Genomic DNA, 72,089 nt, shown 5'->3' on the forward strand with positions numbered 1-72,089 from the left:
TGAGCAATTGAGAGTTAAGAGCCTTGCTCAGGGGCCCAGCATTGGCAGCTTGGCGGATCTGGGATTAGAGCTTGCGACACCTTAGCTACCCCCGACCCAGTTTTATTTACTGTCTTTTGTGCATTCATGTCAGCAATTCCAAGTCTTGTCTTTAACCTGTATCCTATATTTCCTTATTTTGATCCTGGACCAAATTCCACAATTTTCACTTACACATATTCCTTCTTTGATTCGAGATGTTTGATCTTTTGACCATGACTATGATTATTGTAAACAGTAAAACACATGCTGAGCATTCACACTTGTGTGATGGCCTCACTCGTCAGACATTACAGAAAGGATCGCACTTCCTGAGTGCTTGATTGCGGCTTCTCCACTTCCCACATCCAGCTCGTATAAAAAGCTCCACTACACATCAGATTAGGTTTCAGACATTAGCACTTCTGGGTTAAAATGAGCTTTAGAGCCCTACCATTTAACTGTCCACTATACTATAACATGGACAGCGCTGCAGAAAGTACAGACTAATTAATTAATCAGAGGTCTGCCTTTTAGAGCGGTAAGTGTAGATGTCTAGGATGTCTGTTGAAGACCTCAATTATCTTGCTGGAATCCAGCTACTCTCTCAATTCCTGTTTCTTTTAAACACTTTAAAAAAGGTAAACACTGTCACCTCGATAACATGTAAACCGTGGGGTTAAAATATGTTTAATATATATACATATATATATAGGGTTGCCAGGTTTGTGGTTTTGATGTAGAATTATGACTTTGTCTTTGTCTTCGATGCATAGATAACATTATTTATTTAAAAAAGGTCATCTGGATGTTCCTGTATGCAGATATTAAATGTGTGAACTAATAATTATATATGTAGGCTGTGATGGGGATTTAAACATAAAGCATGCTGAAATAGAAATGATAGACCTTTATTACATGAATGATGCTGTTCTTACGAATCTGAAAGGATTCCAGAAAGACTCATTTATTTCATTGGACCTCTGCACATCGTGCTACTACGTGTAACATATAAACATGTTGAACATTACATTGTACTACTTCTGTTTTCTTAATTATTATTTATATAATTTTTTTTAAACTTAGCTCTTAAATGTAGTTTATTTATACACACAGTCTAAAGAGAAACAGGCCAGATTTTTTTTAAAGTTGTATTCTGTTTATAGCATGTATGGGGATGTGGTAGCTCAGTGGTTAAGGTGTTGGACTATTGCTCAGAAGGTTGAAAGTTTGTATCCCCAGGTCCACAAAGCTGCTGCTGCTGCTGGGCCCCTGAGAAAGGCCCTCAATCCTTTGATCAGTTATATAATATAAGCTAAAAATCTATGTTGCTCTCTATAAGGGAGTCTGCCGAATGCAATAACTGTACATGACAAACAAATCTTGATTTAGATTTTTAAAGTGGTCAGGAAGTGCAAAATGTATTTTCCCACATATATACTTAAGTATTACTAGGAAAAATGACAAATGATCAAAACTAGGAAGGATATGACATAAGTCATCACTCTTTACAACTGTAGTGAGCAGAAAAGCAACTCAGAACCGACAACACACAAAAACTTAAGAGCAGAAGACCACATTGGGTTCCATTCCTGTAAAGAACAGTAATCTGAGGCTAGTGTGCACATTTTCACCAGAAATAAGCCAGCCCTTGTGCACAGGTATTTCTAATTAGTTGGCATCATTAAAAGTCATCATATGATGTTAAATAATATCATATGATCATCATATGATCTGTAAATAACAAATAATAATAATAAATAATAAGTAAATAATATCTGGCAATGCTACTTATGATTTTAGAGTTTAATACAGGTCTAAGGAGGACTTTAAAACAATTTAAACAGCAACCCAAACTTGGTTTATTTATTGAATTTGTTTGGAAGTGATTTCATGGCCTCTTGCAATAATGTCTTCCATGCTGTTTCATGCTGTCCCCACTTCCCCTGCATTTGCTATTTGACACTTCTGTGTCGATTGTACATTCATGCGATTTCAGGGTAATCATCTGTGTGTAAGTGTGCCAGTGTAATGGTTTGTTGTCGGCCTGTGTGCATGCCTGCGTGTTGATTCATGTCTGGCTTTTCTTATACAGTCCACCACCTTTTGGATGGAAAATGTGTCACATCATCCTTTCTCAAATTGACAAGGAAATAGAATGCTTTATTGTTGAACACCTTCCACTGCCACGGCAATGCACTGTAGCTTACCAATGCATAAACAGAATAGAAACCTGGCATAAAATGTATCATTTATTCACTCATGGATATCAAACGCTAAAAATATACTTCTGACTCCGCAGCCTCCAAACGGATTCCCAGCTGTAATTCTATGACATCCACAGTCCAGGTCAGTTAATGGTGAAAATGTGCAATACACAGGCAGCCATGTCCGTGTAAAATCGAATTAAACAGCCGCTATGGACCAGTGTCGAGGACTGTGTTCTCTTCGTGTAATCTTTTGATGTAGACCTAATCGATCTGAAATGTGTTAAGCGAGTTGGCCAACCTTTTTCAGCAACAAAACTTCTCACAGTGGAATAGCGTTGCTTAAATAAATCGCAAGAACGGATTTCATACCGCCGTTCCTGGTTCACCTCACCGATGGTGCTTATAATATGTATTTTTTTTATAACCGAATTTTCTTTCCATTCAGCCATTACTAATTCCAACACTATTATTGAAGTCTGAGGTTCTCAAACCATTTACAGGCAGAGACCCTTATAAAATAAATGCCATGGATTCCTTTAAATCTGTACAACAATACAGATTTCTGCAGGAATGAGACAAAAAACAGTGAATTTTTATGAATGGGTTTTGGTTAAATGCCTGTGCGAGTTTAACACAAGCTCAATATATTTCTTTTTATTTCGATTTATTATACAGCATAGGGGGACATGGTGGCTTAGTGCTTAGCACGTTCACCTCACACCCCCAGGGTTGGGGTTCGATTCCCACCTCCGCCTTGTGTGTGTGGAGTTTGCATGTTCTCCCCGTGCCTCGGGGGTTTCCTCCGGGTACTCCGGTTTCCTCCCCCGGTCCATAGACATGCATGGTAGGTTGATTGGCATCTCTGGAAAATTGTCCGTAGTGTGTGAGTGTGTGAGTGAATGAGTGTGTGTGTGCCCTGTTGGCACTCCGTCCAGGGTATATCCTGCCTGAGATAGGCACAGGCTCCCCGTGACCTGAGAAGATATACAGCATATAAAACACATGAGTACTAGTGCACTGGTATATCTGGAGAGTGTATTATGCTTTAAAATCCAAAAAGGCTAAGATTATCTTGAATAAAATGTGTAACTTTTTTGGTCGCAGAGCTGATTTTGTGCAGTAAAGCAAAAGCCAATTAAAAAAATCCTGTTGGATTTTTGTATAGGGAACTAGTATGATGATGATCACTTCCAGGTTGGCCTATAAAAATATGTCATCCATGCAGGGGTCTTTTATTCCTTAATTCCTTTCCACTGACAGAATATGCTGCCATTATTTATAAGCCTATTTGTTCTTGGGGTAAAGTCATTCAGTTCAAGTGGTGTGTTGTAATTTACTTTACAGTAACACAACAAAAGAAAGAAAGATGAGCAAGCTATGCTTCATAGACCACACTCAAGAGGTCACCCCCATCCATGCTGGCCACCAAGTAGGAGAGAGCTAACACATGCTTCTTCCAAAACAGGTGAAGCTACTGTCACTGTCTTTTTCAAACTGTTATACACACAAAACCTCATAAAGCAGCTGAACATGCTTGGAGGAGAGCACTAACTACTTTATCCTGCTTACATGAACAGACAGACATTTGTGATTTGGCTATTTTAACACTGTTTTGCTCTATTCATGACAACTGGAAACTCAGTATTTTCCCACTCCGAATGGTGACACAACCTCAACTGTCATATGGACGCATGCTAGTCTGCTGCTGGTTTAGCTACTGTGTGGACACAAAGACTGCCCTGTTAGCATTAACAACTGTCCGTCTGTATTTGCAAAGCTTCAGATGCTACAGTTTGCACTACAGGTGCCACCATGCTGAAATTCTGTCTTTACTGAATTATAGAAAATTGCAACTCCCAGAAATGTGAGCTCTCGAATAACTTACTGTAATTTGGGGATGTGGTAGCTTAGTGGTTAAGGTGTTGGCCTACTGACCGGAGGGCCGTGAGCTTGAATCCCAGATCCACAATGCCACTGCTGAGCCCATAAGCAAGGCCTTCAAATGCTAAGATGTATAAAAATGTAAGTTTTTATCTGGATACGCGGCTCTTGCCAAATGTAGAATACAAATGATTTCCTGAGTGTAAATGCAAAATCAAAAGAAATATGAATAAAAATAATAATAGTAATAATAATAATAATAATAATAATAATAATAATAATTATTATTATTATTATTATTATTATTATTATTATTATTATTATTATTATCCTGTAGAAATCCAGATTCTATGAATGCCCAAATGAAAAGAAACATTTGACTATTGATCATTATTATTTTATTGGTATTAGTATTACTCTAGAAATATGTCTAGTATAGTGTGACTCTAAAGCTCATAAGTGGATACTACAAATTTAAGATGTAAGGCAAACATCGTTTTTGCACTACTGCTGTACAGGTCAAAATCCACATCATCTACCATGTCCGAGTCAGCAGCAAATGTCCGTGTAATCCCATCATAGCATCACCAGCATCATCCCTAAAGGAAACCATGAGAAGAAGCCTGTAAATCAACAGCTGAGACAAAACTGAGTTTGCTGGGTTTAATGCTGCACTGGCTCCAGGGACTGAGATGCTGGGTCGAAGGATTCCATGGGAAGAGATCAGCACTTCGACAGCTGAAAAGGACGGAAAGTGTGAATCTGCCAAAAGCTGATCAAGTGAAAATGCTGGTTCATGAAAAAAGGGTCATTTTCTGACGAGAAGGTGCCCAATTTTCACAGACAGCTGGGATACACATGCCATATGCCAATCAGGGACCGTGGAGAGGATGGCACAAGGAGGGAGGGATCGACATGCAGGGGAATGTGAAGACTGATCAGCAGGGGAATGCGAGTCGTTGAGAAATCTCCCTGAGCCGTGAAACTTAATTAAAGATTTTCATGACAAAAGTCTGGCAAGTTGCAAGAGGGAAAATGATCGGGAGAGGCGGGTGGATGGGCAACATGCCCAAAGAGATAAGGAAAGAAGCGGGGGCAGAAAAGTCGATGAGATGGAAAGAGCAAGCAGGAGAGGAGGAGGAGACTGTGGTGCCGGCAAATCATTAGTCAAATAAAACAAGTTTCCACTCAACCCCGGCTCATATAATACAGCAAAAAGATTACGCTCATATCGCATTTTGACGAGAACATTTTTTAATTGACACATCTTCATTTGATGTGTCAGCGGAGATAGAGCATCGAGCCACACTAAGAAATGAAAAACACCCCTCGATCCATTTGTAATTTGTTCCTGTTTATCACCTGATCTGACCTCCTATTAACATTCATATGAATATACATAGGCATCTAAAAGGAAATCTGGCCACTGCTGGGTTATAGCTTCATGAATAAAGCAGATTTATTCAAAGAAGAGGACATCTTTCTATAAAGTTTTGGTCAGGTTATTATTCTCAGGTATTTGGAGAAAAACAACTAGGCTAAGATCATGCCCTTGAAAAATTCATATTTTTCTGGTTTATTCTGATTCCTGAATGACTTGAATGATCTCAAGCCAACACATGAAGCAAACTTTGTAATACATACAATTATATATAAATTTAGACAAATTCAAATGACATTTACTGCAACAAAAATTGCATAAACTATTGAAAACAGCAAAACTCCTTCCTCTTATTTAAGTGTTTCAGTGTTTCAGTGTGTGTTTTTATTATTTTACAAATATTCTACACTTTATCTTAATAGAGATAAAATTCTATAAAGTAATGGCACTGTTTCTGTGTTAATATAAAAGGTCCATTGCTCTCCAAGAGTTCTACATGAAACCGTGTTTTTTTGGTTTTTTTTTTTTTAGAAAATGTTTTATTAGTCAAAAACGAAACCCCAAGTTTCTAAATATAACTGCAAAAAAAATTTATTTTTATATCAGCAATGTTGCCATTATAGAAGTCTGTATTATTTATCGATTTTACGTAGAATATACTCACATTCAAGCTTGAGTGTTACAGTACACTGAAGAAAAGGCACAAAAGGTACCCTCTTTTCCCACAAAATCAACTTTATTATATACTCTTTCATATTCAAGATATATTTTACCCAGTGTTATCTGTCTATTGTCTAGAAGCTAAAATACAGTAAGGCATGCACAGTCCATAAAAAACTGCTGACATGTTCGGTCTAAAATCCTAGAGATACTCTTATAATAATTACATTACAAAACCTCTTGGTGCAAAACTAATCCATTCTGAATTCAGCTTTAAACATAAAATTCTAGTGTTGTGTCCTGAGCACACCCAGAAACAACCAAAAAAATAAATAAAACAGCGAAATTCCATTCAGTTTGTGGAGCACATATTGCCCACTTGAGGACTATAAAGAGCAAAGCTGACAAGTGAAAAGGAATGAATCTGGATTGGACAGAATTCTATATTCCATCTGTTTCAATCAAACCAATTTGTGTGCTCGGTGGAGTGACTGTAAATAGCTTCGGGCATAGCGATATGTGGAAATCTGCTTGAAAATGTGACAGAGAGATGCATTGCAGATATTCACTACTCAACTCAAGGCTTATCTTCATAGTCAGTATCCAAATAGATTAAATAGTTTTGATTGACAGGTTTCCTTGTTAGTATTTAGAAGTATTAGAGTATTAGTTTTATACTTCACAGTATAGCTTCTCAAAATTTCCTTTTAATTTAAGGTATTTGTTACAAGCTAGAATGATATTTCAATATATACATACATTAATATAAATGATCTGGTGGGGTAAAAATCCAAAAAGTCATAATGCCATGTCTCAGCAAAAAAGTGGGACAAATTATAGAACCAGGCTGCTAATGATGAGAATTTGTACAGACACATGCCAGCTAGCGTTGATTAGATGCCACCATCCCTTAACACAGTGACCACTGACATTTCTCAGGGCAAAGGTAGAAGGAAGACCGAGGCAAGCCCCGGAACATTCAGCAAGCCGGTACTGAACAAATTATGGCTAATTAGTCTCTCCTACTGCCTCCACTTATTAAACAAGATGAAGGACATATCCTCCTGACAGTCAAATTACTTCAGGCATAGCTGTCGTCGAAACCCGAATAGTCAGAGACACACGAGGCCACATTTTTTACACTGCATACATGTGTGCTTTCTTGATTAGCCTCACGAGTGATTACTAGCAAGAAGATGTTAGGGCAGAAACCATGGCAATTACCTATTCAGAAATGAGCCCAGAGGGAAATGTTAAGATGAGTAGTGCTAAAATAATTAGATTTACAAATAAACTGACGTGTTTGGTAGACGGAGAGGGGGTTTTTAGCATACTAGTGCATGTCATTATGTTTTTAGCAAAAAGAAATTGCTAGCATGGGATTTCTTCAAAGCACAACAGTAATCTAAAATGGTGGTGTCAGGGTTTGGAAGAGAAGGTGGATGCGACAGAGATTTTATTGCAACACAACTGCTAAAGCCATGAACGTAAGAACCATGAATCTAAACAGAACAAGACCATGACACGCAAACACAACAACAACATAAGCTTGAAAAAAAAAAATGCACAGTATGCAGAACTTAAATAGGGGTACTATTGACATGGAACAGGTGTGTGTGATCTGTGGGACATGTCATGTGACATGGTCATGTGATGTGTTGGGATTGATGGGAAATGTAGTTCAGCACATAGTTTTGACATAAGCATGACATGGCTATGGCGGTCTAAATTCTAAATTCTGTGCAGAAAATAAAGGAATGCCTTTTTACATTTGTGTATTATTTCTTTTACTTTTTTGATCCGGGCTTTCTATAGAAATCATATTTGTATGCAAAGCCTGTACTCGATGATATGGGATGTTTGTTTACTAACAGGGAGCCTTTTAAATGATGCAGAGTCTATGTTAATATTACAAAGCTGATTATTAATTTTTCATTATCTTTTATATGCAGTCTGATTAGATTTCCTCTGCATTTCCCCTACATCTTTGGCTTGTTTTTTCTGCTTTCCCAAGTTTTAAAGAGCCATTTCTCTGAGAAAATAATCTCTGTAATGCATGTTTGTTTTGTTGTTATTTTGTCATTATCGCAATAGTTTGTATAACTTATGTTTATTGTTCTTTACAGCTCATATAGTGGTGTACCATTTTCAGCCCCAGATACATGTACAAGGCTGACAGGAGTGTATTGTTTATATTGTGTACTGATGCGAACCTGATTGCTTGTTGCAGCCCATCGGCCTCACAGTCGTATGTTTTGAGATGCTTTTCAGCATAGCACATTTGTAAAGAGTGAATGGATGTTTTTTCCACACAATTCTTTGTAAACTCAACAAAAACTACTTTGAGTGAAAATGGCAGAAGACCAGCAGTTTCCTACAGTAGTGCTACAAGCTTTGGGAAAAGTGTTTATGTGCAGCTGAAAGGAATAGGTTTGGGATGTGGTAGCTAAACTAGACTAAAACTTAGAGCTCTCTAAAGTTAGATTCTCTACTATCATGACTATCACTCTATAATCTAAATCATCATTCATCACTTAAGGTATCAACGGCTTTCTTGCTGCCCCAGAAACAGTCTGACAAAGATGTGCCCAGAATATGCACTCCATAAAGTTCCCTTTCATGCTTTCATTTGTATCTGTGTTTCTTTTATTTGTTTCTGTGTTTCAATAGAACAGCTCTCTGTGCCCTTGAGACTGGTTTACTTGAGGTTAGGAAGTCATTATTCTACAAACTCCCTCTCAGAAATGTCGCCTCTAAAGTAGAAGCGGTGAACACCATTTAGCTGTAACTGTAACTGCCTGATCTGAGAGAAACCCATCTGGTAAAGAAAATGAACTGTAGAAACATTTAGAGATTAGATCAAATCATGTTGGCAAGCTTGTGTATACCACAGCCATACTGCCGCTGTCTCTGTTATCTTTAGAGTTCTCTTATTGGTGTAGCTCACAGCTTATCACTTTGGAACATTCCCAAGATTACTGGCTAATATATATAAGCTTGCTGTGCTAATCAGTGGGGCTTTACTTAGAGGCAGAGGCAGATATCATATGCCAGAGTAACACTATATATATATATATATATATATATATATATATATATATATATATATATATATATATATATATATATATATATAAAGCCTTCCTAACAACTGACGTAATGTTGCATAAGAACTTGTAAAAGGCTTATCAGCTGATTTTTTGGGTATAAGCTTGTGGTATGAAAGAAGCAAATGGTGTGTATTCATTTTTCCTTAATAACACTCTAAATATAAATGATACATTTGTAGTCACAATATTTGGCAGACACCCTTATCCAAAGCAACTTACATTATCTCATTTGCATACAACTGAGGGTTAAGGCCCTTGCTCAGGGGTCAAACAGTGGCAGCTAGGATCAAACTCACAACCTTCTGATTGGTAGCCCGACACCTTCCAGCATTGGAGAGTATGAAAGAGATCCAGAAATGGGCTACATGAATAAAATCCAGCATTGGGCTGTATGAATGAAATCTAGCTTTGGTTTGTATGAATGAAATACAGCATTGGGCTGTATCACACTATTCTAATGGTGGGCTGGGCTGCACCAACAAAATCCATTAATCTGTATCAAATAAATCTGGCATTGGGCTTTATTTCTTATAACATCACAACATCAGAAAGATACATATTTAAAATTTCAATTAACTAACTCTAGTACAATTTTCAATTAGCATAACTCAATGACGTTATACTAATTTATATATGTTTATATCATTTAACAAGAAGGGCCTATGATCATGTCATATGAAATGTATCCGTAAGTGAAGTCAAGCAAAGTATTGCCTGCTCTTTTATAAAAGTTTCTCAGTGCACTGAAGGCACTCATCAATAAGGTTCCCTCTGCTTGTGTGTCGCAAACATCATTCCTCTGACAGACAGAAACAAATAGGATTCAAATAAATCAATGCTTTTCTGCTTCATGTTATGGCCTGCCACCACTTTTCTCCGCTCGGTGACAGTGACCAAGTGAATGTTAAAACCTTTCAGCTATTGATAGACTTTACCTTAACTGTCCGGGAACTACATGAAGCTAGCATCATGTAGTTCTTAACTGTGAATTTGTACTCTTTAAACTGGTCCCCTCTTTGCGAGAAGATGATCAATTTAACTTACCCAAGTACAATACAAACACAACAACGTTTGATGTCTTAATTAGTGTAATGCTTGCAAAGGTATATCTATGTGGTGCAGAGGTTCATGTAATGCTATGTATCAACTCTAGTTTGTTCTAAAACAGTGACCATATGTTCCTTTTTTTTTTTTTAAATAAAGTATGTAGAAGGCCCAGCATTAATTTGCTTGCAATGTTGATGTAAGGCTTTTGTACATAACATTGTGTTTCTCTGGAAACTTTGTGAACACTTCATTTTTACTACATCCTCTATTATTACTAAAGTACAATACACTTCCAGATGAATGTTTTCTCTACTAATTTTGGTTGATATCTTGGTGAGACAATGAAACAGCCAGGACATTTATGAATCTGAAGCTATTTCTTCAGTTTATAATCTTCAATGCTAAAACTAGCCAGCTGGTTAACATGCACACATATGAACTAATCTCACATGTATTTATAAGGGGATCTTCGGTACTATGCATAATAGATCATAATCATTTACATTTACATTTACAGCATTTGGCAGATGCCCAATCATCACTGATAACTCTAACCAACTATCATAAACTAACCTGAAATGATTTCTGTGAGGATTTTAAGTCATTTTACATTTTTTTATGTACAATTAACATTAATTAACATGACTGGATTTCTGACATTATTCATATTCATGATTTAACAGTTTATAGCCCACACTGCTAACTACAGCCCACTATCATCTGCTAACCTGCCATGATTTATGAGAGGATTGAGCCATTTTTAAACATTTTCCTTATTTTCACTAGTGCAGTGGCTAGTAGCTAATATGGATTGCTCTGTCAGGGTATTTACTAATATTTGTAATAATCCTCACTGCTAACTGTAGCTGACAATCTATCGTGAGCAAACCTGACAGGATTTCTGACAGGATTTTAGTAATATTCATAACAGTTGATAATCCTTACTGCTTAGAGTAGCCAACTGACTATCATACACAAAACTGATTGGATTTCTGAGAGGATTTTGATAACATTCATAACAGTTCCTAATCTTCACTGCCAAGTGTTAGCAAATAACAATCATACTCGACCAGACAGGACTTCTTAAAGGATTTTAGTAACGTATATAACAGTTCATAATCCTCACTGCTAACTAACTGTTAGCAAATAAATATCATACTCGAACCTCACAGAATTTCTGAAGGGATTTTAAAGTCATATTCAATAATCCATAATGTTCACCCCACCTATTGACTACTGACAGATTAATTTGTTGGATGTGGCTCAGAGATTTTTGTGATGGATAAATTAGGTTTGGGTATGGCATTGTAGATTGAGCAGCAATAGCCTGTTCTGCTCTGAAGTGATAACACTACTTTTTTATGATATATTTTCTTGATTTTTTTACCCCCATTTCCCTTGCGGATAAAAAGCCAGAACAAGCTGGCAGCAACCTCACATCAGATTCTCAATGCAAAACGTCTTCTCCTCTCCTTTCGAAACTCATAAGCTAATCTCTCTGCTATTGAACAATTACTATGTAACTCTATTATTGTTTATATTTTCATTGTAGCTGTCATAATCCCTGCAGAATGGTGTATCAATCGCATACAGTTATTAAATCTGCATCATTTTAACCTTGCAATCTGAACGGGGTGCAATTTTACACAGAAGCCATGATGATTTTTTCCCCATTTAGACTTATTCTTAGTTCCTATTTCACAGCCCAGCTCATGGTGTCTTAATGCTAGCCTGAGAAACTCATCAACACTAATTAGTTCAGCACTGACAGTATTGATAGATAGCAATTATCCTGAAGTTCTTTATCTAGACTGACAATCAAGATGAAATGACTTGAAGAATTGAGTTTCTCCACGTTGTAAAATGAACTTGGAAGTTTGTTAATGCATCTCTGAACTTTTGTATCATCATTACTTGATATAATTACTGACATATGTGTGTGGTTTTAAACTATTCTCAGGTTATTTTTAGCAATGTAAAAATAAATAAAACATACTTAATAACCACCTTGATCAAACATCCAGTGTTATGTGTGTTGATCTAAGCATCAGAAAAATGTATGAATGAAGTATCATTTCAGAAATGTCGTAAAACAACCCATTCCCAGTCCTGTAAGTTTGACTATTTTGTCCAGCGGATCTTGCAGATGCTCAGTCTAGAGCTCGATTTGAAGACTGTCAACACCTTGAACTCTGTTGGTTCCTCAAACCATTTATAATAATCTTTTTGCTGTTTGGCAGGTCACATTATCCTGCTGAAATAGGTCACTGCCATGAAGGGGAGAAATTGGACTGCAAAAATAGTTAGGTATCAAAGTATCACACACAGGTTCCAGGACCCAAAGATTCCCAACAGAACATTGGCCAGACATCATACAGTACTGCCTCTGTCAGTTCGTCTTCTTCCCATAGTGACCCTGATGCCATCTCTTCCCTAGTTATGCAATGCACCTGGCCATCTACATGATGTACAAGAAAACGTGATTGATCAGACAAGACCTCCTTCTTCCATTGCTTCATGATTCTCACATGTCCATTCCATTGCAGGCACTTTCATTAGTGGTGATGAGGCCAGCATGGGCACTCTGACCGGCAAGATGTACTGTGTGTTCTGTCACCTTTCTATTATAGACAGCATGAAATTTTTACGTTTCTATTCTATTCTATTCTATTCTATTCTATTCTATTCTATTCTACAATTGTATTGGATTTCACTCCCCATGTGCATTAACAACCTGTCTCCGGTTCATTTGTTGATTATCTTTGGAACACTTTACTTGCTGTTTTGAAGATACTCTAACCCAGTCCTCTAGCTATCGTAACTTGGCCCTTGTCAAAGTTACACAGATACTCACATATTGTTCCTGTTTTCAACACTCCAACTTTGAGAACACAGTATACACTTTCTTCTTAATATATCCCATACCTTGACAGGTGCCACTGTAATAAGATAATCAATGCTATGTCACTGGGTTTAATGTTATGGTTGATCTGTGTATCGTAATACTGTCCCAGATAAGATGCAAACTGAAGTCTCAAATCAGGCTCCCGTATTTAAATCATATGCTAGGGTGTGAATAAACAAGCAAATCCCCAGAGGCCAGCCCCAGCTCAGCACCTACAAGTTCAATGCAGATAAATAGTTCCCTGCAATTCGCAAATGTCAAAAGGACAGAATTTACAAATACGGTCAGGTACCACGAGACAACATTTTATCAACACGCAAATGAACAGCATGTGATATTTCCAACACATTGTGTAATATCAACTCAGAATACTAATCAAGGCAGACATGTGCAGAGGACTTTTCACTCAATCAAGCTTTGATGTGGTGGCAAGGCCACGGATAGCGAGAGAGAAAGAACGAATCAGAAAGAAAAACAAGGATCAAAGAGAAAGAGCAGCCGAGTCAAATGTAATCTGTAAGTACACCGCTGTCTCAATCAAGAATAGACTCTGCTTTCATTCCGAACAATTTAGTTTTGTTAGGAATGTTCCAGATTGAAATCAGATGCTGTGCGTTTCACATGGCTGCCTCTTGTAAAATTTTGCCATATTATAAATTCTGTCTCTTTCAAGAGGAAAATTAGTTCATCATCAGCTTTTGCTGATTTAATATTAGTTGAACATATGTAAGCAAGACCGTACTGAAGCAGTTAACCAAAGTTCTAAATCTAATATCGTTTTAACACAGCTTATAAGCAAAATTCATTTAGACTATCAACTACGATTGTTTTCCTAATATGAGCTGTGATCCTTGCATACTGTAGAGTTTGACTTTAGCCACCAAAGATGAATAAATGTTTTGTCACAGTAACTATACTAAAAAATACTCTTGTGTAAACAAATAAGGCAGACAAATGTTATTCTGATGTATCTGCATCAAGAGATACTGTTGTATACTATGTAGTAGAGTGACGAGTGACGTGACATACGGCTAAGTACGGTGACCCATACTCAGAATTTGTTCTCTGCATTTAACCCATCCAAAGTGCACACACACACAGCAGTGAAAACATACACACCATGAACACACACACCCAAAGCAGTGGGCAGCCATTTATGCTGCGGTGCCCGGGGAGCAGTTGAGGGGTTTGGTGCCTTGCTCAAGGGCACCTCAGTCGTGGCCGGCCCGAGACTCGAACCCACAACCTTTGGGTTACGAGTCAGACTCTCTCAGTTTATTCTATTGCACTGCATTTTCCAACCTGCACATTTTGATTTAGCATAGGTTTTATGCATATACCCTTCCTGACACAACCCTCCCATTTTATCTGGGCTTGGAACCCACACTGAGACTTAACCCCTCAGTGTCTGGGTTACTTCCCTACCCAGGAATCGAGCCTAGGCCATGGCAGCAAGAGCACAGCGTTCTGCAAATGAACAGTTAGCAACTGAATAATAAAAGGTAAAATGGCATGTGACTACCTTTATTAATTTATTTTTTAACAAAATTATGCAAACGAAATTGTATATTGTGTATTGTGACAGTACCTATTGCATTCGATTCAATACTTACTGCTGACTCGGTACATACTGATCAATGTAGTATAAATACAAACTACATCTGCCTTGTTGGCATTGTCATGTGAACTAAATTTTTTCTTTTCTCCTTTAAACCTTCAACAATTTAACAAATTACTCAGGTGTTGTTACACAAGTACAAATTAACACCAAGAAACAAAGTTAGAAGCAGTAGGTCAGTAGAAGCTGTGGGTCAGTCAGATGTTTCTCATCTACTGTTTTACATTAACGAATAGTGAGAATTTGGACATATTCTTTTGTTGCATACTATATTATAGAGTAGTAAAAATATTCATACACAATTTATGACTTTTGTAACTGCTGATAATATAAGGTAAGAAATACGAGAACCCCGGTAGTCATTAAACATATTACACAGCCACAGAAAGAGAAAAACACCCCTCCTCCTGAGGTGAAATATAATCCCATCCTATTCGCTAACGTTCTGATAATCTTATAACGTGTTCTGGCCTTTATCAAACTGATCACCAGCACTCATCCTAAAGATAGACCTTTTGTGAAAATTCAGCCTCAAGCCCAATCGAACTCACTCCACATCCACAGTCTGCTTGATTATCCGGTTCAGCTCTACAGGATTCGGACTGGAACCGAGCTCTGCTGGAACAGGCTCGGTGATCACTACTTTATCAGTACTTACCATAAGGTAGAAATAATTGCACTGAGCATGGTTGAATATTGTCATGCTGTCTTGGTGGATTATTACCCTTTTTAAAGTTTTATATATTTGCCATCTCATTTAGTGGCCTGGTGGAAAGGTCCACAGCCCACCCTGCCTTACCTAGAGTTTTGTGTGTATATGTAAACTGCAATTGTCCCTTTAAACGTATCATCTCTGCGAGTGGAATGCCCAGGAGCAATATTACACTGCTGTGTCTCCTGATTACCACCCCAGATGTGCCTCATAAACAAAGTAAAATGCCTAATTGTGCCTTCCTCTGTGCACGCTAGCATAAAAATAAAGAGTGCTCACAAGAGTGTGAGGAGAAGTGTTTATTACACATAAACCAGCCAGCTGTGAGCTGCAGAGACTTGCAGGTGGTGGGGAATTGCATCGACACACCTATACCGCAGTGGAAAAACAGCATTTCGAGTGCACACTACGTAACTTACCGTGCATACCTATGTTGATGTTACGAATATCGAAATAGGTTAGTTAAAGGAGTGAGTAATAAATTCACAATTTTATATCCATGATTCTAATATGTAGTACTTTGTGGAAATTTAGATAACAATTTAGTAGTAAAAAAGTTACATATTAATGTTTTAATAGCAATTTTGTTGACATGGCTAGCAAGCCAGAGATTACAATGTTTATTTCTTAGGTTTAATGGATAAGAAAATATCTTCAGCACTCAAAAGATCAAGTCTCAAAACTCCTTCTTTTTTTTTTGATCCTGTACAGTATCTCATGATGATACTGTAAATAGGATAAAAATAGGAACAATTGTGTACACATACTCGTGTATTCATCTATTTTTCCAAACAGTCAATCACATGCCAGCAGCACAATGCATACAGTGAAGTAGATAAAAGTAAAGAGCTTCACAAATCTCAGAGGAGAACCAGATTCAGAGTTCAAGCTGACAGGAAGTCAATAGCAACTCAAATAATCACTCTTTACAACTGTGGTGAGCAGAAAAGCATCTTAGAAAATACAACATGTCGAATCTTGAAGACCACACAGGATTCTGCTCCTGTCAGCCAAGAACACGAATCTAAGGCTATGATGCATACAAGCTTAGAAAATAGAAGGCCTGGACTAACATGGCACGATCCATTTCCTGTACGAGGCCACATCGTGCGGATTGATGACATCGAAATTTCCTTTAATCACAGGTCTATTGTTCGAGGCTCTTTAGTATATAATCTGAAATGGAGAACAGATTATCACACAGTCTGCTATAGATTTCAGCCAAGAGTTTATTGGAACCATCTCATACAATGTGACAAGTAGTAATCTTACTAATAGTAAATATTATCCAAAGTACCACTGTTTCATACTGCAAATCACATTTAAAGGTTCACAAGCAGAGAAACACGGTGCAGTCCGAATATGAGTCACATTATAATCATAACAGTCGAACGAGACAAATCTATAAGAGGCAGCCGAGTGGTGAAGCATCAAACGATTAAAATCACAAATGTTCTTTTATTACTCATATATAAACGGAGCAGTCGTGCTGGCAGGGCTGTCGAATCAGTCATCTGGTGTGTAATACAAGGGAATATGTCAAAACAGAACAGCTTTGGGTGTTGGTGCAGATGGCAGTCACATGCCCACAACAAGATACAACAACAGTGACTAACTAACGTGAAGAAAAACGACACGCTTTATAATTTTCCCCAGAACAAATTCGAAAGAAAAGAGAGAATCATGGATCTTGTATTATCACAGTTGAGTAAGTTCCCGTGGTGAAATCTTCTGTCCAAATGGCCTGCATGAGAGACAGAGACAGAATGATGACTGACTCCGGAGCCACGTGAGTGAACTTCATAAATTTCAAGGTGAAACACAGACAGGAAAAGAGGTGACAGACAGCGAGATAGAAAGTGGAAGGCATATATGACTGGGCTTTGTGAAGTGTTGCATAACCACATCACATCTCTGCCCTCCTTATTAACCCTTTTTACCACTACAATGTGTTCCATTTCTCCAAGGTAATAGAAATCGACTTATCAGACATTTTCAATCAGTATAAACAAATGAATTATTTGATCGCCACAAGTCATTTGGACTGTTGAATTTCACCGTGAGACATTTTTACCTCTTTTCAGATAACCTTAAACAGAAATTTAGTGGTTGAAGATAACGCCTTTAAGTTTTAAATGCTGATGAAAAAACTTCTTAAATGCCTGAGTATTTTTGGAAAAATGGACACAACCAAAAACAGCACAAATTCAGTTTTTGGACTCTGGTAAAAAGAGCCATTAGGATGAGGATGAAATCAGTCATGAGAATGAAGCAGGACACTCCTTAGCAGTTAGAGGTAGCGGTAGAACACATTGCAGGCTCATTGCTTTCAGTACAGTCTTTATATAAGTGTGATGTGTGAAAACACTGGTTTTGTATTTGTATTGGTGCACAAATCAGAGCGAGAGTAAAGGGAAAGCCTCAAAAGCTTAAAAGCATCCCTTTTTTAACTGGAAAGTATGACAAGCCACAGTAATTAGGTGCATTAAGACATCCTACACAGAATAAATTAGTACTTATCCCATCTATTCCTGAGAGGATAGATGTAGTCTTTATTGTGTCTTGCTAATAGTTCTGGTGATGAAACATCATGATTGTGCCCTTGGCAAAAAGTCTTTAGCTTAAAGAACTGTGGATGTTTTTGCCTGCATCTTCATTGTCAACAAATTTCAAAATACAAGGTGACTACAAGTGCTAGTGTTTTTTATGTATATAAAACTTTTCTTAGTTGGCGATGTTTTCATAGGTCATGATGAGAGGAAATGCTGGATTTTTTTAATGGCTATAATAATAATAATAATAATAATAATAATAATAATAATAATAATAATAATAATAATAATAATAATAATAATAAAAGTATAATGCTGCTTATCCTACTGGGTTGAAGGGAACCTGGATCCTATTCCAGGACACTTGAGGCACAAGGCTGGACACACTCTGGATAGCATGCCAGTTATTACAGGGCAAAATCAGACACACACACACACACACACACACACACACACACACACACACACACACACACACAAAATGCATGTATTTGGATTTGTGGAGGAAACCTGAGAAATCAGAGGAAACCCTTGAGGAATTTGGAGAATATTCACACACACACACACACACACACACACACACACACACACACACACACACACACACACACACACACACACACACACACACACACACACACACGGCAGAGTCCCCAAACCTCACATCCGAATGAGACTCTAGAATCACACAATTATACAGAATGTCTTTGTATGCTAAAGAATCCTTGTATCCCTTCACTGGAACTAAGAAGTGTAAACCTGTTCCAGCATGACAGTGGTCCTGTGAATAAAAGAACACTCCGTGAAGACAAGCATTGACAGGAAGTACTGAAGTGTCCGGCACAGAGCCCTGAATCTGACTCAACCCCACTGAACACCTTTTGTATGAACTGGAACCGCAACTGAACCCCAGACATCCTCATCTGAGACCAACGCCTGATCTTACTAATGCTCTTGTGGTCGAATCAGCACTAATCACCAAGGCCTTGCTCCACGATCTACTGGAAAACGTTCCCAGAAGCGTTGAGCTTATAATTACTGCAAATCAGGCACATATAGATAAGCACATGAGCTTAAATAAGCATCCACAATTTTTGGTGATGTTGTGTGTGTTTGACTATGTGAGACTTGTGCAATCACGGTTATAACACGGGAAATCTTTAGCCTCAATTATCCCGAGTGTATACCACACACCTTTTATAAAACCTTTTCAAAACCTGCTTGAACATTACAGATCATACAAGGTCTATAAAAGATGGCCGAATAACCCTCTGACATTTTGAAAGATGAATAAACAGGTACTCAGAAGAGGGCTGGTTAGTTAGCATTAATAATGAATTGTTTAATGAATCGAATGACAGTCTGCATTCAACAATTTGTTTAGATAATTAGAAACATTAGGCCCTGTGACATGGCAAATCCGTTACCATAAATGATACACTTTCCACTCAGGCGAACCCGCTTATGATTTAGGAGGCTTTTCCCCGAGTTTGAATTTTCCTTTCAATCACCGCACTGTAGTTGGGCCTAAACCAAACAAACTGTCCAAGTATTTACATAAAAGGCTTCATTAGAAGAAAATAACATTTGGAGGGCTTTTGTGAGTGTCTGTCAAGAGCGTGTGAGGATTTATGAGGCCGGGGTAATGAAAAAGATAGCAGAGTGTCATCCAATCCGCGATGAGCCAATAACGCAGTATGAGTTAAGCAGCCCGACGAAAAGCTGCTTCTAATAGCTGTGATCGCACTGAAGGGCCATTATGGGGTTATCGACACTGCATTAATTCCCCACATGGCCGATGAGATTTACACTTCTCTAAAAGAGGAGCTTCTGCTTCTTTTCGTGAGTTGAAACATTTGGATGAAGCAGAATTAGCTGGCTCTTCATGGTTTGGATCAGTCTGGAGAGGACGCAATGTTTTGTCGCTGTTTTGTTTTTTTCTGCCCTGCAGATTTCTAAGATGTCCATGGCAGGCTTTTCTTTTTCTCATCTTCTCATTTGCAAGAGACGGACTGTAAAAAGCGACTGTACTCCTGCAGAGAAAAGGCACATCGATGGTCACAGAACAATCCCTTATGCTTAACTAATGGGCTGGAAATAACGGCATGCACTCAACAAGTCAAATCATAATGAGATCGAGCAAGCTGGTGACATGAAATAGAGACAGTCACAGGCTGAACAAGAGACGGAGAGAATGGAAGATGGAGGCAGAGAGAAAAAAAAGGCAATGAAAGATGCAGTGATATGGAAAAATAGTGGTAGATGAAGACAAAGGAAGAGACAGACAGAAAGAGACGTAAACAGAAAGGAACAGAATGCCATGAACTGAAACAGAGAGCAAGACTGATAAGAGAGCGGGAGAGCGAGAAAGCAAGACGGAGCGGGAGAGGGAGCGAGAGAGAGAGAGAGAGAGAGAGAGAGAGAGAGAGAGAGAGAGAGAGAGAGAGAGAGAGAGAGAGAGAGAGAAATCAAGCAGCAGATGCAGACAACAAGCAGCAAAAAGACAAGGCAGACAGACCAGGAAACCAAGACAGAGGGAAAGAGACAGACAAAGCAACAAGAGAGACAGAGACAGTGACACGGAAAAGAAGTTAAGACAGACAAACACAAAATAGAGAGAAAAAGACAATCACACAAAGCAAGAAGAGATTAAGGTAGAAATGGAGACGGAGAGAGAAAGAAACAAATAACAAATAAAGCAGCAGGGAGGTAGGGGGAGAGAGAGAGAGAGAGAGAGAGAGAGAGAGAGAGAGAGAGAGAGAGAGAGAGAGAGAGAGAGAGAGATCCACACAAAGCAAAGAAGAAGAGAAAAGCCATTTACAAGGAAAAACGGTAGACATACAAGAGGAGAGAAATAAAGGCTAACAAGACAGAAACAAATAGAAACAGCAAAAGAAAGCAGCATAAATTGTTCTGGAGAAAAGAAATTGTCGTTTAACTCCGGTTCCATTTTTTGCCTGTACAAGTACCCAAATATATATATTAGGTTGCAAACCCAGTCAGAATAAAACTTGTGTAAATGTTCACTTTTCCTTTTTTTTGATATGATTCAATGTCCCTAATTTGATCATGTTCATTTTCCACCAAGTCACCTACAACTCCTGCTCTCCTGCATCACAGGGCAGTGTAACACATGGAGAAAAGTGCCTTCTACATACCTGAGCTCACAGACACCTTCAGCTGGCTTCTATCTCTGTGTGTGCATTACAGCCAGATACAGGTAAAGCAGGACCAGGGGTCTTGGACTCCCAGCAGTAACTGGAATCATACCAAGATACTGTAGCAAACCTAGCAAGAATATTTATATCCAGACTGTATATTTACAGAATCAGCACCTTTCATACTGTTCTCTATCTGATTTAGCTTGCTCCTCTGCCCATCTTGACTTCTGAGAGACACTGCCATCCTGAGAGGCTTTTTTTATACCCAATCATGTTGCAGATTGACCTAATAATTAGCAAATTGGTCCTCCAGTTGTTCCCTGTATGTACATTTAACTTTTCCGGTCTCTTATTGCTGCCTGTCCCAACTTTTTTGGAATGTGTAGCTCTCATAAAATCCAAAATGAGGCAATATTTGGCATGACATTTCAAAACGTCTCACTTTCAACATTTGATATGTTATCTATATTCTATTATGAATAAAATATAAGTTTATGAGATTTGTAAATTATTGCATTCCTTTTTTATTCACAATTTGTACAGTGTCCCAACTTTTTTTGGAATCGCTTTTTGGTTTGTAAATTTAGGGATGTACCGATACCACTTTTTCTCTTCCGATCCGATTACGATACGAGTTTGCCAGTATCGGCCGATCCGATCCGATACTCGTGTTCTTTTCCACCTTTAAAACTGAAGAATGTAAACAATTCGTTTAGTTATTAAGATTTATTTGTTTCTGGCAAAGAAATACAAAAATGCCCAGTACTGGATGAAAAATGAAAACACAAGAAACCTTAAAAAGTATTAATGCAGTAGCAAACAGTACTTTTAACAGTTAGTGGTATAACAATTTAAACCATATATACTGCAATTATTAAATAATTTTCTGAAGAAAATGCAATATTTTAAAGTGAATCTTAAATTAGAACTCTTGAAACACAATACAAAATGTATTAAACAGAAACCTTGCAGCCAATCAGCGACATGTTTAACGCGCTGAGGTAAATGGAAAGGGCGCCTGCTAAACTGCTATTTTTTCTCATAAGTTCAAGCAATAGTTAGTTAATTTACATTATTCAACCACCACGGGCAAGGGCGTCGGAAATAATTAAAAAGTGGGCGTGTCCTGTCTCACACACATATAATGGTTCCGACGCCCATGGATTTCAGGAAGCAGGAGAGTGGTCAATGCTGCAGGTAAAACGCGGAATGGAGTTAAATTTATTAGGGCATTCCTCAAGCGGAATGGATTCGACTGGCGGCGCTCTGATAAGTGCGATACCCATGACCACGGGTATCGGATTTGGATCGGTCACGCACCACCGATACCCGATCCAAAATATCGGATCAGTACATCCCTAATGTAAATGTTAGACCTGCGAAGTGGATGACCCATGTCCGACCCCAGCTTCCTAATAAGCAGTGATATGTCAAAACCCAAGGCTGTGGTGGCTCAACAGTTAAGACAAGATTGTTGATCCAAGGATCAGGGACCAAGCTGCCACTGTTGGGCCCTTGAGCAAGGCCCTTAACCCTCTCTGCTCTAGGGGTGCTGTATCATGGCTTACGCTGTGCTCTGACCCCAACTTCCTAAGTTATGATACACAAAGAAAGAATTTCACCCTGAAGTTTTAGGTTGATGGTATCCTAAGTCTAGAACCTTCTGAACCAGTGTTAATGTATTCTTAAAAGCACTTTTGTACGTCGCTCTGGATAAGAGCATCTGCCAAATGCCATAAACGTAAATGTTAATTTCACTGTGCTGTAATGTGTATGTGACAAAATAAAGTCTTCTATTCTATATTCTATTCCTTTAATCTAACGACTCAGACGACTCCCCTGTTCAGCCTGCAAAAGTGTTTCATGCCTTACATATTCCCTAAATCCCTTAGAAAGAAGCACATTGAGGTCTTTATCCTGCCCTCTGTAGAGTTAGTGTAAAAACTTGGCAGCCTCTTCTGGTCCTGCATGACACTGGGATGTCTCAGGGTTGTTACTGACATCAAAACAACCAAGGAGAGAAGAACATATCCTCTGTTCTTATGTCTGCCAACTCAGAATGATAGGCCTAAAAACAGACTTGTTGTCTCAGAACGTCGTTATCACAGACATAAGACGGACAGGCTTGGCTTTCTTCAAAATGTCAAACCCCAGGGCGGGAAAACGGAAGTCGTCTTTTTTTTCATCTTCAGAGAAAAATCAAGGCCAAGTACTCTTCCACAAGCAAGTGCAATTTGAAGTGAGAGCTGAAAGCAATTCACGGCCATTTAAAAAAGCCGTACGCAGTATGAATCCGCATTATCAAAAGGAAACGAGGAAAAGCTGACAACAGGAGAGCAAGACTTAATTTGTTTTTAAATCAGTGCATTACTTTCCTCTTTATGTGTTAAGGGCCTTTTAGAGAGCATGCTCTTAAATCAAACAGCATTGGCTATAAAGTTCTAGTACTTCCTAGATTGGATTTGCATTACTTTACTTTTTTAAGATTCCTCTTAAAATCTTGTTTTTTTCCCTTTCTTTTTGACAAACATTTTCATAGATATATTATATCTAGGACATATAATAAAAAAATATCTAAACAACAGAAAAATTTTCATTTTATTGGTTTTGTTTTTGTCCAACCGTATTATCAGAATGCGAACTATCAAACTGTACATTGCAATTTTCTTTATAAACCTTAATTAAAACACTTTGTGTGTGTGTGTATATATATATATATATATATATATATATATATATATATATATATATATATATATATATATATATACAAAAATAAAAAAATAAATAAAAAACTTTCAGTACATTCAATTACAAAGCAAAAAAAGGTCATATTCATTCATTCATTCATTCATTCATTTTCTACCGCTTATCCGAACTATCTCGGGTCACGGGGAGCCTGTGCCTATCTCAGGCGTCATCGGGCATCAAGGCAGGATGCACCTTGGATGGAGTGCCAACCCATCGCAGGGCACACACACTCTCTCATTCACTCACACACTGCGGACAATTTTCCAGAGATGCCAATCAACCTACCATGCATGTCTTTGGGGGAGGAAACCGGAGTACCCGGAGGAAACCCCCGAGGCACGGGGAGAACATGCAAACTCCACACACACAAGGCGGAGGGGGAGGCGGGAATCGAACCGCCAACCCTGGAGGTGTGAGGCGAACGTGCTAACTACTAAGCAACCGTGCCCCACTGCAGCTTATTATAACAGGGATAATTTCATACAAGTGTGTGATGGATGGGTGTCCAAATTTTTTTGCTATATAGCGTATAACTCTCACGTGTACTGTAAGACGCTTGTACCCGAACGAACACGGCTGGAAGGTCTAATTATTTTCAGCCACGTATTCATCATAACTCCAACAGAACGGAAGTCAGCACAGATGGCCTACAGATTGAGATGCCTGCTCTAACTGTAGAAGAAGCGGAGACGTGTCGCATCTAGTATTACATTCACCACGTCAGCAGAAGTAAGTAAAAGCTTATAAATGAGCCCGGAAAGTGACCCTGAGAAACTGTTTCTTGCGTTGTGTAGATCCAAAGATGCTCTAATGTTGACGATTATGATGTTGACAGCTGGGAACTCAACAGCTCTGTGCAGCACTCGTTCAAACCTGATGTTTATTTAACATTGAGCTTCACAGAAACTTAAGAGTGGAATATAAATAATTGTTTGCTGGTGATAGCGGTACTGCTTTGTATATTTACCTGAACTGAATACATTATTCAGGTCATGTGTTTAAAACAGAAATGATTGAAAATACAGTTATGACACATAGGAGACATATTTTCTTGCAAGAAAAAAATATAAAATAAATAAAGCTTCACGTGCACAGGGATGAATATCCGGCGGGACGCAAAACAAGAGCTGAACAGGCAGGAGGGTTTTTACTTTCGTGTAGGCACAAGCAAACGGTCAGATAACGAAGCTCATGGGACACAATGTGATGCATTTACAACATTCATTCATTATTTGTAACTACCTGGTCAGGGGCCTTGTTTTATAAAATTAAGCTACTAGTTTTAGTAGTAATTTAGAACATATTAAAGGGTGGTATGACATAAAAATAAGAAGTTTGAGAGCGATTAAAACAAATTAAACTTGAATGAAGTAGTTGAGGTTGAGGAGAGTCAGAATTTATACAGCATGAATAGATTAAAAACAACAACAAAAAACTAATTAAAAATAAAAATATAAATAAATAAATAAATAAATAAGCAAGCAAGCACTTAGGCCACACCCACTACAGGTTAAATACAAAGACAGATACAGGTACATTACATTGGCATTGCACCTCTAATGCAATAATATTAAAAATCATACAGGTTCTTATTGTTATAACAGACCTCATCGTAACTGATATGGTTAAGAACTGTTTCCGTATATACACCAATATTGATTCAGTCAAGGTTTAAGGCTAGGCAAAAACAAGGGGAAAGTTTTGATATAATTCAATCTGCTCATTTTCAAACTGCTGTACAACCTAAAATGGCTTAAAATAGGTGGTTACTATTACTGAGTGTATCTGTGATGCCCAAAAGTAAACGATTATAAAATCATACCTGGTGCAAACATTTAAAAGAACTACAGATGTTTATGTTCAAAAACATTCATTTTTATAATGGTTACAGTGAACCTGGAGTCTTGTCACTGGAAACACTAAAGCTGGTACACAACCAGGACTGGCTCCAAGTCTACCACAATGCACACATACATTCACAATAATAGGCAATTTAGGACAGCCAGTTCACCTACACTACAGTGTATGGCTAAAGGTTTAATGCCACCTAACATTCACACCCATAAGTATTCCTTCCTCTTGTTTTTGCCACAAACTCGGAAGCACGCAATTATGCAGAATGTATGATAAAGAATTAGAATCTCCCTTCAGTGGTACTGAAAGGCACAAACATGTTCCAGCATGACAAGTCCCCTGTGCACAAAGCACGCTCCATGAAGACATAGATTGCCCGAATTGGAGAGGAAAAAGAACAGAAGGGTCCTGCACAGAGTCTGAACTCCGCTACACTCTACACCTTTGGGATGAACTGTCGCACTGACTGCACTCCAGACCTCCAACCACATCACCAATATCTGATATCGCTGAACGAACAGCGAAATCCTACCCGGAATAATGGAGGTTATTATAAAAGCAGGTCGATTGGGAGAATGAGATGTTTAAAATGTACATATTTGATGATCATTTGTCCACAAACATGTTTTGAGGGGTGTGAATATGAGAAACTACACACACTACTGTGTAAAAGTATGTAATAGCACCAATATGGGTATCTAGGTGTTATGAAAGATTCCCTGAAAGTAATCAGAAGTTTTAAAACCATCTAAAAAGCACTATAAAGGTTTTCACGTCCATGACGTATTACATTTACTCATGTCTTCCTGATGAGTAAAGGTTACAAACAGCAATGAGGACACAGTATTTGGTAAAAACAATTTTTAATACCAGAATCCAACATACAGTGTCCGGTGACAAATTAAATCAATGCTATTAAACACAGAAAGAAAATAAGTCATCTCTGTACTCGGGCATTTATTAAACCCGCTGGTCTTTAGAAGATGTAGTAATGAAGCGGAAGGCTTGACAACGTGTGAGCGATGTCCCTGATTTTGTTTTTAACTCCATCAATTATTGTTGGCTATTCAAGCCTTGATCTCACACACACACACACACAAATTAAAATCAGGCCAAAAATAAGTATTACTGCAGAAAACTCTGGCTTACGCAAAACACCTTGGGAACAGTTAAAGTAAATAAATACACATCTTGGATACAAACTATGCATTTAAATGAAAAGCTGTAAAAGGTGTAGTTTTATAATGTTCATCAGTAATTGCACTGTAATCTCATCTGATGTAGGTTTGTATTTTTCCTTTTGCCATTTTAAGCTAAAAAGAAAAGAATTTCATATACATTCAGGAGCTCTGATTTTATACTGAAAGAAAAAAACAAACAAACAATTGCTGACAAATAAGGGCAATATGAAGGTCAGAAATTATGATTGACAATGTGGTTATAACACCGTTCAGACTGATGGAATTACACGGTTTGTGGCATCCTTTAAATGATGCATAGAATAAAGTAATGAACGAGTATTATAGAAATCATTCTGAAATAGAAAAGAAAGACTGGACAATTCTCAGTGATGCTCACTTCACATTTGTATCTTTGGTCCCCCCCCCATCGATCATCTAAAAGCTTTAAACCAGTTTAATGTTAAGAATTAAACCATGCAAAAAAGCCCACCACAATACACACGTTTCTGATCAAATGTTTAAAAGGTTATTGGATTAATTAGCATTTTCCTGTGTCAAAACTGTACTAAAATCATAAATGTGTTCAAATCTCTTAAATATGACCAAACGGTATATATAGAAATTGCAATCAGTTCTAAATCAATCAAACCAGTTATAAAAGCAAACATGAAAACTAGAAACAAATCCCATAGTTCAGTCATGCTGGTAAATCTTAAGCATAAAGAACACACTGACCAGCTAATGTGCTTAAATGATCGTTCACAAAATGCAGAAACAAACTGAAAGCATATGGAAGCACAAGATGTTAACGTGAAAAGAAGAACACGGCAATAAAAATAAAAGCAGGCTACATATCTATACAATCAAGAGGTTTTTAATATGTAAATCTATACCGCCCTGCGACGTCTGAACAGATGGTTACAAAATCTAATACATACTGTTCTTAATAAAACTGCCTGTATCAAAAACTTTAAAAAAATAGATGTATATATTCTGATGATGAAGTTAATAAAGAAAAAGTATTTTTTCCTGGGTTTTTAAAACCTCTACAGATATTTTAGTAATTTGATGATATACTTACCCCTTATCCAGAACAAACCTCGAGATACTTTATTTTTCCCCTGCCATATTAAGATGTACACACTTCTGGTCTATAAACACAGTTATATCCACAGGACTATTTACAGGAGACACTTGCTGCATTGCTGCCAAGGCAAAAACAACTGACATTCTACTGCAATCATTGTGTAATCGTGGTTACATTTAATAAATGATGCCATTGTTTAGAGAATGATTCTTTATTAAAATATTCAGTCTTTATTTTCAGTTATTTTGAGTCAAGGCATACACTCGATAATCATTATTGAAAAGTTAAAAAAAAAAAAAAAAAAAAAAAAAAGATTAAAAAAAAAATTTACAAAGAAAAACCATGAAACAGGATCAAATCATTTGAAAAGTGAAGCTAGACTGCAAGTCTTCCAAATCATTTAATCAAAACCATGTCAGCACTAAATGGGGAGAGGAGTAGTGAATGCCTGCTGTGACATGTAGGTATTCCAACTCTACCCCATTTAGGGTTCCTTGAAAGGACAGCAGCTACATCATGCCATGTTTCCTTACTACAAACCGAAACGGACATAAAACCCAGTAATGCCAGAATTGCGAGCAATTAAAAAAAAAAGAAAGAAGACAAAAGAAAAAGCTCAAAATTAGAAATGGCACGATATCTCCATGTCTAGGTCTGGCATGAATCTCTATAGGGACAGAAACACATCCTCAAACATTTATCCAAAACATCCACAGCATAACTCGTTTCCATTACGTAGGGATACGAAAAGTTTTTTTTAGTGTTGTTTGACACGCACAAACAAAAAGAAAAAAACATAGAAAAAGAATTAAAAAAAAAAATTATAATAATAATAATAATCTACCAACCCTCAAATTTACAGTGGATTAAACAAAAGGTTCTATCCCTCTGAAGGTTTTTGGCTACCTCTTATTATGCTCCTCTTTAATAGACATGTGAATAAGGGTAAAAACAGTACAATTAATGTTAAAAGGCAAACCTTATTGAATCAAACAAGCCCATAATTGTCTGCACAACTGCACCTCTAGGTCAAGTTTTTTTCCTTAATTGTAGAATGTCACTATGAAACACTTGCACCAGCAGTCACTTTTTCTTATTGTCTTTATGCATTATTCAAAGAGTTCAGAAGATAAAAAGAGTGCTGTTAGGCAAGTAGTTTGATTTTGAAATAAGTCAAAAAGAAATACAAATGGTAAAACAAACAAACGAAAAAAAAAAAAAAAAGCCCATCTAGACACAAAAGCGCTAGGATCGGAGGGTGCATTTCCCAACTGTTCAGCAGTAGCCATACAGCCAGAGGCTGAGGTTGTTGGTACTGTCTCTGAGGATTATATAATTATACCCCCAACATCACCACTCCAATGGGGTGTGAGAGAGTGAGAGAGAGAGAGAGAGAGAGAGAGAGAGAGAGAGAGAGAGAGAGAGAGAGAAGGAAAGAAAAAAAAAAGTCCAGTTTTATCAAAATCATCCCAACCCGCCCGATCCAATGTCTCGTATTTGTAATGCCCCTCCGATTTCCAAAAATGCAGAGACAACACTGGTTTTGGAACTGCACATGTTCCCTGTCCTCCACACTGGAGGGATCTATAAACATTAGGGTGGCACATATGGAGGTGGTGATCTGTATGGGGTCATATTCTTAGGGCGGGACCCTTTACCTTCCATGGGAACAGAGAAAGGGGGTGGAGGCTGGTAAGGAGGTGCATTGGGGTCGTCATCTTGTAGGCCTGAATACTCTCCCAAAATGTCTTGGTTCAGAGGTGTGGTCTCTGGACTCGCCATATTGGGATACTCAGGAGGTGGGAGAGGAGGTTTTTCCTCTTGAAGAATTAGAGGCATGCTAGAAGATGGAGGTGGCTTAGAGTCATCAAGTTCATCTGCAAAAATGATGGGAACCCCCTTTTTAATGAAGGTTGCTTGGTCTTCAATGGTGAGCTTCCCCTTGCGCTTCTTGCGATAGCAAATCATAGCAATGATGCCTGCAATCAACAGGATCGCTGCAACCACCACAGCTGGTATGACTGTATGAAGATATACATCGTCATTGCTCTGTCGACCTGCTCCAACAGCTGGTGTAACAGCAGATGGAATGGGGTCTGGGATCTCAGCTGGTGGAACAAACATGTAGTTGCGGCAGCTACCTGTTCCTTTGATAGTGATGTTAATGGGTTTGAAGTCTGGCTCCATGGCATTGTGGAATATCGACGAAGGTTTGCCTTCTGCATCAGAGATCCTTCGGCTCATGGCCTGAATTTGCTCCTTGGGGCATGGGTTTTGTTGGAGGCTGCTGTTGGTCCATTCGATTACAATGGATCCCTTAGTAATGTTTTTCAGTGTAATTGAACTAGAATTGCGATCACCAAATGAATAGGCCACTTTCTTGACAAGAAGGATCTTCTTATGGATATCGTTGGTAACTGAACGAGGATCCCCTTGGAATCGAGCAGCAAACAGGACTGGGGGCTTAACATTATTTCCAAAACGACTGACACGGACCTCAAAGGCATCTGTTGCGAAAAGACCACCTTTGTCAGCTGCTTGCATAAAGTATTCATGTTTGCCCTCATGCTGCCAGTCTGGTAATCCATAAAGCAACTGGCTAGTGCTGTTGAACTGAATCCAGGAGTCTTCTCCAACAACATCAGCATTCTTCCTCAGAGTTAATCTTAACTTGTCTGTTGTTCCATCCTCTCGGTCAAAGAATGTGTCAGATGGGATTTTCACCTCAAAGTATGTACCAATGTATGACTTAACTTGATCAATTGGGTTACGCAGCTCTGGTTTTGTATTGCCATCATGTAAAACCGAGGAGGTGGTACTGCGAGGTGGCTTGGCAGTGGTTGTCTTCGGTTCCTTCGGGACTGGGGTGGTCTTGGGCTTCTTGGGCCTTCTTGTTGGTTTCTTGGTGGTTGGTGTTACAGAAGGTCCAACATACACTGGCCTGGTCATGGTAGGCTGGATTGTAATAGTGCTGGTAGTATCCATAATTTTTGTGGGCTGAGGGGGTCCTATTGTGGGAGTATGAGCAATTGGATCTCTGGTACGAATAGTAGTAGTAGGTTTCATAGGCAGTGGTACAGGGCCCCACACAGGTGGTGATGAGCTGCCCGAGGTTGGTCCAATTTCCCGGGATGTAGGTGTGGGCACAATGCGGCTCGATGGCGCAGCGTATGTTGTCGGAGGAAGCAAAGAGGGCACAGGGGTGGGGGTATTAAGCTGTCGCCGTACTCGTTTAGGTACATGTGGCTTTTTGTTAGCAATGTACCATCCCACCACTGGATATCCCAAATGTGCCGACATTGTCCCTTCCTTTGCTGGAACTTGAACACTGCTGATGTTGGGAATGTTGCTTTGATCCAGGGCACAGCCAAGTTTCCAGGACAATAAAGCACCATTTTCTACAACTTTTTTGGCATTTCCTGGCCCAGCCATAAACGCAGACATATCAAATAAGCGATTGTTAACAACAGGCAAAACCTTCATATGTTGAAGCCCTACTCCCGAGAATTTTTTCATGCTGGCCAAAAGCTCTACTCTCTGTTTGGAGCTCATCTTAGTGAGGTCTGCATCCAAAATTACTGTCAGAACAGTAACAGGCTCTTCATTGCCACAGACAAAATGCTGAGAATCGCTGTTAGTTAACTGAATTGCTAACTGAACTGGGTCTGTGTCAGCATGTTCCTCTGGATGAACCTCAATGGAAAATACATCTGGACTCTGGGACACATGGTTTGCATTAGCAATAGACACAGATATATAGTGGACGCCCTTGTCTACCTCCAAAGGAAGTCCTTGAAGGGTGCTACTCACTGGTTCCCAATGCAACCATGATGGTAATGCATCTTTGCCTGCCTCTGCAATCTGAAAGGGGAAAAAAAATAACTATTACAAAACCAAGTCATTATGTATTGTAGTACACCAAAATTTCCATCATACTTAAATACCTAAACAACTGAAAAAGCTAGGACACAGATGTTGTAAGTGTGCTATTGGGATATTAAAACAAAACCTTCTAGTTTACATTTCAAGTGAAGTATTGTGGTGGCAGTTTTGAGTTAAAACTGTTGGAACAATAACAGACTCTGGCTGGAAAATCTACAATAATTATTCTGACTCTGTAACGTTGATTTCAACAATGCGATGAATAGGCTGTGGTAAAGTATAAGCAATGCACTGGTTAATTTTAACATCTGCAATGACCTATTGTTCGAATCATAGCCTGGTGTACTGGACTTTACACAACTAGCTATAAAATGAGTCAGAAATGTACGATGAAAAGTGACAAAATTAAACAAACAAACATATCTTCTGCTTCCAAGACTGTAAAACAAAGGTTGAAAAATATTGTAAAGTTGAAGCTCCCGAGACAGATTATTAGTGCTCTAGACTGTAGGACCTATGCTTGTAACAGCTGGGCTTTTTATTTCCGATGCCGTCCAGCGACCACTTATTTGTTTACATAGAAAGAAGTCAATAATTCAGGAGGAATTCCAATTACAACTAATCTATAAAATGGCTGATGATTTGTGGGCTTAAAACGTTAACACTGCAGCAGACAAAAGGTCAATGTGGAAAGAACTGTTCCAGTCTAAATATGTATAAGAATATGAATAGCTATTAGTTATTCCATTTTACTCAACTTAGCTATTGAATTCTTAAACGTGAGAATTTGGAAAGTGCACGTTTATTTTCTAAAATAACAGTGTTGTGTGCAGAAAAAACTTGAGAACTTTGAGAGGAAATAAAATCATCTTGCATGGTCCCTCCCTCTCTCCATCCCTCCCTTTTTCCTTTACAAAGCCCTGGCTGCAATTTGCTGAGGTCTAAGAGGAATAAAACATTTTAGAGAATGTGATTTGTGAAAAATAGGAACTAATAAAATGTCATGGTGGTAACAGCAGATGTGGCCCGACACCCAGCATTTAATCACCTCATCACAGGTTATATCCTACAACAGCGTGTCCCAACCATTAACTATTAAATACTGGATGCATCGAAGTGTTGAAGAAGTATCGATAATGTTGTCTATTTTAACAGTATTTGGTCTGGACAAGATTCACATTACTAGGCATCTGTATCAATAATACAAAAACACACAAGTTGCATACATGTTCTCCTTTTCAAATTGCCCTCTCGTAAATCCAAAATATCTGCAACAAAACCGCTGCCAATACCACACAACCCCCAAGATTAAGTCTACCACTAGTTTCCAAGCTGATGATTCATGAAAGTTGTTCTAAAGAGAGAGTGAGACAGAGACACAGAGGCTAGAATAGAAGCACAGCAAAAGTAAATAACATCTGGGTTCATTGCTTACAGGTTCTCGCTTTTGTATTATAGCGGCAAAGATTTTAAGGTGCAATGTTGGAGAAGGGACTGAGGTACATTTGAGAGAAAGGGAGCATGCACACTAAAAAAAAACAAAAAAAAACTAAAATTAGAAGACAAGTCTGTGATCTCCTGAGATGCCTCTGTATCTTAATCAAGTGAAGACTGTGGAAGAGAATACTCCTGTTGCCCTGACATGAAGGAATTAAAAAGGAATGAAATGAAAACTCAGCCATCAAAGATGAATAAAAGGGTCTATTGTCAGCATGCACGTGTGGGGGAGCCCACAGGAAAAAAAAAATATACAGGGCTTCATTGTTATGGTGGGAAGACAGCTGAAAAGATAAGATTCATAGTTTTGAAGGAGTAGGCTATGGCATGTCTTTGAGATATGAGGTTGAAATGGAGCCTGTGAAGACACGGGGAATTGGCAGTGTCAATTCTTTTCAGTGGAAAATTTTAGGAGGCGGAACCCTTTCGTTCGGCTGAATGGATGTTTTAAAGGAACCGGATCTCGAATCTACATTTTATTGTTAAACATTTGCTCAGTATCGTGTAAAAATTCGCCTATGTATAAAAATAGATTCTCACATTCTCAGAGTAGGCAACATGCTACACATCATTCTGAGTAGGAGATTTATTTCTGGTACAAATAAAATAAATAACCAAAAGGTAAAAATATACTTTACAGGTAAATTAAAACTTCCCAAAATTCCATGTCGCAACAGTCACCGAGGAAGCAATAAAGTGCAGAGAGAAATGACATTTATAGTCACAGTTAAAATATTAAATTAGTAATTCTCTGCCTGCTAAATTTAGGATTTATATTTGATATTAAAATATTAAATTATAAAGTAAGATCCTGAGGGCAAGGATGTCAGCTTGTTCTTTCAAGTTGCAAAACAGCCAGTATAAAGCAAGCAGTGGAAGAGAAAAGAAGGCATGAGGTCAAATGAAACGTAGGTTAGGGGGTGGAAGTGCACTCCTCCGATCACCTAGTGCAGATTTAACGCGTCCTACGAGAGGTGAAACGTAAAGATTTGGTAGATTATTTCCCGAGAACTATTTAGAAGAAAATGCAGCCGGTGAACCGAACTTTTTAATGTGTAAGCTCTCAGCAGTGCACTCTTGTGGACATGAAAAATACTGGAGCAAATGAGCTGGCAGCCTCACATACAAACTGTGACGTATTTTCCTCTCCCCTTGCCATTTCTGTGCAAGACTAAAAGGCTGTGTGTGAATTAACTCCGTTCTAAAAATGACTATTCGGGGTTACTGAAATGTTTTGCAAAGGCCACTGGTAAATGACTAAAATGTTACTCTTCCATACAACAGGACGCCGCAAAAACGCTGGTTGCTATGCAAAGGGAATCGCAAACAAAAACACAAGGCAGAACACCTTAATACAACTGGTCTGACTTGGCTAGATTTGTATTTAACCATAAACATGAAATGAGTCACATTTCCAGGGCTATTTTTAATTTATTTATTGTTTTTTTTTATTATTATTATTTTATTTTCTTAATGCAGGCTGCTGGAATATAAAGCTTTCTGCTACTGCACAGCCAAGGCTAATTAGATTTCAGTGCCAGTCTTTGTGTGGAAAAAAGGAGGGGCTGGGGAACGTAGAAGGATCCTGGTGTCGCAGGCGAATACGAAAGCGATTGAAAGAGGTTGGGAGAGGAAAGAAATGCAAGAGATTCACGGAACGTTTCAAACCATGTTGAGGCCAGCAATAAAAAAAAAAAAAAACAACAAAAGCATCTGTCACTATTCATCATAACCCATGAGACTGAGGCACTTGTCAATGCTCTTGGTATTCTGCTAGTTTTTATTCATGATAACTACAAAAACACAAAACGGGTTACTTCGCTATTACTTCTAGTGTTTCTAGGCTCTGTTCCGCTCAGTCGAGGTATTTATTCCGATCCAGTCCTCTGCAGCTCAACACACTTGAGACAGGAAATCAATCAGGTGCATTAGAGACTGGAACAGCTCACTACAGTACAGCATTTGTGAATCTTCCAAGTTTTGAACATTTTATGCTCAGGAACAAGCAAGTCTTGGCATTAACAGCTATACACTTTATCATTTATACAATATAAACCGGGGGGGGGGGGGGAGAGAGATCATGGGTGGACAAATTATCAATCCATTAGCTAGCCTACTAGGCAAGTAAAAGTAAAGTGTGCTGCCCAGTCCCAACTGGAAGAAACTGATTACACTTCAAACCGATATAGTGACGATCTTCTCTTGATACGTTTAACAATAAAATGAGCGACACTTCTTCACTTTCACCATGGATGTGTGTCCGCAAGCAGCCCTGACAGGAGCACCATGGTTCACACTGACTTGCGTGTCTTATGTACATTTTTAAGATTTAATTCACTGGGTGTTCACTAGATGGCGCTTCAGAATCTAAACATCTCTGTTCGTTTGCAATGTCAGTGTGCGATGTTTAGCGAGGTTAAACTATACGATAACGTATAAGAGAAATAACAGCAGAAAAAACACATTGCTAAACTGATTAAAATATTTAAACTTGTATTGGATCATGACACTTCTGAGCCACAAGCAACACACCAAATAACCACAGGGGCTACTATGGTGACCTTGCATAAGTATAGTGAACAGCAACAATAAATCGGCTTTGTGGTAACTCGAAGAAGTGGAGAGAGTCGTATAATGGCTAAGCACTAAAAATATAATAAAATAAATAAATGGCCTGGACACGGACTAGTAGGTTACCCGACCGTGATGAATATCCATCTGGCTTTTTCTAACTTTCGTCTTTAAAATGTCAAGAATATGGTTACAGAGGAGTTCTGTTTAGCACCGTGTCCGTTTCAGCGAGATAAGATCGGAGAGACAAATCGGTTAAGGTGGTATACTGAAAGCAACAGCTGTACACCATACAAAATGTTGCGTCGTAGCTTTCTTGGGTGCAACTGTCAGAGGAGATTTCTCCGAATGTGCACAAAGGGGCTTGAGTTTTCAAACTTTAAAAATGCTCGACAGGCACAAATTATCCTATGAATATAGGATTACACGGCATCCATGGGAAAGTCTCTGAACATTTATGTGGCATAGGGAAGCACGGTGACAAGCTATGAGGTGGAGGGGTCACACTTTTATACCAACTGACATGGACACAGGAGAGAGAGGAGGGGAAAGAAGAGGAAGAAGAAAAAGAAGAAAGGGGGAAAAAAGCCCATCCCCTGTTGGGTGGCTGCTAAGCAGGATATGCATATTTAATGTCAGGGTGTAATGACCTCTGACTGCTGAGGGCACAACATTAATACACAGACGTATCTAGCGAGACTATAGACAGCCGTATCTAGTTCTGATTATTGGATTTATTTCAAGTTAAAAAGAACAGCATGTCCTCTCTCCAGACTAAACAGCACTTGCACATGGTACATGAGCTAAATAAAGTTGGTATTACCAACACTGATCAGCATGCAGGGTGCGTGCATCCTCTGAATTCTGTGAGAGCACAGGGCCTTAATGTGTGATGCACTCATGGGGTTTATAAGTTGTGTTCTGTTATTAGAGCTACTGCTGCCTTTTATGGGTCGCTACTCAGAAGGGAAGCATGGAATACGTTTCGAGGAGCGACGCTAGAGGCAATGTCACTTCTCCCGCCGACTAAGTTTACTGGCTAAACAACGAATACAAATGAATCATTTATGCTAAAATGTGGAATGGCTGATGAAAGGCAGCAGATAAATTATCTGGCTCACCGTAACTGTGCTCCCAGAATCTCTGGCTTTCGTGGGGATATGCATCTGGAACATCCTTCCCACTACTGCAGAGGAATCGTGGAAGCCACTTGGTTGCTCCGCTGCCGACACTACTGCTCTCGCCTCCTGGAGGTCAGAGAGCACTGCCGAGTGCATGGAGGCCTCCAGCTGTGCCATGTCCCCCAGTACCTCCAAGGTTCCCTGGGGTGATGAAGCCTGAGCTTCTGCCAGCAGCATGACTGTCAGCAAGAGCAGCGCTATAGTCCTGCTCCCCAGCCTCAGCATGCGCCAGCAGCCTGCATCCCAAAACCTGCTCAGTTTATTGCGCATACTTGCTTTTGTTGTCTCGCTCTGGCACAAAGAAGAATGTCCAGTTGAGGGGGCAGCATGCACACCCCCTAGTGAGGCCCAAAGAACGGATCCTTTTCTTGTTTTTTCAGAAGCGCCCCCAGCTCCCAGGCAAGCCTCTTCTTTTGTTCTCGCTGCTTTCTCTCTTCCCTTGCCTTTTGTCAGAATCTCTTCAGTACTCCAGAAATCCCATTGTTAGAGGTTGCCTCTGAGACCTGGTGAAAGAGAAGAGAATTCATTAGCGTGCATTTCAATACCAAAGGAGACACGGTGATGTCTAGTTAAGGAATTTACAGCAAGGACAAAATAATGCCCCACAACACACACACACACGTATGACCGATTGTTGATTCCCTCCACTTTACTTTCCTTACTTTCCACACATGCACACAGTGTTCACACAGGTGGAAAAGTCTAATCGTATTAACATTCACAGCTTTCTCTGTCCTGGCTCGGCAAACTTGCTCAGCCATTACCAAACATGTTCCTGAAAAGCACTCTGCACCAAGCCGTCTGTGAAGAGAAATGCGTTAAGACAGGGGGGTCAGTCCACTGACCAACTGACTGAAGCGTTTCTGTCGAGGAGGCAGGAATAAATGCATTGTTTTTCCCTCATTGTTTCATAGGGAGGCACAGACAGAACAGTGACCTCTGGGGGTTTATTATTCATACTGGTCCTTTCAAGTAAAGCTCACAGAGAGGAGTGCTCGGAAGGAAGGCAGTGGGCAGCAGGGTTTATGCGTTTGAAGAGTGGGATGCTGTTCCAAACAATACAGATGATTTCCCCAGAGGCCCTGCTCTCAGTGCCACTCTGGCCAGGATTCAGACTATGAGGAGAGAGGCGGTAGAAGAGCTGGCTCTCATGCCCTGAGTTATCTGGGCCCCAGTGAGAACAGACCGGTTTCTTTAGTAGGCTTGTAAAAACAACAACGGCCTTTGTACAGTAAGCTTTCCTCTTGATGGCCTGTAGTGCTTTTCCACCGTTGTCCGTTCGAAACCAAGACAAAAAAAAAAAAAGTGTCTGTTTTTGAAGTCTGGTTCATGTTAGCCAGCCACCAGACACGTGCACTGTGGAATCAAAGAGATATAAACAGTAGAGAGAGGAGGAAAAATAAAGAATCACTACTGGGAATCTGTGCTGAACAACATAAGTGTTTTTCAGGATAGGAACCCCTTTGTGAATCCAGATTAAGAGCTGATAGAACATGATCGGAGCAGTGTAACAGCCATCGGAGCCAAGATCCATCAGTGGCCAGCCATCATCCACTGCCCCTGCAGTGTTTCCCTGTTAGGATTTTTAATACACTCACTGCTTGCCAGCCCATTTGTGTCCATATCAGCCAACACAGAGTCAATCATTGCTGGTGAATAACCAACACCACCATGTTCGCTACTCATTGTCTGGTATCACAATGATGAACCATGTCTACAGACATGCTTCTACGCCATACCAGCTATTTTTGTTTTTGAGAGGGACCCGAAAACATGCAAATAAATCTAATCTCCCACAAGTAAAGAGGAAACCTGACGTACTGTCTAACAAGCACCAATTCTCAAACTCCTTTTCAGCTTAAAGCAGTACTAGGAAGGACAGCGGAGTTTAATTTCTTTCCAACACGTGCAGTAAAAGATGCAGTAAAACACGATGTACCCTCAATGCATGGACAAAGGCATTAAGCCTCTTAGTGCTTCCTATGAAGAGGCTTGGCAATGGAAAATAGAATGTGAGAGTCCAAAACGACCCACACCAAAGAAAACAAGACCTTCCAGAGAGCTGTAAAAGCTGTAAACACTTTTTCCCCAGTCACTCTAAATGAGTGAGGGTGCTAGACTAAAAAAACAAAACGCCTGCTACGACTATTGATTAACAAATAACATCCCTAATTCAGGCTACAGGGATGGCAGTGATAGTGACATGGGGGGAGGGGTGGGGGGTCTGACTCAACTCATTTAATCCTCCATTTAGAAATCTGCCAAATTCAAATCCTTTATTTCTCATGAAGCATCGCTGTAATGGACAAGTTATGATTTGTTTATCGTCACCTCCAAAGCCAACAAGAATAGGCTGATACAATTAGGACACATGAAAGGATGGGTTCAAACCCATCTCCGGTTACAGATAAAGACCTCCTTTCAGCGCTCACAACGTGTGGGCCTAAAAATTCTAACCCGTCGCTAAATTCCTCTATAGAAGATTCAACAGATCACACGTGACGAGGCCGAGCACATTTCAGCAGAGAAACTGAACCTGATACCTTCCTCTCTCGAACCATCTTTGCCTCAAGTGCAACATTATGATTAAGGGCTAAATAAGTTCACATTACCACAGAAGGCAGATCTCTGGTGGTCAAAAGGGAGCAAGGTCTATAAAGAGTGCTAGAAACAGAAGCTCTGGAAGCCAGCAGAGTGCTTTCCCCCTGGCAACACCCTTTGTGCACAACGCTTATGGGGGCTCGCCGTATTGGATAGGATTATAAAGGCGGTGAGTCACTCTGTCTGCAAACGCATTCCACTCAGACAGAGTCACTGAACCAGTGAAGCTCAGAGCCTTCGTTTCTGGAAAACAAGGGCAAAACAACGAATGCCTTGTTGAACAAATCTGTACAAACTTTACCCCCCTTGTGGTGAGTGTAAAAGGAAAAGAAAAAGAAAAGCTCCACCTCTTTTGTCATTATTTCCACCCAAAAGCGCTACAACTGGTGTAATTAGTGAGGAACAATGCAGAATCTGTTACTGCAATAAGACAAAACTACTTTGGTCACTTGTTTATGCAAGTATGAAAAGTGTTCTGAATAAAACGCACAGGAGACTGACCTTTAAATGGAATAAAATAGCACGGAATGTAGCTCAGGTATGCAATCTGAATAGAAAAATTAATTAATTAATGAATCAGCGGTTCACTTCTAACAAAAACTAGAATTCACAAATGGCTATACAGCTCAGTAGTTCATGAAACGTAATGAAATTGCTTCAAAATGCTAAAAGGAGTATAACTGATCGCAGGCATGGTCCCACTTAACAGCTCGGTGTTGACCTGAAACAATCTCATTTTCTGAAATCTGTATTCGTGCGACATTTGTTTAAAAAGAAAAAGAAGTCGCTGCTCGCTAGAACAACAACAATCGAATGACTTGGAAGAAATTCAGTTAAAGATACAAAATTGCTGTTATTAAGATGGAACAGATGACTATTTGACATTTAGGTTGGTGGAGACGTGTGTGTCTGTAGTCAGATGAATATGAAACATGTTTGTCCCTAACCATGGATTTCAAGGCTACGGTACAATCCAAAGTGAATGACATTAGACACTGCAGGTTAATTTAGAGGTACGCTATGTGCCTGTGTGGTACTGAACCTATAATGTCTTGCCTGATAATCCGGATGGGGTGGGGTGGGGCGGGGCGGGGAGGGCAGCTTAATGAGGTTTTTCTTCCTTTTCGAAATGGTGCAGTTTGGAGACAAATGCCGCCTGATTCTTTCGAGAGAGGCATTCAAGAGCGATCAAGTGATATCAAAACTCATCAGTCGACAACTTACAAAGCCGACTTAAGCAAGTGCCGAGCTGTCAGCAACATTTTCCTCCTTTTCAAATAGTATAAAAGGTTCTATTGCAAGACCACATTAACTTGACTAGAAGACATTTTAGCTGCTGCTTGTACAATAGAACGTATCTTACGTGTACAAAGATTTTTCCAGACAGCCACATTGTAGACGCCCCAACAAAAAAAAATCTCTAGTACATTCATGAAACGTGACATGCAACTCATTCATATATATAATTAAGTGAATATATGAGAGAGAGAGAGACAGAGACAGAGGGACAGAGAGAGAGAGACAGAGAGAGAGAGACAGAGAGAGAGACAGAGACAGAGCGAGACTTTTCCTAAGTGACCTTCTCGAACCAAGTGTGTGGTCTATACCCTCAATGGGGTTAGAGGTCATCACAACCCTCTTTATTTGGCAAACAACACATTACTTACTGAGGAGACAAAACAAGGAGAAAAACATAAATGCTAACAAGCGCTAAAGTCAGATTACATCCAGCACCAAATTCTTAAACATTCCGGGCTTCGTGTTGTATTTCAATGCAGAACATTCAAACAAGCTGAATTAAGGGAGTACGTGTCACGGTCGAGCAAATCCCCAATGTGACCGTATCTTATAATGTGAGAGATCTACGAGAGGGAGAGATTCAGCAGTGTTGGGTGGGGATTAAAATAAATAAATAAATAAGTCACAACCAGTCTGTTTTTAAATTGAAAGTGCCCTTGCAAACACGCAGGTCCCCACATGCCTGCAGAGCAAACATGAACCGAGTGACCTGCTAGTAATGGTGATACTTGAGTAAGGGGTGCGGCGGCCATCTTGACTCGGCACACATTCTTGCAACAATGGGAAGCTTTTATTCCCTCATGGTTCGTTACAAAGTGTTACTCCTACGTGCTTGTGTTACGTGGGCCACCTGTGGGCTGAAGGAAAGATTGATTAAAATAAAATAATTAAAAACTCACCTACAACCAGATTATGTACTCTCTCAAAATCCTTCGCTGCACTCTGTCAGAAACTAAATAACCTGTAATCAGGAATTAAGCAGCGTTTGGGAAATCACCTGCTCCTGTCTAACGCTTTTTTAAAAAAAAAAAAAAAAGGCTATAGAAGCACATCAGACATTCCACCTGCATTTTTAATTCAATGTAAAGCTAAATGAGACATGGGAAATAAGAAATGTTTAAGCGCTGCAGAAAAAAAAAAAAGGGTACGTTTTGGATTAGTTAGCTCTGTTCAAGGAGAGTTACGGTTTATTTGGGCTTTACACCATATTCCTCCGTCAAGGCTCCTTACATCTCTGGAATTACATCACGACAAAGCTGTGGTGTGCGGCGGCATGCGAATTAAAACCGGAGATGAAGTCAAAAATTATTATTATTATAAACCCTTCAGAAATCTGGAGGCATCTTGTATAATTACATTTGAGCAAAATGAGAATCCTTTACGTTTCAATCCTGACGTGTCTCACTGGGGATCTTATTAAAGATGAGCTGCTACCAAGACTAACATCTGGCCTAGATTAGGCTTTCGGGAAACATTTGAGAGCGACGAGCAGAGCCTGAGAATGAGATACAACCCTGCAAACAGGAACGGCTACTTCCAGGCAACAGCTTAGGCTTCGGAAACGTGATCACTAAACGGCTTTGCCAATCATCCGAATGCTTCCTGAAATAACTAAACTTTCGCCGTGGGGAATATGGAGATCAAATAATATTCCTAATAGTTTCTGAAGATTGGGCTTTACTGACCTTCCAAGGGAATGAGATGGTCAGGAGACGAAAATACACTGGCTGCTCTCTAAGTTCCTCTTCTCGACAACTTGTCAAAATAAATTATGTTTGCCTCCAAGCACATCTCCGCCAAACGATGAACAAGATGCGCACTGTGACCTTTCAAATTATGTCTGAGCTGCATTCAACGTGCGTTTATCCAGAAATAGCCTGTAATCAAAGTGGTAATGGCCGCTCTGTCTGCACGCCTCTTTTTTAGAAGCATTTCAAGTGAGTGCTGACGAGCACACTGGGCATGCCATAAACACTAAAGCTCATCGCGGCTCATTTGGCTTGTTTTATCAGGGACCTCAGATGCTGTATGAAGACCACCACCAGCTCTGTGGTGCAGAAAGACAGGTGGCGGAAGTGACAGCTGACATACCGAGACTGCTTACAAAAATCACAGCTCTGGACTATCCCTGAAGTCTGGGTAATGTGACGACCTCCGAGTCGGCCTGGTGCACCTCTTGTAGCTTTTCACAGGCTGTACAAACGACTTTATGAGGACAACCAGTTAAATTCCAAACTGTGGTGGATGAGAAGCAGGTTATTAAGTAGGGCTGGGGGTATTTCTGGAAATGGTCCATCTTCAAAAGTAGGTAGCGACCTCGGGTGGTCGCGGGTTCATACAGATATTTATCCAAGACATCAAGTCCCCAGGTTGTTGCCATAGCCTTATCTTGCTTCTTAAATCACTGTTAAGTTCAGAAATATTCTGGCCAGCCCCATGCTTACACCCCCCTCAAACCACAGTTCTTTCTGTTCCATGTAATGGGACAAAAATAGTCTCAAGCAAGGTCAAGGCAAAAAAAAAAAATGTCTAGACACCAGACGAGACCTTATCTACACAACTCATAATATCATATATACACACACTATGTATTTATACGTGTATCAAAGAGCACAAAAAGCAACAAATTGCTTTAGCATTCAAGGACAGATAATCATTAGCTCTTATGAGCGAGGACAAGCATGTCCTCGATCATACTTTCAAAATCGGCAGCCATGTAACTCTCAGGCTACATGCAGACTTCCTTGCTTTAATCGCAAGATGGACTCCCTCTCGTTTGCTTGCTCGCTCACACGCTTGTTGGATCTGCACCAAGTGGCTGCAGAGAGAGCGAATCCCTGATCCTGTGAATGAGCAGTTCGGCTCACGCCAAGGCGACGCTAGCCTGTTCGAGCGGAATTGGTTAACTGCTACTGCTTCCTCACTTTCACTGATCTGGGGTGACACCGTTCAGAATGCCTGAGAAAGGAGAGAGAGAGATAGAGAGATAGTGACAGAGAAAGAGATAGAGAGGACTTGCTCTTGAGTACAGATGATGGGGGGGAGGGGGAGAGATAAGGTAAAAGACAATGGCTCGTCACGTTTCCTTAGCCAAGGGGATGACAACAGCATTCAGAGCGTGTTCAACAACCAGGCATAGCTCTTGGGAATTGGACTTGAATAGGTAGCGAGAGGAAGAACAGGGAGGGGGGGGGGGGGGCTCATACTATTTTATCCTTAGTGGTGCTCTCTCTCTATGTGATCTATGTGTGTATATTTGGGAGGGCGATAGGAGGACAAGACGCTACAGTGCTGAACGACTGTGGGCTGAAAGACGGCACTTCAAAAGACGATCAATCTTTGCTCAGAACAAACCGTGGTGCTGTGCTGTTTGAGGAAGCAAATCTATTTCCACCCTACGTGTGTTTGACACGCACGTATCAAAGCCGCCATGCTCGGGGGGTGAGAATGCTGCTGCGCATCTGAAGGTGGATTCCATGTGCCGAGAGCAGCACGACGCTATACACCCCCCCCCACCCCCCCACCCCACACACACACACACACACGTTCCTCAGGGAGAAGCAGATGGCTCCACGGAGGCACACAACTTGCGCACGTAACCTGCTAAAAAGAAACACATCTGTGGAGCCCATCTTGGATTAAAGACTTGGACCAATAAATAGTTCAAACACGCACAGTGGATGTCAACAAAGCCAATGCTAGTGTAAACTCTGAGCATGCCGTTTAAGATGTTTGAATAATAACGCCACCTGTTTCGACAGAGGAAACCTGTTGTTAACCATGAAGCGGAGAAAAACATGACCTGAAGATACAAGAACCAGCATGTGGAGATAGAGAAACTACTACAGTGTTTGGAGACTAAATACAATAGATTTGTGCTCAAGTGTCTTGAGAGTTTTTTTTTGTGGTTCGGAAATAAAACTGAAAAGGTAGAGGTTTAAGGTTTCTGTTTGGGGGGGTGGGGGTGATATCAAAAAACGAACCCACAATTTTGTTTACCAGAAACTGTTCACACATGCAAGATAAGATGAGGAGGGGAAGGGAAAAAAAAAAAAAAAAGATACTGCTATTATTCCGTTGTCTAAACTGTCCTTGACATAAAATGAAAGTTTGAGTAAATATCAGCAGATACAAAATATTACATTACAGAACCAAAGTATTACAAATAACCCTGTGACTACCCTGGAGGAAAATGATGGCTTCCTTTGTGGGAAAACAAGCAGGTGATGCCATTGCTCCAAAAGTATAGTAATATTCTGTAACTACAGGTCTCCACATCTCCAAAGCAGACTTAAAAGCGAAGGCAAAATACATATTCCCAGCACGGCAAACACCTGACAAATTGTAGCTTGCAGAGGTGTGTATCCACATCAGGAAACTGCGTCATGGTTGCAGTTACGGAACAGCTACAAACTAGACTGTAGCAAAAAAAAGACACTGACGTTGCTAAACTTTTAAACCATGGCGTCGTGAAATTCTTGAATCTAAAGTGAAATGTTAATGTTGGAGTTTCTATAGCAACAACGCCTTCACGGGCGCTTCGTTCAAGCCGATCTACCCCGAAGTCCTTCCAATGAATCGGAGTATAAACATGCCGCCCTTTCAAGTGAAGAATGAAAAGGTCATGTCGATATGCTTAAATGTGCTCCACGGTAACACTACCTCAAAATACAGGCACACAAAACACTGCAGCTCCTACTGTCGAGCTGGAGCATTTGCTCGTAAAATGCTTCAACGGCGGATTTACAAAAGTAAACATGTACAGGGTCAGGTCAGTGTTGAGCTGCTGGTGAACAAGCGTGCGTGAATCATCTCCACGAAGCAGGAACGAAGCCGGCCATTCAGAAGCAAAGCCGCTGGTCGGTGTGAAAAGCAGCCACTGGTGTTTAACTGTGAGAAGTAACACCGGTCTGCTTGGTGGTGTCAACATCTCTGGCCATGTTTACAGGGGCAAGCGCTGCCAGAATCGAGAACCAGGTGGAAGATTTCATGGTTTACTTCCATCTAGCTTGGATTCTTGGTGGACTTCCTGACGCCTGCTGGCTCTCAGAGTTGCTTAACATTTTGAGGGTTGCCGTGGTAGCTGATGCTTATCTAATGAGCACCTCTTCCAGTCCCCTAGAAAACAGCTGGCTGTATCGGCATGAAAAGAAAGAGTTATTTGGCTGTTTGACTTCTCACTTTAGTTTAAACACGTTAGTGAAAGCAACCATGTTGGACTCAAACACGCAGACAGAAAGAAATGAAACGCAAGCAGAAAGAATAGACTTGTACGTTAACATACGGTGTTAAATGCAGTATTAAAAGAAGCTTGGGTTTTAAATGGCTTCTGTTAGGAGGGGGAATAATTTCTTAAATCTTTGCTTAGTGTCACTGTAGAGAAGCTACATTCTCGGTAGCGTTGGAATTCACCAGAAAATTCACCTGCTGCTCTGAATTTTAAACGCAAGGGTCTCGATCTGGATTTCTGTGTTTAATTGGTAATAAAGCGTCTCATCAAGCCAGCAAAGATGACGGACATATTTCCAAAAGATCTCAACATTATATCGGTGGTAATCGTTAATCTCTATTCCAGGTAATGCATTTAAGATTTAAATGAGTCTATTTTCTAAACAGATCTGCGTCAAGGACATGGGGCTTGAAAGGATATCAGGGAGAAATCAGGTCAAGCAGTTTGCAGAGGAACAAACAGCCTAACCTCCTAGTTTTATCTGTGAAGATAAGACTCCGGCAAGCGTTTCCTTTCTTTTCGTTCCCGCGGTCGGCGGTTAAAAAGAAAAACGATAGTGGCATTATGTTTGGAATAAACATCCTTCATTTGATACCCAAACCGTGCTTTGTAACTGTGCTATTTGCATGCGGTAAAAATGTCCCCCCCTAATCTTGGGGTTAATGTGTTATCAATTAACCTAAGCACTTGGCAAATCCCTTGGTCTAAGGTAAATGATTTCGAAAGAGTGTGGTGTGAAAGCAGGCACCATTCATATGACTGAGTCTTTTGTTGGAGAACAGGTGGGGATAAACAAGCAGCTCCGAATCTGAATGAACACCCCCCCCCCACACACACACACATATACCCCCCACCCTGAATGAGCACGTTCACTTTCCCTGCTGTTCACTAGCCTAATCTGTTAAGAAATTGCAGGTGGTCCTTTTCTTTCGGGACTCTTGGTTTAGAGAGCTGTGACTGCGCTGGCTCCGAGGTTTATCGGTTCACCGAGCTCGGTACAGGCGACTTGACAATTACCCTCTTACTTACTTACTCACTCCTGCTAGATCACAGCAAACACCCTCTCGCTTCAGGAAAAGCTGGGTAATTTGCAGAAGGGTCAAAGAGCTCCTCAAACTCACCGGGCTGGGGAGCTAAAGAAAAGATGAGGAGGAAAGGAATGGGGGAGGGAGACAGAGAGAGACAGCGACTCACTTCCTTCTGCTCTATTCATGGCGCTGCTGAACACAACCTGGGTGTGGGAAACGTTAATTGACATAGCGCTAGTGTTAAATTGCAGCAGTTTAACTAATAAATGATCTGATCACTCAGCCCTGGCCATGTAAATGGATAGGTTGCCAGATCAGGAATCGGTTCATACTCATTTTAAATTGTCCACAACAATTTTCCAGTGAACATACAGTCATTTCTTTATTCAGTTTCCAACCAAAGCGTTCGAGTCCCCAAGGGCCACCTGCACTGGAAGTCAATGAATTCGACGGTGTTTCTAAAGTAGCCAGAATTTCTAAAATACCATTAAATTGAAGGAAATAAATATTGCACAACAGCAGTCTTTCCTGCACTGAGCCCAACATTCTGGGAGTTTAAAAAGGAGGGTTTATCACAGCGCTTTGAGAAGGCAAAGCCGAAAAAAGATGTACATCTACTTGCAGCTGTTTTTCGTGTCAAAGCCAAGGTTTTGTCAAAAGACAAGCGGATCGTTACAAAGTCTTCAGAAGTTTGTGTTGTTAATTCAATTACGTAGACAATGTCAAGCCTGGGAGAAGTGCTAACAATTAGGATAAGATTTTTTTCCCTCCACAAGCCTTAAGTGCCACAGATGAGTGAAAAGTCCTAGTATATTTTAGGCATTGAAACTAAATTAAGAGATTGCTTTTAGTTAAGACTAACATCTCACTGAGTGTGAATAATTTCAGGACTTGGTCTACAAGACTTTCCCCGACAGGGTGAACAATCTGCAAATGTCAAAGCTTAAGCCAAAATAATGGAAACCTCTGAAAGATGGTTATATGAACAGGAAGAACAACACTGTAATTGCCTTTGCAGGCTTTGACCCATTTCTAGTAGAGACCGTTTTTTTCCCCCAACATCAACACCATCATCTTTTGTGTTATGGAAGTTTTCTCTGTATAGACTTAGACGCAAGCAAACTCGCCAGACTGTATGATGTGTTCGTGATTTTGTGCGTCTAAGTATTTTTTCCCCGGTGACTTTCAGAAAGTTCTTATACATACTGAAAAAGAAAAAAAAAAAAAAAAACAATCATAAGAAGTCTTACTTGAAACTGGGTCAACATGACTTTGTTTGTAGATTAAAGTCTTGAGTTCTGGACTGTTTGCTGAAAGAATTACACTTCAAATGTGTGCTTTCCTCATCGGGGATAGGCATTAAAACGTGTTTTTTTACCATTTCTGAGACTGCAGCTTCTCCAATTAGGGTACAAATTGCTAAAGTTTAGGAACTGAGAAGCATAATTTATCATTAGAGACCAGCATTTAAAGCAGTCAGTTAGAATTGTTGTACGTATCAAAACAATTCAGGGAGGTGACACTGACTGTTTAATAAGTAACAAATGAATCATTGTTAAACAGCAGCATGCCTTTTCTAGATTCGTTTACCTCCTCTACGTCCTTCAACAACGCAGCAGCTTGAAGCGTGTGTGTATACAGTATAGTGTACTTTGCTCTACGTTCTCTCGTAGTAAAATGATTCTTGCTAAAAAAAAAATCTGCAGATGGTGCAGTGTTACATGATGAAACTGTGTACAGGATGAGACGCCTCCTCGCTCTGAAACTGAACCCCCGGTTATTTACGAGCAGCGCTACAGAAATCTAGGTTAGTCTGCAGATTGAACCGTGAGCCACTGCACACTGCTGTGCTGCAGCGCACGGAGCCTCAAAAAGGATGAAGCGGCTCGCGGGAAAACAAACAGGAGCTGTGTGTGCTCGAAGAAAGAGCTTCTTATGCTGCGAGTGCGGGTTCGCCCAGCCATGCCGTCTCTTGATTAGGTTTCAAATCCAATCATGACTCTGCCTTGCATGTCACGTTATGAAACACGACTCTGTTTTAACTTCCTGGCTGTTGGATTTCACAGGACTTTGCCAATAGGTGTACATGGAGAAGAGACAGGACAATCAGAGATGCACTCCAGATCTGTCAAACAGTAGCATGCGTGTGTCAGATGTAAGAAATGGTTGATAGTGGCTACCGCCCTCCCCATCACCCCACTTTTCTATTTTTAAACCCAAGTGGGGCAAAGTTACATGGCTAACTTTAGCGCTCCACAAGAAAAAAAAAAAAAAAAAAAAGAGGTCACAATTTGCACCTCTTGTCTCGCATACAAAATTGCACTTAAATAAAATACATATTTACAATAATAACAGATAATGCTATGGAAAATGCTGCAATACCAAAACACTGCACAAGACACATTCCAGACACTTAGTGTAACGAACAAGTTTTTAATAACAAAACCCTGTTGAATTCCTGAATCTGATAGGCCAGGAGTTAAGTCCTTTTCTGCATCACTCTGATGTCATACTCTAAGACCAATACATAAAATAAATAAATAAATAAAAACTCTGCCAATAACAAATACAAAAGCACATTGCTGTTATTTAACAAAAGCAAGACATAAGGGAAGTGATCATACAAGAAGAATCAAATTATTTGCTGCATCACAACACCTAGATTCCCATAATTTATTCGGTAATGAATATACAAGTTTTTTTTTTTTACGTTTTTCAAGTACCATATACTGTAGTTCAACCTTTTTTCAGCCATTTGTTGGGACCAGAAGCTGCAAGACAATTAATACTAGAAGTTACTTTGCCTTGCTTCGATGACCGAGCGCTCTACAAGTTAACTCTCGACTGCTTTGGGTAAAACTTGTTACTGCTGTTTTACGTGTAAGGCATTTAGTTCCATCTTCAAAATAGAAGTACATTTCAGATGTAATATAATCACTACTTAAGATGATCATTTGACTTCAGAGGGTTGCGATATATAACCAATATACCCGGCACACCGTTTGCTGTTTGTGATTTTTTCCCCCATTCGGAACACAAGCGGCTTCGTTTTTTTTGGTGAGAGACAAAATTAAAACCTGTGGTGTGTTCATCATTGCCGTTATGAAACAAGAACGCACCCGATAGCTGACCAACCGCAAGCAGGCTGGTAAACTGCACAATATCGCTGTGATGGATGACTAAATAATACTTTCAGTCACAAAGAGAAACTGGCTGAAAACAAGAAGGCTCTCCAGGATACAAAGTACATAAAAACCCTGTAGAGGTCTGAAACTGGTACAGGTGAATCTTTTTCTCATCTGTCTATAATCGTGACACAATGATGAAAGTCTGGAGAAAAAGAAGGGGGAAAATACTGATCTGAAGCAACACCTCATAGGTGGAACTCGTGTTTTTATTGATGATGAGGCTGTCAACAGCGGCGGCATGATGAATTCTGGCACATCTTAATTTTTCAGATCCAAGCAGCCTCCCTAGAACACAGTGGGGTATTTTTTTGTTGATGTTTTTCTCCACGTCCAAGCTGTTTAATGTTGTCTCTTAGTCACGCCAATCAGCTGACCTGAACACTCAGATGCAGATCACGTACTGAAGTCAAAGCCAAAGGCAAAAAGCCACCCCCCCCCAAAAAAAAAAAGCCAAAAATAAATGGCTGGTTTACAAGCCAAGCAAAGCATTACCAGTGACGATGTGCAGCAGCTGGTAATGTCTACAGGTCACAGCCATTACAGCCACTGGATTTGCAATCGAATATTAACACAACATCATTATTTACAAATATGATGATCTGTCTAATTAGGCAGAAAACAGGAAACAAGAACAAATATTGGCTTTGGATCCCATATGGTTCACCTAATACAGAACTGTACCTGAATATTAATTATCGGATTTGTATTTTCCTAAAATTAAAACGCACTAAAAAAAACAAAACCTATTACTGAAATACAAGTACGCTGTTATTTTACATAATAAGGCTGCCTTTTTATATGATCATAAACGTTATGCACAGCCATATGTATCACAGACACGAAAACCACAAACGAGTGCAATTACAGAGCCAAGAGAGTTGTTTTCAGGACAAACCCAATCAATATGGCTGGCTATCAGCTTCACTACAATACACCGAAGGTGATCGAGGAGCCTCAGGGACTGCAGCAATACCTACTATCGCAATTATACTCAGGACTCTAGAGGAAAATTAGACTCATTTACTATCCCCAACAGCTGGCTGCACCGTGTGGTGAAGAATACGGGCACAAACTTTCGCACTGCACTGTATGTCACCGAGAAACACATACAGTATGCGAGACACGAGCTGTGGGGGGGAAACTATTCGGAAATGTATGCCTGTCTTCTAATTTTATCCCACCTCCTCTAGTTCTTCCCCAGAGGACGAAAAGGGAGTTGGCAGAACATGGCTCAGCCTACATGCCAAGGCAGAGATAGAGCTCCAACTAACACTGTATACACATATACACACTGTTTTTGTGTTTGTGGATTTAGCTGCATGTATCAGACTCATCTATATGCAGAGACGTCAAGCAAGAAAATCAACCCACACTACAGTCAGTGTTACTTGAAGCTCTAGAGAAATCTAAAGGGACCAAAAAACAACCAAAAAAAAAAGGGCAGGGAGATTATCAACTGCGTGTATTTGTGCATGACATCCTAATATGTCTAAAATAAAACCACACAATTATACAGACAGACATGGACAGCTGAGGAAGGATTTTGGTTTCAGTCCTGAAACACACACAAAAAATAACTACAAACTTCAGATACAAAGACAAACAATTGGAAGTTGTGAGGTTTTTTTTTTTGGATGTTCCAAGCTTTACTTACTATCTGATTACATTAAACTATATGCTGCAACAATATATATTAATACACATGAAACAGATGATCTGACAAAAGACAGGTATCTGCACTGAAAATGTAGCAGCGTGTCAAACATAGACTTGAAAGATGATCATGTTTTGAAAATATTTCAAAATTAGGTTTGTTAGAATACATATTTTCCCAACAGCGGGGTATCGGTGACGTGATCATTCTTGAATGGAGAAGTGTGAACAGAAGGTGACAATGTATTAAATTATCTGGTGATCACGCTGATGAATCAATACATCAATATGGGTCACGATTAATCATATTTATACGGATCATGAAGTGCTTTTTGTAGAACTAGCCGGTTCCCATCTCCAATCTGTTTAGCAGCAGAGACAAAATGACTTATCTATGTTTACAAGTATGACTTTCTAGTTGCTTATATGAGACACAAACGTGTGTATAACTTCACACACACTAGGACTGAGCAACACACCATAACTACACACATTACTACAATCGACGTGATCTGTCTTCTTGAGCACAATCACAGCTCACTGAAAACGTGTCAAGGCAATGATCGATTGTTTATCAATAACACGAGATGTAACGTGCATTGTTTTGTTTTCTTCTCTTTCTTTCTTTCTTTCTTTCTTTCTAACCTAACTAACAAACTAAGCAGCTCTGAGCCCCAGTGCTTTGAGCAGCTCTGTAAACGGCGCCGTTCACACAGACTGCAGGAGATCGCAGGACAAATAACGCCTCCTGGAGCCGACAAAAAAAGGTTACAAACATCTCAAGACACAGAAAACGTAAAAAAAAAAGAAAAGAAAAGCGCGATAGATTACAAAATAAAACAACCCACGAATGCACAGAGGTATCAGAAACTCGCCTGTAGTTACACACACACACCATATATACACACACATTTATACACACCCACTCGCCCAAAACAAAGATCAGCGATTACCTGAGCTGTATTTAAGCTTGATCTTCATCACGAAACATTTTCAATTAGTTTCTCTTTACCACACAGTCCCACAGATCGCTCACAAGGCCACTGATGTGACCGCAATGTCTCTAAATGTCAAAGCCCAAAACGGTAAAGGGCGCCGCTGCTGCTGCTGCACCCTCTGTTTACACCCACCTACGTCAACGAAAAGTCGACTAAAGGACTCGTTTCCTTAATCCTCAAAAGATAAAACCGTGTTTGATAAAGCGATAAAAATTGCCCCAGAAAGCTACCATTTCTAATTCTTTTACATATTTAATTTTAAACGTTACGCTGTTAGCCACCTTGCTAACCTGAATAACTCAACCTTGCTAACTCCCACAGCTAGTCATAACAACGTTAAATAAAAACAACAACGCGAAAATGATACGGTTTTTTTTGTTTGTTTGTTTGCAGTAACACTAACGTCCTAGACATACACAGTTATTTCAACTCATACTGTAATGGATTTATTCTCCGTTGCACGTTTCGATACGAATCTAAAACTAGTCTAGTTTAGCTCATTACCTAACTAACTAACTAACTAACTTAACGTTTCCTTAGTTCAATTCTAACTGCAGGTTTTAGCAAGCTAATTTCATCAAGCGGTGCCAAAATACCACACAGGAATAACCACCTAGCTGGCAGGCTAAGTAGCATTATTAACACCTAGCCGAAGAGAACGTGTATTATAAAGACAATATGATATTTTTAAAAGTACTGACGAGGAGACGTAACATTTTTAGCTTGTGATGTGACAGGACATCGATGATGCTAACAAGCTAACACCTGTTCCTACTAACAGGAGGATGAAGTGAGACTAGCTACAGCTAGCTAGCTTAAAAGCAGCCAGCTAACGTTCTATACAAATGTAAAAGCCACACAAAAATATTTCACAAATATAAAAAAAAAAAGCATACCATACAATAACGTGCAGAGAACAAAAAAGGAACGCATAATAAACCGGTTAATAAATCTCTTACCTCGTTTGAGCTAGAACAGCGTTTCTAGTCATTATTTTTCTTTCCGTAGAGTCGACATAACAGAAGCGTGGCTTTATAGCGTTATCCAGCCCTGTCACGTATTAAATACAGTCTATAACGCTTGTACATAAGGCGGAAACCAATCTCGTGTCGTCTCAGAGGTTTTTCGTCCTAAAACCAAGCCGTAAGTCGAGCACTTTCACTGCCACAAGCCTGTCGCCAAAGCCTTGACTAGTCGATCCAAGAGACAGAGAGCGTCAAAGCCTAAACATTCCCTCGCAATCATTCAGACATAAATAGGGGGGGAAAAAATAGACAAAAAAGAAGAAAAAAAAAAAAAAACATGAAAGACTAACCGTAACGAGCTTGAGCCAAATGCTTTCGGTGTGTCTTCGCTGAGAAACACACACACACACACACACACACTCACTCTCACACACACACACACACACACACTCACACACACACACACACACACACACACACACACACACACACACACACACACAAAATAAAATGTCCCAGTATCGTCGTGCTGGTTATTCAGGTTTGTGTCAGCTTTCACCAACACGATGTGTTTCTTCTGTAACAAACTCCTTTCCTCGCTCGTTAAAATCTCTCAAACCGAATCCACCGTTTCAAAAGCACAGCGTTCACTTTGTCTCTATACGAAGCAGAAAAAAAACTAGAAGTAAAAAAAAAAAGCTAAGCTAAAGTGTGACAGAAAAAGGACAATCACATGACGGAGACGTGTCCGCGGGGCAGAGCGGCTCTCTACAAGCACTGCAGCTTCTCCACACAGCACCAAAGTCTATTAGTATTCCTCAGCTTCTCTACAGCTCCTCCGCAGACGAGCTGTGTAATGGGAAGTAAAAGCAGCCAGGTTTGGATATACGAGTACTCTTTAAGTCCCCACCTCTGAGAGAGAAAAGAGGAGGAGGACGATGAGGAGGAGGAGGAGGAGGAGGAGAACTCGCTTTCACTCCTCCCCTTCAAACACTGGGGCTTCTGTGTGTTTTCCACATAAACAGTCATACAAGTTCTCTCAAACAACACAGACAACTGATCTATCTATCTATCTATCTATCTATCTATCTATCTATCTATCTATCTATCTATCTATCTATCTATCTATCTATCTATCTATCTATCTATCTATCTGTCTGTCTGTCTGTCTGTCTGTCTGTATGTCTGTGTCTATTTATAGTGCATAGTTTCTATAGTGCAAAAGTTTTATCTATCTATCTATCTATCTATCTATCTATCTATCTATCTATCTATCTATCTATCTATCTGTCTATCTGACTGTCTGTCTGTCTGTCTGTCTGTCTGTATGTCTGTGTCTATTTATAGTGCATAGTTTCTATAGTGCAAAAGTTTTATCTATCTATCTATCTATCTATCTATCTATCTATCTATCTATCTATCTATCTATCTATCTATCTATCTATCTATCTATCTATCTGCCTTCCTGTCTGTCTGTCTGTCTGTCTATATATTGTAATAGTGCATAGTTTCTGAGTTTTTCATACTTAAGAGTTTTAACTGTCTGTCTGTCTGTCTGTCTGTCTGTCTGTCTGTCTGTCTGTCTGTCTATCTATCTATCTTTTTGGTTATTGCTATTATAATAATGTCTGGTGTTTATTTTTGCAGTTTTTACATATACAGTCACACAAGCACTCTCTCAAACCACATTAATATGAGTTTTAACTGTCTGTCTGTCTGTCTGTCTGTCTGTCTGTCTGTCTGTCTGTCTGTCTGTTACTGTCAGGAGCAATTAGAAGCATAAACACTGGTTTATGATTAAAGCCAAAGTTTGATCACAAACATTTTTGTGGCCGTCCTCTGCTCGACTTAAAATCAATTCGATCAAATAATGAAAATAAAAAATTGAAACCAACTGATTCCAAAAGTCCAAAACCAATCCAAGTTCAGCACTGACACTAACATTATGATTATTAATGATATTGATAAAATGTACCATATGCATAGAAAGCAAAACTGACTGTAGGATATTTAGTATGCAGTGCTCAGCCCAAAAGTTAAATCTTACAATAGAATGCAATCTGATGCTCTAGGTCTTATAAAAGAAAGAAAATAATCAAGAAAACGGATCTGTTTTATATGATTTATGTTCAGTATGATGTATATTCCTGGGACAGTACAGGTCTGAAAAATATGACTTTTGTATAGAATTATACATTTTCTGCAACAGCCACAGAATCATTTTGCTGATGTGTTCATTTTTTAGTACCCCATTAACCCATAGAGATTTTATGAAAATGCTTAATATTTATAGAAAAATTTGTAAATATACATTTGGGTGTATTCACTTGTACACAGGAGGTAATATAATGTAACTGCACTTCCTGTGTAAAGTGCTAGGTTTCCTCTTATAGCAGAAATATTCATTCATTCATTCATTCATTCATTCATTCATTCATTCATTAATTCCTTCATTCCTTCATTCATTTTCTACCGCTTATCCAAACTACCTTGAGTCATGGGGAGCCTGTGATTGATCACAAATCCACACTTCCACAATCCAAAGTCTAGTAGAAAACATTTCTAGAAGAGTGCAGCTTATTATTCATTCATTCATTAATTTTCTACCGCTTATCCGAACTTCTCGGGTCACAGGGAGCCTGTGCCTATCTCAGGCGTCATCGGGCATTGAGGCAGGATACAACCTGGATGGAGTGCCAACCCATCGCAGGGCACACACACACTCTCATTCACTCGCGCAATCACACACTACGGACAATTTTCCAGAGATGCCAATCAACCTACCGTGCATGTCTTTGGACCGGTGGAGGAAACCGGAGTACCCGGAGGAAACCCCCGAGGCACGGGGAGAACATGCAAACTCCACACACACAAGGCAGAGGCAGGATAGCAGAAATATATCTAATAATATATAACTAATAATGCAAGTAAATATACTTTACAAAAATATATATAGTAGTTACTTTTACACTTAAATAAACAAAGCACTAATGATAAAGAAATAGTGGGTAAATGCAGTAGCTACTATGCATTCTTCCAAAACAAACGTACATCACACATAACATGGCTTTTATATGATATAAGGCTTGAAATTCTATCACTTATAATTGTGAAGTTAATTGTGTCCAATATCCTTATTAACTTTAGCTTCATTTTTTTAAATAATCAAATTCTGAAAAAAAAATGTTATAAATAAAATAAATAAATAAATACCCAAATCTGTGAAAGAGACACCATCTGAGATCCCCAGTTTTAGTGTGATTATTTATAATAGGTTTATATATTAAAATAATGAATAAATAAAAAAAAGTTTTGTATCTATGGCTGAAAGATACAATCACGATCATCTACGCTCTGAAAATGAAGAAACTGCAGTACATCAGCGTAGCCCAAAAAGTGGTAAAATTGGTTAGTGTAGAAGTGCCATACAACACAAACACGTCAATCAACTCAAGTATCTGAAACCCTGTTTCTACAGATAAAACACTCACTCTCACTCTCCAACATGCAGGTCGATTCCCAAGACTCCTATCTTAGCGATCGATATTACTGGGTATGAAACTGGCCATCTTAAAGAAAGCCCTGGTGATGATAGATCAATAAGGATATGCTTTAATAAGGTCAACCTTCGTCACCTGTGCCTAAGATCCTAGTTACAGAATATAATCTCAAAATGTAAACAGTTGATTGATTCCTGAAGCGCAAAAGTCATGAAAAAGAACTCGGGTGAAAAAATCAAACATGGTATGCCAAGACTCACTTTGATTGGACCTGTCACTTGGAACATGCTTGCTCTCTGTAACCTAGCTGATGTAATCTAATGGGCAGCAGCGATCAATAATTCAGTGATCTTCCACTCAGCAATTTTATACTTTTATACTCATATGGCAAGCCCTTTCAATTCAATTCGAATGCAGTTTATATGCAGGTAAATATTTGTCAGTAATATAAGTGCTGCAGAAGTAAGCGTCCCACAACTGACCAGAAGTACGGGCAAATACATTTACATTTACATTTACAGCATTTGGCAGACGAACTTATCCAGAGCGACGTACATAAGTGCTTAAATCTCTAACATTGAATACATTAATGCTGGTTCACTACTTTACATACTTAAGATACCATGAGTTTAAAACATTTGTTCAAAGTTACAATGAAAAAGTGTCAAAGTTTTTTTTTTTTAAATAAGGACTGACAGATACTGTAAACCTGACTAGTGGATTAAAAGAAAGAACAACACCTAACAAATCGTGCGGTTATGTTTACAGCATTTGGCATACATCCTTATGCAGAGCAACTAACATTTTATACAACTAAGAAATTGAGGGTTAAGGGCTTTGCTCAGGGGCAATTCAAACTTGCAACCTTCCAATCAGTCAATAGTCAAAAACCCTAAACACTAGGCTACAACATCCTGTGAAAATACTCCGGGATGGGGTGGTGTGATATGGCACAACGTGCAGCAGAGTGCCTTTAACATTCCAAACTAAGTTATTTTTTGTATATGAGCATAAACTAGATGTGTTATTCTATAACAAATGGCATGTTTATACAATTTATAGTTAAGATTTAACGTTGTAGAATGTCTGCGAGACTAGTTAGTTTCTATACATTAGCGGCAATTAACAGTCATTCTCTCTCTCTCTCTCTCTCTCTCTCTCTCTCTCTCTCTCTCTCTCTCTCTCTCTCTCTCTCTCTCTCTCTCTCCCTGCTTATCATTTTATTGGAAAACCAGAAAGCATATAATCCTTCAGGACTCTTCCTGCTGGTGGAAAACTACAAATCATCACATGTGTTACAAAGATCAAGATTCCTTCCATAAATTTTAATACACATTTAAACAAAAAATCAATTACATACAAATCCCATGTACAAGCTGACTCTATAAAAACGATAACAAATTAAAACGAGTGAATTAATATAACCCTACTGTTCCGCGAGCCGTGCTGCTATACAAAAACAATGCACACTTTCTAACCAATCAGATTTCAGAACACAGCCATGAGGCGGTGTAAGTGCTTCTACTCCAAATAAGGTCCTGAGAGTAAAAGAGGTTGAACAAACGAAGAATGGACAGATGCTCAGAGTTTTTTGGAAGTTCTGATGAAATCTGCAAAAATGTAATAGACAAGATAACCTTTTTATCAGCTGTGACTTTTTTGTATTATCTTCAAATGTAAAGTGAGAGAAAAAAAGAAAGGACAGTGAGGGACTGTCTGTTAAAGCTGCTATAACATATACAATAACAGGATTTTTTAATGTAACTATAAAAAGACAAAAAATGATTTAATAAATCTATCGTTTAATAAAAACATTTGAACAACTGCTGTGGTATAAGTGGAAAAAAAAACTCAGGTTGTACTGTTTTTGGGAAATATTCAACAGACACGGATAATTTACAATCTACAATCTACACATCTCTGGGATTTGAAATCAGAAGCTTCCGGTCAATGAGTACAGAATGCTAGCCACTGCGCTAACACTGCTATGGTTGATTTGGATTACTAAACATTGATTCATGAGACGGGAGGTATACGACATGCAGCTCAGCACTGTTACACGTTGGAAGAAATCCACTGAAGTGTGTTTAATTTAAAAGGACAAAGCAATGTCCCCAAGAGCCTTCATGTTCACGGGGCTTCAAATCCTATTTGTTTTTGCACTTAAGGTATTAATAATGATGGAAATGGGCGAAAAAGCAATGGCATTGCAAGCTCCTTGGGATTCTGCTCAAGAGACTGCATAGTTTATAAGTGTCCAGATTGGGAATAAAGAAGATCTGCTGTCAAGTTGAAGAATGACGTTAAAGCACAAAGAAAATGAAGCTGTTTGAGCCGCTATTTGGTTCTCACTGATAAGATATTTTAAGTATGTATGTAATTTTTTATACACACAGGTAAACAAAGTGTCTTTCAAAATAACCTATATGTATGCATCAGATAAATAACTTAAAAAAAAAAAACAATCGTTCCTATTTACAGCACACTATATCTGCCATTAATTAGTAATATGCGTTAATTATTACTAACATTGATTATTTAATTATCTTTGCCTTAATGTGTGAATACTTCAATCAATCCCTGTATTAAATATCTCTCTCTCTCTCTCTCTCTCTCTCTCTCTCTCTCTCTCTCTCTCTCTCTCTCTCTCTCTCTCTCTCTCTCTCTCTCTCTCTCTCTCTCTCTATATATATATATATATATACAGAGAGAGAGAGAGAGAGAGAGAGAGAGAGAGAGAGAGAGAGAGAGGCAGTGGCCTTTCTCTTAGTCAATGTGTCCTTTGTCTTGCACATTAATATAGAAATATATATATTTAACTGCGAGCTATATAATATTGTAGCTGCATTATTGACTCAAAAACTCTAACAGACAGAATAACTACAAGAGCCCATGATCATCTGCTCAGCTGTTCTATCTTCAGCAGTCCATATGGAATTAAGTGTAGATATTATTTCTGCACTGTGGGAGGACTCACACACACACACACACACACACACACACACACACACACACACACACACACACACACACACACACACACACACACACACACACACACACACACACACACAGAGTTATGTAAGAATACAAACACAAGACTTGCACTGTAGGAACTTGCTTCCAGCTGTCCAACTTTTATTAGATTCAGGACACAGAGGTCACCCTTATCATTGTAAACAAAATAAGGAAGAAGTATGATTTATTTTTTTTCATTTGCAAGACTTTTATTTGCAATAGTATATCGATGAGTGTAAATAATGTTACTTTAGGCTTTTTTTTTTTTTTTGCTATTTGTTCACTGTATGTTAGCAGCTCTCAAAAAGCAATCAATGAGATAGAAGTTTAGTAATCAATAACAGTACACTATGCATTTAGTTTGACCTTCTGGATTGCTCAAGTTGTTCAATAATCTCACAGGCACTGTAGAATTAGCACTGATAATCACTGATCTTATCAACACACATTACAGATTTGTGTACCTTTTTTTTCTTTCCGCCAGATCCTCAGCATTGGGATCCTTTCATTTCAACACTTTTTGTGTGTTTTTTTTATTAATTTTTTAATCATCATTTCTCTTTTTAAATTATAGATTCTATTTTTTATGGATAAGCCCTGCAAGTTCAGTGATTAGCCTATTTGCTTTTAAAATCGCATTACAACGAAATGATGCAAACTTCCTTCCTTTCATTTATTGAGCAACAGAAAGCTCCAAGTCAGTGTGTGCAGCTTGAGTTGAGAAGGTCATGCATTTTTAATGTTTGTGTTTTTGCATCTCTAATCAAGGTTGTAGTCAAAGCCTATTTTTTTCTATGTGCTACATACAGTATATATATATATATATATAAATATATATATATATATATATATATATATATATATATATATGCACTATACTATTAATAAAAGTTAATTACTGTTTTTTTATTAATTATAATATTAATTAATAATGATTTTCAACATTTTTACATTCTGATATAATGAATTACACAATCCAAAGACTTTCAAAGATTTAAAATGTATTTATTCATGGCCGTACTGTATGTTGAGCATGCAGGAGCAGAAAGAGCAGAAATCAGCATTAAAAGTTATACCTTATATATTTTCAAATCAAGATAGTATTAAATGGTACCTGCAGGGTCGCCACAGTGGATTATTTGGTCCGCATATTTGATTTGGCACAGGTTTTACGTTGAGTGCCCTTCCTGATGCAACCCTCCCATTTTTATTTGGGCTTGGGACCAGCACTGGGAGTCAGCTCTTCAATGGCTGAGTTAGCGCTCTGCCTGGGAATTAAAACTCCAGAGATGAGAGCATGGGATCTTGACCATGGACCACCAGGAAGATGGTATTAAATAAATCGTATTATAAGACAAAAATTATTTATATAAAGTGTTTATAAACCTAAAAGAACTAAAACCTAAAGAACTTTAATAAAGCAGGAAATGCAAAATAAAATTCTAAGAAAAAAAATCGTTTAAAAATGTTCACTGGTTGCGGTTATTTTTTAACCACAATGTGTGTGTGGTTTATGAACATTATATACTCCAAATAACATTTGGAGACAGTTTGAGAAGCGTTTTATATTGTGTATGCAAGGATTACACACTTTTCCTTTGCACCAAATGTTGTTTGTGGTATTCTTTATGGATATAGATTTAGTTCTTGTTTCAGTTCTGATTCGTGTCATCCGGTTTGTGAAATTCCTCTTCTGTAGAATTTGGAATTGAATCGTTCGGTTCAGTAGTGCTGTGGTAGATGTGATGAATCAGCAATCGCAAATGTCTCAGCAGACAGAAAAGCATGAATGTGTAAATGTCACATGAATATACAAGCACAACAGAATGGCAAAACTCTTGTTTTTCCAAGAAATATGACTTCAGCACAGTCTAATGCGTCTAATTGCAGTTCTCTCACTCACTCATTTTCTACCGCTTATCCGAACTTCTCTAATTGCAGTTATTTTACATTTTAGTTAGTTATTACATTGTTATTACATTATTTATTTTACATTAGTTATTTTACATTGTAAGACTCTATAACAGCAGATATCAAGCCCATAAAAACCCAGTATGATAGACTAAAAGAAAATCTCAAAGAATTTCAAATAAATACATTGGTTTCACATCAAGTCAAGCCAAAAAGCTTTTATTGTCATTTGAACTATACAATATATATGCAGTACATAGCGAAATGAGACAACGTTTCTCCAGGACTATGGTGCTACATAGAACAAAGACAGAGCTACAAAGAACATAAAACTAAGGACTTAAGTAAGTTAGTTCTCACATGAACATGAACACAATTTGTTTTATGTGCATCCTTTTGTGGTCCTTATATTTCATGTATTTTCAAAGCCCTAAATAATATCAATTTCTGACCTCTTTCCTGAACCAAATATCAAACCAATGGCATAATATAATTGTGTTGCACTAATTCTACATTAAAATTTTTTATCTAGTACTTAAAAAGTTTAAATGTAGTATTTGCAATTCGGATAAGCAGTAGAAAATGAGTGAGAGTGAGTGAGTATTTGCAATGAAACTGCTTCATGTTTTTATGTAAACTATGTAACATATTCCATTATATCTGACCTTCAGTGTTTTTTATTGCACATTAATAGTGTTAATAGCGTACGATTAATAATCATTAATAGTATATATATATATATATATATATATATATATATATATATATATATATATATATATATATAATAAAGTGAATATAAGCTAGTTTAAAGAACAAAAAATACTTTGAAATACATTTCTAAAAAAAACATGTTTTAATTTAATTTTCTTCTTTAAAAGTAGTAAAGTAGTACAAAGATATTACAGGTATTAAAGGTCATTTCAGAGATGCTGCACTTATATATAATAATGTTGTGGTCACATCAGTACATCCATTTTCAACTCACACCATGCCATAATACACGTCTTAAATAAAGTTTAATAATAGTAGCTGTTAGGAATATAAATGAAACACTAACACCCTGGACCATTGAATATTCAATTCTATACCCCGATGTGTGATTTGTAAACAACATATTAATCACAGTATGTTGAGGTAGGTGGTTTTCTTTTCCCTGCTTTCATGGCGTTGCATCAGGAAGTCATACACAACACGGTTATTAACATACTGCTCTGTATCTCTGTGTGTTGCCGATCACATGCGGCATTTCTGAAGCAATTCAGATCCTAGAGCACTCAGCATTATGGCAAATTAAAAAGTATTCTATAGGCAGTGAGAGACATTAAACAGTAGGAGACCATATTAATTATGGATATTTATTATCATATATTATATGTGAGTGGTATAATTTAAGTCAATTATTAAATCTAAATTGAGTTATATGCAATCTTACATTCATTACACTAGAGGTTAAGGGAAGAATCCAACTGGTAAAACATTCATTCATTCATTAGTAACTACTTTATCCTGGTCACCATTACTGTGGATCTGAAACCTAATACCAGAAATACTTGGTAAAAGGCAGGAATATACTATGGACAGGATGCTAGTCCACTGTAGCCCACTGCCATGTATAGGTTCAATTTAGCATAACCAATCTACCGTTTTTGGAATAGTTTTTAAATTTAGGACAAAACCAGAGAACCCAGAGTAAACCCCCATATAAACTCACAGTAACAGTGAAAAGAACTGAAGTTTAGAATTGAACCTTGGACCCCTGTGCCAGCAATGAGAATATAATATGTGAGAAATAATACATGGCAGACTTTGCTGATATGCTAAAATCTATGTACAGTGGCTAGGGGTAACGATAAAGCAAGACCCCACACCCACACACACGAAAACAAAACTGCTTTCTTAAATGTTAAATAAATGTATCATAAAAATTGCACCACGTTTTTACTGTCTTAAACAACACCTTATTTTTTAAATTCATTTATTATTAGTGATCTTTTGTCCAATATCTTTGAAACTCTGTTCTTAGTATGTTTTTATTCTTTATTTTATTCGTTTAGATTTCATTCACTCATTTCTTATTGATTCTATTTTGATGATGCAGACAGTCAATAAAACATTTCACGATATGTTGTGATGTATCCAGTATGGTTGTGCGTGTGACAAATAAAATTTTCATTTCATTTGAAAAAAGTTTCAATACTTCGCTGGGTTTCTCCAGTGATGTTAAACTTACCTGCACCCCTGGTGACTCACGAGTGGTTTCATCAAACCAATGAAACCAAAGTGGTTTCATTATTCAGAAGAGATAATGCTTCATAATGTAATGCAAATAAAGATATGAACAGTAGAAATAGTATTCATAGGTGAACACTTTTGGGGAGATATTTCTGTCCCACTGATATTACATTCACAATTGTTCATTCATTCATTCATTCATTCATTTTCTACCACTTATCCGAACTACCTCGAGTCACGGGGAGCCTGTGCCTATCTCAGGTGTCATCGGGCATCGAGGCAGGATACACCCTGGATGGAGTGCCAACCCATCACAGGGCACACACACTCTCATTCACTCACACACTCACACACTACAGACAATTTACCAGACATGCCAATCAACCTACCATGCATGTCTTTGGACCGGGGGAGGAAACCGGAGTACGCGGAGGAATCCCCCGAGGCACGGGGAGAACATGCAAACTCCACACACACAAGGCGGAGGCGGGAATCGAAACCTCTAACCCTGGAGGTGTGAGGCAAATGTGCTAACCACTAGTTATGTCAAAAAAACATTTTAAACATTTCAAAATTCAGACTCCTAGCCCTCTGTAGTGGAAGACTATCACGGGTGGCCTCGGGTGATTCTAGGATTCCAGCGGGTACAAGGAAAGTAGTGCTTTTAGTACTTGGATATTATAGGAGCCTCTAGGACAAAAGATCAGTGACAGGAATTTGCATGTCAACCATTCGTTGGTTGTAGTAACCCATCCTTGTAGTAAGTGTCCTACACAACAACCTAGGTATAGGTTCCATAAAAATAAGTAAAAGTGCTCTCCAGTGCTTAGAAAACCACATTTTGCGGATAATTCAGTCCACAATAACTACATTTTACCTTGAGACATAATCACTAAAATACTAATATTGTATAATTTTTGCATCATTGTGTGAATCCATTTAACATCTCATGCATGAAACATCCTTCTCCATGAGTCATCCATTATAGGTTAGGGGGAAAAAATGTACGTTTTAGTTTCCCACACCATTCACTCAACCATGTTGCACACATTAACCTCTATAAAATATGTGGCATATTCCTAGGTTCAGTGGAAAGTTACATCATCCACACAACCCAATTCTCATGGGTAGAAGAAAATGCACTCTTGTTCCTTTTTATTAATTTTCAATGATCTTTTAATCTTCAACCATGTTAACAAAAGTATAGAATGAACGTAAATTATTAAATTAACCAATTTTAAATGATTAGAAAGTCATTAATATAAATATAAAGAAAGATGCATTTCATCCAAGGAGCCTTGCTTTAGATGGGTTAATACTTCTAACACTTTGAAGGGTTAAACGAAAGTTTTCAGACATTTAAATGATAAAAAGATGAGTTGACTTTGAAAGACTTGGTCTAAATGTCACCCAGTCACAGCCACGTACTATTTATAAAAAGTGAGACACTGGAAATGGCAAACCTCCTGTACCCACTATTTACTGTTTCAAAAGAAAACCATTATATGAAATATAAAGCAAAAAGAAAGCTAATTTTATCGGATTGCCTAAAAGTTTGTCAGATTGCACAGAAGCACATACAGCCAATTAGTTGCAAATGCAACCTTTAAGATTGTAAAACTTTGGCCATCAGTGTGAAAAATGGTTTCAGACATGCCAAGGGTTATGGGATGTATTTGGAGAACCTGTGACGGAGATTAGGACAGTGCTATCATGCTGTAAGTTGCAAATTTAGATCAGTACTTTGAGAAGTTGCAAAAGTCAAAAGAGTGGACACTTTCAGGCAGCACCAACTGAGTTGGATATTGAAAAGCATCCCAGGAAGCAGGTGGGTAAACAGCAGGCAAACAATGGCCACTAATCTGCCTGATTACTTCTGTAACACATGCTACCTCTCACACACACAAACACACAAACACACACTACTCATCTACTCCGTATCTATCATCACATTACTCCCTGAGCACACACTAAAAGAATAGACATCCTCAGGTGCAGATCAGACAGGACTATGATGTCATCCATCACCACAATGAGTCTCTTAGTGAACATCTGGACTGGCCAGAGACATACAAGGTGAAAGATAAGCTCTGCTCATGTAGCTAAAATTACCTTTGGTTTGTTTTTAATTTCACTCAATCACAACACTTATTTTACACTTGTCTTACATGAAATTTAACTGAGCGTTAAGCTGGTGTCATGATGGAAATTATTTTTGTATTACCTTTTAAACAGGGCAGTAGTATTGCAATCATACAGCTTTAGGGATCAGGCTTTGAGTTTGAGTTACTGTCTGGATTGTATTTTAATGTCCTTGTTAGTATGCATGGATTTCCTCTAGGTTCTCTGGTTTTCTTCCACAACATACTGTAAAACCTGTTTATCAGAGGACATATTGGCAACTCTAATTTGCCTGTATAAATGAAAAAGTGTGTGTGCATGGTTGACCGGGATGGACTGGGATCTCAACCAGGATATATTCCCACCTTTCCGGGATACACATTGGATTCTCTGCAACTCTGACCTGGATAAAGCGCTTAATGAAGTCGACTAGTTGGATCATTTCAGAATTGTTGTCAACTTAAAGCCTCAGGATCCCCGGTTTGATCCTGAGCTCAGGGCATTGTCTATGCTGAATTTCCTTGTTCTCACCATCCTTCTACCTCCCAAGATTGTGGATTGTTGACTCTAAAGGTCCGGTATCACTAGGTGTGAATTAGTGTGTGCATGGTGTCCCATAACAAACTGGCATCCCATGCAGAGTGTATTCCCACCTCGCACAAACTGTTTCCAGCAGAGGATACGGATCCATTGTGACCCTGACCAGGATTAAGTGGTTACTGTAAATGATTGAGTGAGTGAATAATTTTGACCCAACTACAATAGAAGGGTTAGAGACCTTTGACCAAGGGTTGCATTGATAAAGCACTAGGACATTACAAAATCAATGCATTCTAGGACTCCACCTATGTTGTCTCCCCTGTGATCTTTCTAAATCTGCTTTCAAATTCATTAGTGTCATTTGCTATGTAAACAGACATGGTTACTGTAAATGATTGAGTGAGTGAATAATTTTGACCCAACTACAATAGAAGCGTTAGAGACCTTTGACCAAGGGTTGCATTGATAAAGCACTAGGACATTACAAAATCAAGGCATTCTTGGACTCCACCTATGTCGTCTCCCCTGTGATCTTTCTAAATCTGCTTTCAAATTCATTAGTGTCATTTGCTATGTAAACAGACATGTGGCAACATTCAGGGTTCTCCCTCACCTCTTTCCCCTCAGGCTTTGGGAAAGTTGCCAAGAATCCTGCTGACCTCTCTGTCTGCATTGCTCAATCTTTCTCCATTTTTGTCCTCTGGGCAAAAGGATGGGTTACTACAACCCATGAATGGGTGACATGCAAATTCCTTTTACTGATCTTTTGTCCTAGAGGCTCCTATAATATCCAAGTACTAAAAACACTACTTTCCTTGTACCCGCTGGAATCCTAGAATCACCCGAGGCCACCCGTGATAGTCTTCCACTACAGAGGGCTCAGGAGTCTGAATTCCAAGACTTACTGATCTCTCATTCTTTTACAACAAGCCTTGTTTAGCCCAAAACAAACTGCTACTGCCTGCCAAAAGACACAGAATGGCAAAGTTCTACCGTCAAGAACCACAAAACAAAACAAGTTTAAAAGTGCTGTCCCGAAGGCCAGAGGCCATGGATGCATTCCAAAGTAATTTCAGATGGAGAAAGTGTCATCGCCCCTTGCTGCGAATTATCAGCATCAGGCTTTATATCAGGATGACTCATTATTGACCACAGAAAATTACAGCTCCTGTGCAGCAGAGCAGGGTGCAATAGAGGCGTCCTCGCAGCTTGGCAATGCTATACGATACTTCTGCCTTTTGAAAAGTGGAGAAGAAATCCTCCTGGGAGGCTTTGGCGTTTGCTGGGAGTTAAATGAGCCATAAAGTAAACAGTAAGTAAATTGGCTGTAGTGAACCGTTTATTGGAGTTCCTGGCACTAAATGCAATGTCAAGAACAATGTGTTTAGCTTCCACACAAGTAGAACATATTGACATGACATTATGATCATAATCTTTGAGCGGAGAATACAGCAATAGACTTAGATAAATCATCATTTTTCCATAAACTTTTTTGAACTAAAGCTTTTTGATGCCTTCAAATCCAAAATGAAATGATAAAGTCTAATTTACCCATTTAGACGGTTTACTCAATTGCTTCCAATTCCACCATTTCTACCCATTTCTACCCATTCTACCACATTCAGCTAGGTGTAATAAAAGAAAAACTACCCCCTTCTCTCTCCGACCTCACCATCTCTCCTGATGACATTTCCTCCAAGCAGCGTGCTGTTTGTTCACATCACCTTTTTGATCGGTTCCCATATCATGGGGCTTCTCCCAGGGAGAGGGCTTATTACTTGTCTGCTAATGCTGTAGGATGGATCAGCACTGTCTAGAGATGCATTAAAGCTCTGAGGCCAGAGCATGACGCAAAGCTTTGAAAGTGCATCACACTCAGATAGACTGAAGACCGTCTGGTAAACAAGCTCCGGATGAACAAGGCTCCAGAAATCGTTATTACAGAGTAATAATTATATAAAACATCTGAAGCCTGCACACAGCCAGCTGGCACTGACTGTTTTAATGCAAATACCAGCAATAAGGAACAGAGATTTGTATCACAAGGAACAACACTGGATAATTGTTAGGTCTATCATTTTATTAGTTTGGCCCTTGATACACTTTGCCATATTACATTTTTCAGTATATATTTTGATTCTATGTGATGAAACCTCCTGAGACACTTGGGCTCCATTATACAGGCAGACTAGAATGTTAATTTCTTGATTATGATTGTTGAGATGGTGTCAATTCATTTTCTATTGTAGCAGCTGTAACAAACTTTCTTTAGCATTTCTATAGTAACAGCGAATATGGGAAATTGTTTGGTTGACAATTTAGCACTTATTTTAAAAACTGTATGTAATAGTTAATATGGGAAAGTTTTTTATAAAGAGGTGTTTATTTGGTGTATTTTGGAAGAAAATTTCCAGTGCTTGGTAACAGTCGGATGTTCAGCCACATCACAGCACTCATTTGTTTTCCTCTTATTTGTGCTTAAAAAAATGGGAATACCATTTGACAAGTACTTATAGATATGACAAAAGGGGAAGTTGAATTAAAAAATGTAATAATGCACAGCCACAGCTTTTCTGTTCTGTTTGGTATATATGACCTGATCTCTTGTTTGTGCCATTACTGAGAATAATCACGTTTTTTCTATTTTCCCTGCACAATTCAATACTGATTCTTTAAGCTTCCCTGGTCCATTACCTCTCGCACCCTCAATGTTTCATACAAATCAATAATACAGCCTCCACACTGAAGTTTGTGCCTGAAAGACTTAATTGAATGAAACTAAAGTCTCGAAATCATTCGCCATGCCAAATGCGTGACCTCACCATTAGCTACACTCTCAACTGAGAAAAGACATCCAGAGAAGAAAGGGTTAAATGCAGGGCAAGTTACTAGGCAACATATAATCTCCTTCACTTATCTGGCATGCATGTCATCATTCAAAGGGCTCCACATTCTCATTAGTAACATAATTGTTGGGAATGGAGATGGCACTATATTAATGCAAAAAGTGCATTGACTTTCACAGAGGGTCAAGCCAGCTGTGTAAAGACAGAGCAATCTTAGTGTGAAAACATTAGAACGACAATAATGGATTTTATCCAGCTGAGAAAGTGTGCATCATCTCTTAAAAAATAAACTGACTCATTTCATCTTCTATTAAATCTTAGATTTTTCTTTAAATATGAGTTAATTTATTATGCCCTTATCTGCTTTTTCTTTTGTCCCCGAGTCCCAGCACAGGCCGTATATTATGAATAAAAAATAGACAATTATGGAGAATTATTATTTTTTTTTTTTATAAACCCTTTTTTGAATCCCTCCTCCCATCATCTTTCAAGTGAGCTTTCAAAGAGCCCATACAGGCCTAATTTAACATTACAGCAATTAATCTCTTCTTTTTTTATTGACCAAGAGTTAATTCATCAGGACCACATTTATTCTATGTGTGTGTTCTGAAGATACGGAGGAGAAATCGCTTAGCGTAGCACAATAATTGGTTGTCTGTGGAAAGAACTAGCTCTCCACACGCTGTGGAGTAAACTTTCAACTCAAGAAGCTGGGCACTTAGCACTTTGTGCTTCATGCAGCTATTTATTATGTTTACATATGAAATGGGAATAATTGCCTTGTAGTCGCCTTAGAAGCATGTGTCCTTGGAGCTACTTTCAGCTGAACTATGGAGTTTGTTCGCCAGCTGGGCACACTGCAATAAGAATACAAATTAATGCCTATAGGGAAACTGATGCAATTTCACCTCCAGGATTGTCAGTGAAATTAATGAAGTTTCAAAAATATCGGGTGCAATATGCAGTTTTGTGGACTGCTACAGTTTACTTTTGGGGCTGTTAGGAGTTTTATGTTGCTTTTGAGTGGAGACGGCACAAGCAGCAACTGCAGAATTCCATTATGGAACGTCAGGTTATATGTCATGGGGCATAAACGACAAGGCCATTCATTTATTCAAGCTCACACAAAAAGAGTATTTTTAAATTTATCTAGGCTATTTCCTTTGGCAAGAACACACTTGCACACGAGTTGAAATAGATGAAAACAAAAACTTGCTTACTTTCACAATTTCAGGCCTTGGAAAAGAATAATAAAATCTAAATTAGAAGCATGCTGCACCTATTCGTCTGGGAGATAGCAAGTTCAAATCCTGACAATCTCACAGTCATGCATAGCCAGGGGACAAATATTGGCTTCACTGTCTGGGAAGAAGGGATAGTAAACTCTGTCTTCATTGTCAATCATGGTAACATTAGCTAAATGTGAGTCTCTTGAGGCTCATGTATGTGGAAAAGGGAAGATTGTGCTTAAATGTAAGTGTTTTAAGCTTCCCTGTGATGTAGCCTGAGCAGCAGGTCTAAAAACAAATGCAGTTTGCTGGCTTCATGTGTCTCTGAGGATTCATGTATTATTCTTAACCCTTCCTGTTAGGTAGCTGTCATAAGATAAGGGAAAGTTGGCTGGTGGGCAGGAACTGGCAAGTGGTCAAATTAAGGAAAAGAAAACAGAAAAGAAATTCACACCATAGAATGAAGGT

The 72,089-nt window shown here is 38.9% G+C and overlaps 1 protein-coding gene across 3 annotated transcripts; it reads right to left on the bottom strand.

The window, feature by feature from the left end:
- Nucleotides 1-27,465: 27,465 nt before the first annotated feature.
- Nucleotides 27,466-55,111, bottom strand: dag1 (dystroglycan 1). 3 transcript variants are annotated; one of them, XM_027167772.2, is made up of 4 exons: nucleotides 54,572-55,111; nucleotides 54,216-54,446; nucleotides 37,200-37,762; nucleotides 27,466-31,989 (listed from the first exon to the last, which is right to left on the bottom strand). In XM_027167772.2, the coding sequence occupies exons 3-4, from the start codon at nucleotides 37,527-37,529 to the stop codon at nucleotides 29,722-29,724; spliced, it is 2,598 nt and encodes an 865-aa protein (XP_027023573.1). In that variant the 5' UTR covers nucleotides 37,530-37,762; nucleotides 54,216-54,446; nucleotides 54,572-55,111; the 3' UTR covers nucleotides 27,466-29,721. The 3 variants fall into 3 exon arrangements, with proteins under 3 accessions (XP_027023573.1, XP_027023572.1, XP_027023574.1); XM_027167771.2 differs by lacking the exon at nucleotides 54,216-54,446; XM_027167773.2 differs by lacking the exons at nucleotides 54,216-54,446; nucleotides 54,572-55,111 and adding an exon at nucleotides 53,212-53,580.
- Nucleotides 55,112-72,089: the final 16,978 nt, after the last annotated feature.

Source organism: Tachysurus fulvidraco, chromosome 2 (genome assembly GCF_022655615.1).
Source record: "Tachysurus fulvidraco isolate hzauxx_2018 chromosome 2, HZAU_PFXX_2.0, whole genome shotgun sequence".
Classification (NCBI taxonomy): Eukaryota; Metazoa; Chordata; class Actinopteri; order Siluriformes; family Bagridae; genus Tachysurus; species Tachysurus fulvidraco.

Bases quoted from the DNA above. Each gene is read 5' to 3' on its own strand.
- dag1 (XM_027167771.2), bottom strand. From the start codon at position 37,529: ATGCGCAATAAACTGAGCAGGTTTTGGGATGCAGGCTGCTGGCGCATG. The intron at 31,990-37,199 runs GTGAGCCAGATA...TTCCCCTTTCAG, and splicing joins ATTCTGGGAGCACAGTTACG to ATTGCAGAGGCAGGCAAAGA.